Source organism: Hordeum vulgare, chromosome 4H (assembly GCF_904849725.1).
Source record: "Hordeum vulgare subsp. vulgare chromosome 4H, MorexV3_pseudomolecules_assembly, whole genome shotgun sequence".
NCBI classification, from domain to species: domain Eukaryota; kingdom Viridiplantae; phylum Streptophyta; class Magnoliopsida; order Poales; family Poaceae; genus Hordeum; species Hordeum vulgare.
The window spans coordinates 29,354,941-29,427,029 of NC_058521.1; the positions used below are offsets into that span (position 1 = coordinate 29,354,941).

At 45.4% G+C, this 72,089-nt stretch overlaps 3 protein-coding genes across 3 annotated transcripts; 2 read left to right on the forward strand and 1 right to left on the reverse strand.

The window, feature by feature from the left end:
* Positions 1-11,874: 11,874 nt before the first annotated feature.
* LOC123447696 (glycine-rich cell wall structural protein 1.0-like) lies at positions 11,875-15,671 on the reverse strand. Its single transcript, XM_045124328.1, has 8 exons — positions 15,347-15,671; positions 14,436-14,516; positions 14,272-14,360; positions 14,102-14,176; positions 13,736-13,839; positions 13,393-13,662; positions 13,243-13,308; positions 11,875-12,421 (listed from the first exon to the last, which is right to left on the reverse strand). Exons 1-8 carry the CDS (start codon positions 15,467-15,469, stop codon positions 12,177-12,179), a joined length of 1,053 nt encoding a protein of 350 aa, XP_044980263.1. The 5' UTR covers positions 15,470-15,671; the 3' UTR covers positions 11,875-12,176.
* A 1,008-nt stretch (positions 15,672-16,679) lies between these two features.
* Positions 16,680-18,769, forward strand: LOC123451102 (pollen-specific leucine-rich repeat extensin-like protein 1). Its single transcript, XM_045128111.1, has one exon. The coding sequence runs from the start codon at positions 16,757-16,759 to the stop codon at positions 18,689-18,691; it is 1,935 nt and encodes a 644-aa protein (XP_044984046.1). The 5' UTR covers positions 16,680-16,756; the 3' UTR covers positions 18,692-18,769.
* A 48,022-nt stretch (positions 18,770-66,791) lies between these two features.
* Positions 66,792-68,605, forward strand: LOC123451103 (beta-fructofuranosidase, insoluble isoenzyme 3-like). The gene is made up of 3 exons (XM_045128112.1): positions 66,792-66,822; positions 66,921-68,269; positions 68,353-68,605. The coding sequence occupies exons 1-3, from the start codon at positions 66,807-66,809 to the stop codon at positions 68,554-68,556; spliced, it is 1,569 nt and encodes a 522-aa protein (XP_044984047.1). The 5' UTR covers positions 66,792-66,806; the 3' UTR covers positions 68,557-68,605.
* Positions 68,606-72,089: the final 3,484 nt, after the last annotated feature.

Genomic DNA, 72,089 nt, shown 5'->3' on the forward strand with positions numbered 1-72,089 from the left:
ACATCTTCAGATCTAATGTCTTTCTCTTGCATAGATTTCTTGGCTTCTTGCATATCTTCGGGACTGAGGAATAGAATACCTCTTTTCTTCGGAGTTGGCTTAGGAGGTGGTTCGGGAATATTCCAAGCATTATCGTTGATCAAGATGTTATTCAGTAGAGTCTCAGCTTGTTCTACAGTTCGTTCCCTAAAAACACAACCGGCACAACTATCTAGGTGGTCTCTAGAAGCATCGGTAAGTCCGTTATAGAAGATATCAAGTATCTCGTTCTTCGTAAGAGGGTGATCAGGCAAAGCATTCTGTAGCTGGACGAGCCTCCCCCAAGCTTGTGGGAGACTCTCTTCTTTGAGTTGAGCAAAGTTGTATATTTCCTGCAAGGCAGCTTGCTTCTTATGGGCAGGGAAATATTTCTCAAAGAAGTAATATACCATATCCTGGGGACTACTCACACATCCAGGAGCAAGAGAAGTGAACCAGGCTTTAGCGTCATCCTTTAGAGAGAAAGGAAACAACTTAAGGATATAGTAGTGGCGGATCTTCTCCTCACTAGTGAAAAGGGTGACTATATCGTGTAGTTTGGTAAGATGGGCTACGACCGTCTCAGACTCGTAACCGTGGAAAGGATCAGATTCGACTAGAGAGATTATCTCAGGATCGACAGAGAATTCATAATCCTTATCGGTGATAAAGATAGGTGAAGTGGCAAACTTCGGGTCGTATTTCATCCTACCTTTCAAAGATTTTTCCTTCCACTTGAGAAGTAATTTCTCAACATCATAGGCATCCTTACATGCAAGAAAATCCTCAGCTATCTCTCCCTCCATAATGTAACCCTCAGGTATATCAGGCAATTCATATCTAGGAGAGATAGATCTAACAGGAGCAAAAGCAGGTTCTATCTCAATAGTATCGGCAGTTTCAGAAGCATCACGAGCATTGGCAGTAACTCTAGCAATATGAGCATCAAGGAACACCCCTAGTGGCACATCAAGCAAAGTAGTATCTCTAGCAGTATCAAGCATAGCATCATCAGGCAAAATAGCATCTCTAGCATCATCAGGCAAAGCAGTATCAAGCATAGCATCATCAGGCATAGCATCTCTAGCAGTATCAGGCATAGCATCTCTAGCAGTATCAGGCATAGCATCAAGCATAGTAGCATCATAAGCATCATCAAGCACAGGCGACATATCAAGATTTCTAGTAGGAGGTGATGTCGCAAACTTACTCATAACTGAAGGTGAATCAAGTGCAGAGCTAGATGGTAGTTCCTTACCTCCCCTCATAGTTGAGGGCAAGACTTTGGTTTTTGGATCTTTCAGATTCTTCATGGTGATCAGCAGATATAAATCCCAAGTGACTCAGGGAATATAGCAATACCTCCCCAGCAACGGCGCCAGAAAAATGCTGCTTAGCAGTCCCCGTCAACGACACTAGAAGAATGTTGTTGACGAGTCCCTGACTTGATGCCTTCACGACAACAGAGTCATAACTGCTCCCAGTTGCTCAACAATTAGCAATTGTCTTGCAATGGCCCACTAGCGCGTGGGTTCGCGGTAGTTTTCAAGGGTAGAGTATTCGACCCAATTTGTTGATTCGCCAGTCGGGAAGTGAGAGGATACTCTCGAGTATTAGCAGCTGAATGTGTCAGATTCAACCACACCTGAAAGATTAGTATCTGCAAGCAAAGTATCAGCAGCAAAGTAGTATGATAACAACGGTGTCAGAAACGATCTGTTGACAGCAGACTATTCCTAACTATCGTATCAATGGCTCCAGAAGTTGCCCATTGACGGAAATTGTCTTTTCCCGTCAACGACGAGCGAACCGGAATTGTAGCAGGTAGCAGCAGTGTAACGAGTAACAGTAGTGCCAAGGAACAGCAGTAGTGACAGCGGTAGCAAGTAGCAACAGTAGCAACTAGCAGCAGTAGCAAGCGACAGTAGTAACAGTAGTAGCAACGGTAGTAACAGCAGTAGCAGCAAGACAAGTAACAGCAGCAGTGGGACGAACTCGTAGGCAATGGGTCGGTGATTCATTTGATGATATTCATCATGCAACAGTTATAACACGGAGAGATATGTGGCTAGCTCACGTTCGTCAATGTGATGTAGGCATGCATTCCGTGTGTAGTCATACGTGCTTAGGGAAAAGAACTTGCATGACATCTATTGTACATCCCTCCCGTGGCAGCGGGGTCCAAAAGCATACTACAGGATATTAAGGTTCTCCTTTTAATAAAGAACCGGAACAACGCATTAGCACTTGGTGAACACATGAACTCCTCAAACTATGGTCATCACCGGGAGTGGTTCCGGTTATTGTCACTCCGGGGTTGCCGGGTCATAACACATAGTAGGTAACTACAACTTGCAAGATCAGATCTAAAACACACATATATTGGTGACAACATAATAATTTCAGATCTAAAATCATGGCACTCGGGCCCTAGTGACAAGCATTAAGCATGGCAAAGTAGTACCAACATCAATCTCAGAACATAGTGGATACTAGGGATCAATCCCCGTCAAAACTAACTCGATTACATGATAGATCTCATCCTACTCATCACTGCCCAGCGAGCCTACGAATAGATTACTCATGAACGATGAAGAGCTTCATGGAATTGGAGAAGGAAGAAGGTTGATCATGACGATGGCGATGATTTCCCCTCTCCGGAGCCCAAAACGGACTCCAGATCTGTCCTCCAAATGAAGAACAGGATGTGGCGGCGCCTCCGTATCGCAAACGCGATGAAATCTTCTCTTCTGATTTTTTTTCTGGGTGAAAGTGAATTTATAGAGCTGAGATTGGGGGCGGCAGAGCCACGTGGGCCCCACAAGCTTGGTTGTCGCGGCCAGGGGGTAGGTCGCGGCAACAGGGCTTGTGGCCCACTGGCCCATGCCCTCCGGTGGATCTTTGCGCAGGTATTTTTCATATTTTCCAGAAAAATTCTCCGTAAATTTTCAGGACGTTTCGAGAACTTTCATTTCTGCACAAAAACAACACGATGGCAATTCTGCTGAAAACAGAGTTAGTGTGTTTTAGTTCCATTCAAATCATGCAAATTAGAGTCCAAAACAAGGGCAAAAGAGTTTGGAAAAGTAGATACGATGGAGACGTATCACACACTCATAATTAGTTTTTCATATGTGTTTGGTAGCACACTTGTAATTCATTTTTATTTAACATGTTTCATGTTTATTCTTGTTAAGTTTAGAAGATAATTCTTCTTTCCATGAATATTAATTAAACACTCTCATGTGGCCTTTATTATTTAGAAAAACAACATGGCACACTCTAGTTTGTGGATAGGCTTCTGTGACCATTGGTAGGGATATGGATCAGATAAAGGCAACGTGAGCACCAACCAGGTAATTACGATTACAAAAAATATACATGAGCTAGCCTTGCAAACATCCATATATCTAACCATTAATTAATAGTTCATGATTTGAAACCCTTGCGAGGCATACGTACCAGCTGATCCGCCTTCTCCAGCACCCGTTGTGCAGGAGACTGATATGTCTCCAACGTATCTATAATTTTTGATTGTTCCATGCTATTATATTATCTGTTTTGGATGTTTTATATGCATTAATATGTTGTTTTATATTATTTTTGGGACTAACCTATTAATCTAGAGCCTAGTGCCAGTTTCTGTTTTTTCTATGTTTTTGAGTATTGCAGATAAAGAATATTAAACGGAGTCCAAATGAAATAAAATCTCCGGAATGATTTTTCTTGGACCAGAAGAAACCCACAAGACTTGGACTAGGGGGCAGAACACCTGCCGAGAGGCCACAAGCCTACAGGGCGCACCCTAGGGGGGTGCCCCCTGGCTTGTGGGTCCCCTGCAAGTCTCCTAACCCTATTCTTCAGCCTATAAATTTCCAAATATTCCATCATCGCTAAAGGGAGCCACGAAAATACTTTTCCGCCACCGAGAACCTATGTTCCCGTGAGATCCAATCTGGGAGCCTTTTCCGGTAATCTGCCGGGGAGGGAATTGATCATGGAGGGCATCTTCATCAACTCCATTGCCCCTCCGATGATGCATGAGTAGTTCACCACAGCTAGTAGCTAGATGACTTCTTCTCTCTCTTTGATCTTCAATACCATGTTCTTCATGATCTTCATGGAGATCTATTCGATGTAATACTCTTTTGCGGTGTGTTTGTCGAGATCCAATGAATTGTGAGTTTATGTTCAGATTATCTATGAATATTATTTGAATCTTTTCTGAATTCTTATATGCATGATTTCATATCTTAGCAAGTCTCTTCGAGTTATTCATTTGGTTTGGCCAACTAGATTGGTAATTCTTGCAATGGGGGAAGTGCTTAGTTTTGGGTTCAATCTTGCGGTGTCCTCACCCAGTGACATAGTAGGGGTAGCGAGGCACGTATTGTATCGTTGCCATCGAGGATAAAAGGATGGGGTTTTCAACATATTGCTTGAGTTTATCCCTCTACATCATGTCATCTTACTTAATGTGTTACTCTGTTCTTCATGAACTTAATACTCTAGATGCAGGCAGGAGTCGGTCGATTCGTGGAGTAATAGTGGTAGATGCAGAATCGTTTCGGTCTACTTGACACGGATGTGATGCCTATATGCATAATCATTGCCTTGGATATCTTCATAATTATTCGCTTTTCTATCAATTGCTCGACGGTAATTTGTTCACCCACCGTATTATTTTCCTTTATGAGAGAAAACTCTAATGAAACCTATGGCCCCTGGTTCTATTTTCCATATTATACTTTCATATCTATAAGCCAAAAATACCAAAAATATCTTGCTGCAAATTATTTACTTTTGTTTCCCAATCTTTTATATCTATCTCCATCAGATCTCACCCTTGCAAATAACTCTGAAGGGATTGACAACCCCTTTTTAGCATTGGGTGCAAGTGTTTGATTGTTTGTGTAGGTACTACGATTGGGGCCTTGCTTGTTCCTCCTACTGGATTGATACCTTGGTTCTCAACAAATTAAGGGAAATACTTATCTACTTTGCTGCATCACCCTTTCCTCTTCAAAGGAAAACCAACGCAAGCTCAAGAAGTAGCAGAGACACGTGACGTGGACGTGCTCAATCACGAGCCGATCATGTCACGTCAGTCTACCATCAAGGCCCTGCAAGAGTTGAATGACTCCCTCGAGAAGGAGAAGGACAACATTATCAATGACAACGCAATGTCTACCATAAGATTTTCAATTTCGAACGTCAGTTTGAGTCGCTGAACCTCGAGATAAGCAAGATCAAGAAGGAAATACAAGTCCTGAAGAAGGAGAATACTCAAATGAAGAGGAAGAAAGCCCATTACCTCATGGAGGCACAAATGAATAGGAATAAGCTCCATGAGCTTAAGTTAGTCCTTAGAGGAAACTAGTTAGTGTTGAGAGGGGCAGATAGATACATGTGAAGTTGCTACTTCTCTTTTGTGAATTTGGTATACTATGTTTAGTTTGTGAATTGTTGATAGGTTTAGAATATGAAGCTGGTAGGATCTTTTGTGAATTGCTGAAACTTTTAGTTTGTGAAGCTGGTAGTATTTTTTATTAGCTAAATATGACAGCGTCGGCGTGCAACTCTGTCCAACGTCATAGGTATTCAAAATAGTGTTGGTGTCGTCTCCAACGCCACCACTATATTCTAACAGTGGCGCCATATTGGTGGCATCGCGTGTCCACGCCAGCAGGCCCCTTTTTTCCATGTCATATCTAGGCTTTTCTACACTAGTGCAAGTGGAAGTGGGAGGACTAAGGTCTTGGCTAAGAAGTCGGGGCAGAAAAGTCAAAGAACAAGATTTGTCAAAGCCGTTGTGCACCCTTCCACTCCAGAATATTCCGATGATGAGGAAGAAGAGGAAGAGGAGGTCCCAGCTGCTAACCCTCCACCTTCCAAGCAAAGGAAGCTCATGAAGGATGCCATGTCTATAACGCCTGCTTCAAAGGCAAAGCCCTCAACTCCCAAGACCAAGCCAGCTGCGCAAAAGGCGACCATCACAGACATTCTTGCTACACAAAAGAACAAGAGTTCTACCTCCAGAGATGTTGGAGAGGAAGATGAGGAGATTGTTGTTTTTTAGGAAACTCAGACCTCATATACGAGATAATAATGATGACCATCGAGTGGCAGACAATATGAAGGAAAGGAAGGATCAATGTCTCAGGAGATGGAGAGACAATGATCCCTATGCACTAAGGAGAAGGACTGATGTTGATGCTAGATTTCACACCAAGGATTAGCATGACTTCTATGAGATTGTTTTGCTTGACAAAAGTCGAGCTGTCAATGACATGAGATACGTTGATTCTAAGTTCATCAAGCCAAATGAAGACTACTTCCCTCATGTCCACCAGAACTTCAAGATGATTGGCATTGAAGAGTTTGTTGGCAGAGAGATGACTGCCTGGAATGATGAGATTATCATGCAATTCTATTCAACTACTCATTTTTATCCTGATGGAAAGATAATGTGGATGACCTAAGGCACAAGATACCAGTCAACTATTGATGAGTGGGCTACCATCTTAGGATCCCCAAAGGTGCAAGAAGGTGATATGAATGTGTCCTCTGAATCAAATATGAACCACAACTCTATGTCAAGCATGTACACACCAATCCCCAAGGATAATCTGAAGACCCACAAGCTTGGATCTGTCTATTTTTTGTAAGCTGATCTTCCTACCTCCAACACTATATTGAGGCACACCCTGATGCCCAAATCTAGAGATGACAAGATGATTCAAGGCTATTCCATCAACATGTTGCATCATGTGGATAGCCACACCAGGTTTAGAATGATGGATCTAATTGTTGAGAGAATCAAGAGAACCTGTTGGTTATAAGAGATATTGTGGATATGCTCCCTATATCCACATTATTATCAACTCCAAGATTGGAAAGAGCCAATATCTACTTGATCAACAACACTTGCCCCTCCAGCCAGACTTTGAGGATAATATTGTGGTGATGGATCCTTCTCATCCCACTTTATCAACTGCACATGCTGATATAGAGGCTAAGGCCCAGGCACAGGCAGCTAGAGCCATTAGTGCTCCTTTGTTGAAGACAAAAGGTGAACAAATGGCCTACCTTGTTAGCACCATCCAAAAAATGGAGAAGAACATCTCCGAGCTGCTGAAGAACCAGAAGAGCCTAGAAAGGATAATGGAGACAAAATTTCATGACCTTGATGTCAAGGTGACTGAGCTGAATACCACGGTCAATCAGCTGAAGCAAGAGGTATATGGAGTTCCATTGCCGAGCTCAAATGATGAGGATGAGAGCCCCACATTGCGAATACAAACTCAGTTCAGGACTCAGACTCGATTTGTTGTTGTGCCTGCTCAGGATGGGATACCCTTAGTGTCTGCACTTGTTGCTACTTCTATCGTGCCTCCATCAACACCTCGAGTGTAAACTCCACTAGCCTAGAGGACTTCTACTGAAGCATTTGCGAGTGCACTCTTATTGACTGCTTCCACGACTACCGGAGCTGCTTCGTCACCCCATGGAGGAGACCATGCACATAGTGACGTCCAGCTCTATACCTTCAAGCTTTTTGGTAACTTGTTGCCAAAGGGGGAGAGGTTGTATATATCATAGGGCTTCAAGAGAGAGAGGGAGTGTGTGATGCATTTTAGTTGCTCTTCTCGATTTTAAAACATTTGGCCTACTTTTGTTTGTATTAAACTTCATGGTGTTTGATCATACACTTTGTGATTGATGTTGTTATTTCCTATCCTTGTGATATTCATATGATGATCATTCACTCATGCTTTGTGTTACGTGCATTATAATCCACTCATATCGCTTATTCGCACCACCAAGATGTATGTGACATGGAAGAGTGGCCCGTGATCCTAATCGATTGTGCATTTGCATTCAAACACAAAATTCAAAATAATGAACAAATTTAGGGGAAGCTCTTGTTTATCACATACTTATCAAAGTGACGATGCTATACAATGATTATATTCTATGTCGAAGCTTTAATCTATATGTTGTCATCAATTACCAAAAATGGGAAGATTGAAAGCACAACTTCTCCCTAGGTGGTTTTGGTAATTAATAACAACACATATTTCATTGTACTAACGATTCTATCAAGTATATTTCAGGAAAAGTTCAATGAATGGATTGGCAAAGGATTGTGAGGAGACCCCATAGATGCGTGGAACATCAATTGGCAATAAGCTTCAAGACTCTACATTTTGCATTGTGTGAGATATCACATTTTAGTCCATAGAAAAGCTAATACTATTAAAAGGGGATGAGGTATCTATAATGATCTCGTTGCTCAAGTGCTTAGAAATTAGCCACCAAAAACCCTCATGGATTCTCCCACAAAATATTTTGTCCAAACCCCAAAGCTCAAATCCGATGCCACCAACTATTCCAAATCGGCCATATCGAGTTTTTTCTTAGACATAATCGAGAGCAAAACTCTAACCTCTCGGTGACACTAAGTCCCATTTCGGTGCAAACGAAATCTAGTGACCAACTCCCTGGTATCCATTTGCTAGAACTCGGAATGTCCAAGTCTTACAACTCAGTGCCACCGAGTTTGTGTAACTGTCTAGGCCAGCCAAAATCGGACTCACCGAGTTTTATATATCAGTCTCATCGGAACGCCAAAAGTTGTCACATTTTGCACTAGTCGGTATAATCGAGTCTTTACTTCGGTTCCACCGAGTTGGGCAATAATGTTTGACCGGTTGGATTTTTGGAGATGCCTATATATACCCATCCACCTCCCTCTCTTCGAAGAGAGAGCACTCAGAACAAGCCAACACTTGCCCCATCCATTTTCTGAGAGAGAACCACCTACTCATGTGTTGAGATCAAGATATTCCACTCCAACCATATGAATCTTGATTTCTAGCATCCCCAAGATGCGCTTCCACCCAACCAATCTCTTCTACCAAGCCAAATATGTGAAACAATGATTGAGTGTTGAGGAGACTATCTTTTGAAGCACAAGAGAAATGAGTTCATCATCCATACCACATCTATTATCTTTTGAAGAGTGATGTCTCTTAAATTGATTAGATGTCGCTTGGGAGCCTCCAACTTCCTGTGGAGTTGAACCAAGAAGTTTGTAAGGGCAATGAGATCGCCTACTTCGTAAGATCTACCCCGAATGAGGCTCGTCCTTCGTGGACGTAAGCCATGGTGGAATAGACAAGGTTGCTTCTTCGTGGCCCCCTTGTGGGTGGAGCCCTCCGTAGACTCGTGCAGCCGTTACACTCCATGGGTTGAAGTCTCCATCAACATAGACGTACGATAGCACCAGCTATCGGAACCATGCCAAAAATCTTCGTGTTAGCTTTGCGTTTGATCTTCCTATCCCTACACTCTACTTACATGTGAATGTCTTTAATTTTCATTGATATACTCTTAGACTTGCATATGTAGGGTGTGCTTGACTTGGTATAATTGTTAAAACTTGCCAACTATTAAAATTAGGAAAAAGGTAAGTTTTTATTTGATCAAGTAGTCTAATCATCCCCTCTCTAGACATACTTTGGATCCTATAGTAAAACCGCATTCCCTTTCAAATTGGATATTGTGAGAAAAACGTTTTGACCGCGTTTGATTTTTTGTTGGCTCAACTGGGCCTACCGCCCATGCTCAACAAAATCATGTGCGTTCATAATAATTGCCCCACCTCGCTCCCATAAGTTGATTCTCATTAATTTATACTCTAAATAGGATTTTTACAAATCTCTATTTTAATTTTAATAATAAAGCACATGGTGCTTCTGTCCGTACGTGGTCGCATACTTTTTACAACAAAGTCCATCTATTTTTTTATGAGTAAACCTTCAATCCTTTTTAAATTGGATATTCTCAGAAAATGTTTTGACCGCGTTTGATTTTTTGTTCGCTCAAGTGGGCCTGCCGCACGTGCTCAACAAAATCGTGTGCATTCATAATAATAGTCCCACCTCGCTCCCAAAAGTTAATTCTCATTAATTTATATATGCTCGTAGATTATCTGTAATGTCAATTAGCCTCCCAACAGACTGCCATGAAAGATAACAATGAGGAGCAACAATGGGTCCTCGGACTAGACAACGAATTAACCCAGAGAATGATAAAGGCAACGAATTAACCCGTGACGGCTTCGTCATTCTTAAGATGTAATGCGCGCGGGCCAGGCTTAGAGCGTGTCAAACTCATCACTACCTCATAAGGGCAGACCATAGCATGTTACACAAAAGCGGTACTTTCTCGAGTATATGTGAGTGTTTATGAGCATCTGCATTGTGTTGTGTTAAAAAATGATAAGTGTGCCGAGGGCGAGCTCATCACCTTGAGATAGGCCATGTTCGAACAAGTTTTAATTGAGGTAAACCATGTGATCTTTGTGACTGGGGGCGGAAGGATAGATGACATCATCAATGTGATATCTCATTAGGTGCACACAATATTTGTTTGGGAATCGTTTCCCACCCCCTGACGCGTGTGGGCCCTTGCAACATTTTTCCCATCCACGCGTTTCTCTGGTCAATAGATACAACATTTTTCGTTTAAATATGTTGTAACCAGCGTCATTTTTGCTGCAAGCGTTTTTTTACTATTTTTTGTCTCAGTAAAAAAGCTGCATATACGTTTGGTTGCAACTCCAGTTCGTCGGATTTTTCGTTACAATCGATGTTTTTTACTTTTTGCTACAATCGTGTTAATTTTTGCTACAACCGGCATCATGTTTTGCTACAACGATTCACTAAAAAAGTTACATACACGTCACGTAAATATTTGTTACAATCGACGTTTGACTTTTGCTACCACGTAACATCAACTTCGTTTTTTTGCTACGATCACGTAGATATTTTTTTGCTACAAATTTTGTTTTTTGTTGCAACCGTTGGAAAAAATGCTGCATCACATCGAAATTTTGCTACATAGAAGAAAAAATGTTGCATGCGGATCCAACGGTGCAGAAGACGCGGGGTTGGTGGATCCTACGGCTTGCGCGCGGCCGGCCAAAAGTTTGGGCCGACGCGCCGGCGCAGATCAGTCCCCTATTTGTTTTCTCTCGTTGCAACAATGAGGCATATTTGCTAGTAAACATGAAGGTGGATTGTTTCACGCCGAGTTAAATTGAAGAGGTAAAACATTGTAAGAAAAAACTATAAATGTGTAAATATGTTTGGCTTGAATGAAACTAGTGCACCTTATATCTTGAAATGTCTATACAGTTCACACAAAGCTGTAGTCGAAGATGAAAGGCGCCGAGAACGAACAACTCTATTTCATTCTTCCGGTACCTTCTAAAATAACCTGAAATAAGTTGTCCCATACCCAGCTTATTCTAAAAGCCCAATCAAATATATTTTTTTAAAGCCTACTAATTAAGTCTTTATTGCTAGGCTTTTAGAAAAATATTTTTAGTTAGGATTCTAGAAAAATATTTAGCTTATTCTGGAAGTAGGCTTTTAAGCTAAAACATCTAAAGTTTTTAATGATATATTTTTTATAATACATGTTTATCATTAAGTTGGTCAGATTGATGACCTAGGTACACGTGCCGGACTTATAAACTGAGATGGAGGAAGTATTAGATAAAAGAACAATAATTACAGCCACAACAATTCGCAACGAAGCCCAGCCAAGCATCATACTCCTCCACAACGCCTAACCAAGCACCAAACTCACCTCCTCCAGATCTGGGATGGGAGCCACACGACTTTAATTCACCACTAAAACAATAATTTCCCTCACGTTAGAAGCAGAGAGTGGCGAGCGCTCTAGAAACCAAACAGAGTTGTCACAGGAAACGTGCACCGAAGGAGGATTGCGCAGCCAAATAATAGTTCTAATAATCATGGGCAAAAAACTGCACAAATAGAATAAACAAGGTAACAGTTCCATGAGATAATACGACGGGCATGAACATAGAGCTGCATGCTCAGCATTCATCGACCATTGGGAAAAACAGCAAACCTCGCCGACAGCAACATTGAAAGATGATTACAGGATAAACTCTGGAAAAGCATTGTGCTCACAACCAAACATCGCGCTCAGGGGAAACAACTAACACCCACACGAACGACAGCTTCCAACAGAAAATCTTTGGATAACTTACCTTTCCCCTGACATTATAAAGCATGCATTTAAATAGAACCAGAAGCCCATGGAAATTCTGCCTTTGCTCAGTACCCTCGCCCACGAGCCATTCTTCCCCGAGCCCTTCCATATCCCCTTCCGCCCTCGTATCCCCCCCTCCCAACAGGAGCTTGGTCATATCCCCTTCCGCCTTCGTATCCCCTTCCAGCAGGGGCTTGGTCATATCCCCTCCCACCTCCGTAGCCCCTTCCAGCGGGAGCTTGGTCATATCCTCTTCCACCTTCGTATCCCCTACCACCTGGAGCACCACCACCCCTGCCGCGTTCATATCCTGGATGCAGAAATATACATCAAGGGGTAGCATGGCAAAACTTGCTTGGCATTTCTATATGCCACATTAAAGAACAAAATGAACAGAAAAAGTACCCATTTATCTCAAAGAGCTCATATGGTCGTAATAATTTAGGGCAACACTAGACGATTTAAATGGTAAACTAGCAGGTAAACAGAAGAACATCTCGAAAACAAGCTAATACACTACTTGGATACGCTGGAATCTTTTACGCTGTAAACAGGTACTCCATCCGTTCATAAATACTCCCTCTGTTCCTAAATATAGGTCTTTCTAGAGATTCCACTAGTGGACTACATACGGATGTATATAGACAATACTTTAGAGTGTATATTCACTCATTTTGCTCCGTATGTAGACCCCTAGTGAAATATCTTTAAAAACTTGTACTTAGGAACAGAGGGAGTACAAGTCTTTTTAGAGTTTTCACTAGGAAACTACATACGGATGTATATAGACATATATTAGAATATAGATTCACTCATTTTGCTCCGTTTGTAGTCTCCAAGTGGAATCTCTAGAAAGACTTATAATTAGGAACGGAGGGAGTACAAAAGTATATTCATAACAGTTAATTCATCAGATCCACAATCACATGAAAGTGGCATTGCTGCATGTGAAGAATACTGGGATGCATGAATTATTTACATGATCAACATACATTTCTTTTAAGCATGCATGGCAAGACTTCTATGGCTCATGTTATAAAGGCTGAAGAGCATCTAATTATTGAATACCAGATCAGAACATAAGTTAAAGTACTCAATCAGAAAACACAAGTATGTTATAACAGGTCATACCCCCACGGTAACTCCAATTGCCTCTTCCACGCATACCACCCCGTCCTCGGTTATATCCACCATTTTCTGGTTCAAGAAATCAACTAAGCGTCCACATAACATTAAATAAGTAAGATCAGCAATAAAAATGTACAAGCTATCCTTATATACCTTGGTAGTTTCCTTGTCGGCCTTGGTTGTAGCCATATCCACCACCATACCCACCTTGATTATCGTAGTACCCACCATCTTGGTTGTATCCGCCTTGATTATCGTAGTACCCACCATCTTGGTTGTACCCGCCTTGATTGTATCCACCTTGGTTGTACCCACCTTGGTTATACCCGCCTTGGTTGTTTCCATATCCGCCATAACCTCCTCTACCCCAACCCCTACCACGCCCACGGCCCCTTCCTCTGCCACGACCCCGCACATAGGAGTCTAACAAAACAACAATTAGGATAAGTTTGAACAACTGAAAAACAAAAACAAGTGCGGACTATCAATATTATACCTTCATAATCAGATGGTTGTTGGCGAGGTTGACGCATTGGTGGTGGTGCCTGCTGGAGGCGCTGCTGTTGCCTGGGCTGGTCAACATAAGTTGGGCTTTGATACCTACAAAAAAATGTATTAATATTCCAAATGTATATCATGGTTCCTGCACAAATATGTTCTTATCCTAATAAGAAAAAAACAGACATGCATCCAACTTAGGCTGCGCTTGGATTGGGTGTAAGATAAATACGGAGGTATTTTGTTACATGTGTAACTTACTGGTCAATGAGCAATTTCGGGCTGGAAATGAAACGACCAACTGAGGCATGTATCTTTTACGGAAGTATTTCAAACGAAAACGCTGATCCAATCAGGCCCTTACCCTGGGGAATTTTGGTCCAGCTCTACTGGAGACAAAGTAATTGAAATCATTGAAACATGGCGAGTCATCTCCAGTCTGCAGAATGAGTAACCATTAGAATAAATTAGAAATCTCGGTGCCGCAGAAGTTTATGTGATAATAGGATGGTAGAAAGAAAAGAGAAACTTAACGGGACAAGGCCTTCTTCAATAGGTTCCCAGACATCAGTTATGCTGACAGAGCTGATGTTAGTATCTTGGTACAACCCGGGAACTCTTTTCTGTTTGTCAAGAAATATATCAAATGTGGTTCTGCATAATGGGACAAAAATGAGAAAATAAAACAGAAGAATTACCTTGATAATCTCTGTGACAGCAACAGACTTACTGATTGCCTGTCCCATGGCTTTCAGAACAATCTCTTTAATCTTCCGATCCTGATTCAAAATATTAAACATGAGTCATAAAGAAAACAATGGAAAGGAAATCATAGTTAAAACTACCAATGCCAGTCAAGTTATTAGATAACTGGTTTGCGAAACTAGCAACAAAGTAGACATGAACTTTTGAATCTTTCACACTCAGCATCAAATTCAGCACCCACCCCTTCACCGAGATCTACCACAGCAGCCCACAACCAAACACTGTGTAAATGCAATTGACTGCATCCAGGGGTGCTAAGTGACACGAAACTGCATGTTTTACAACTAAACTCCAACTGCAATCAGCACCCATCATGGAGTTCCTCCACAATCTCACTGCCATTTGACATTGTTTTTCCAGGGAAGGCATTACTAGCAATTGAAGACCACAAATCATACAAAACATCCCTACATTGCTGAATTTACATCCCCGATATGTAACCAAAACCCGCACATCAGATTGACGCATTAAACCTGACAATCTCGGCCAAGGGCGGATACATGTAAATCTCGATATCCGTCGCATCAAACCAGATTCACAATGAGTTCAGTTCTACTGACATACTGATTCAAAACAATGACAAACAGGTATCCGTTTGTGCAAATATCACGCATCAACACAGAACTCGCGCGTCAGTCAACGCGCTTCCAGACGCAACCGCGCGAATTCAGCGCGACCTCGGCATCAATCAAACAAGACAAAACCAGCCGCACGAACCACTCCGCCTCCCCGGAAGCCAGAAGGGCGGAAACGCGCCGCGGCCTCGGGGCCGTTTTCCGCCGCCGACACGGGCCGAACCGAACCAGCGCGCACGCGAAACCGACGGAACGGGAGGGGAGCGCACCTGGAGGAGGGACGTGGCGTAGGAGACATAGTTGCGGATAAGCCCCTGGGCGGTGATTCGGATCTCGTTCTCGGCGATGGCCGACTCGGGCCGCGGCCGCTCCACCCTCTGGTACCGGTCCATCTCGGGGCCTGGGCGCCGGCCGCCGCTCGTCGCCCGGCGGGGGGTGGTGGGGAGGGAAGGGGAGGGGGAGGGGGGATTGGTTTCGGGAGGGGGATTTGTGAGGGTGCGGCGCGAGGTGGGGCGGTGGTGGTGAGGGAGGGGCTAAAACCCTAGGCGGAGCGGAGCCAACGATACGTGCGCGCTCGTGGGGCGGAGGGCTCGGGTTGCACGAAACCGAGGGTCTCCTCCTTTATTTTTCTACCACGGGAGAGAGGAAAATGAGAGAAAGTGGAAAAGATCGCTCCGGGAATCGGCGGCTCCTTCGGACTTCTGGTTCTCCCGTCTTGGGCCGTTTCCGGGGCCGGCCGTAGGTTCAAGACCCTCTCTGCAGGCTCGGTTTTTTCCCTTTTCTATTTGTGGACGATGTCCGTATTGAGTTTGTCTCAAAAAAAAATATTTAAAAAAAATATTACACAGAAATATATATATATTTACCTAATAATAAAGAGGCTATCGCTTCCGTCGGAAAACCCATCGAGGTGATTTTACAAAAAAGCCTTTACTATTTATGACATTAAACTTGTAGTATATATTAAATGTTTTTTAAAATACTTATATCTTTTAAACCGTAACTCCAAATTCAACATATTATATATGGAATTTGATTAGAAAAATATGTAGAATTTAAATATGATATTATTTTATCTGTTAAACGTTTAATAAAAATACTATCTAGGTGCAATCTTAATAAATAAGTCATTATTCGTCTTTCTTTCATACCGGTACTTATCCGGGTTGGGGATGAACATGTCAACAAAATCAGGACTACAGATGAAACTGAAGGTCACTTGACTGATTCTTTGTACGTATTAAATCTACATGCAAGCCGTGTTAAAATAGAAGACCTGTGAAATTTTAAACTGCATTTTTATAGGATAAGACCATCTTTATTTGTGTCGTAACTACAAATTCTCAGATTATAGACCATTTTTTATAAATTAAGAGCGTGTGGTATTTCTTTTTCCCGTTGCAACGCATGGGCCCTTTTGCTAGTACGATAATAATGAGTGCATCAAAACAATTTTCTTCTTTGGTGAACAGCACGTTTGCCTATTCCTTAATGAGGCACTGCATGAGCCAACCCTCCTCCCCGAAATCCTCTCGACCATCCATACCTTTCACCGTTCCCTCCTTACAAAACTTGCATGCCCAAATGTTCCTGTGCGGTCTATATTCGCTCCATTAACTCCTCCCACCGGCCATTGGCTTCGGCCGAGGCTGATGAACCATTTCCATTCGTGATTGACGATGGGCACCCTCCAGTTCCCATCGGTAATCATCCTCGCGCTCCTCTTCTCCTCGGCTTTGGCGCTTACCGCTGATGAGGCGGCGACCATCGCCCGCCGCCAGCTGCTCGCCCTTGAGAGGAAGGGTGACCACGTTCACATCGACATAGACATCAACATCAAGATCAGCAACCCTCGCCTCCGCACGGCACACACGGCCTTGACGGCGCTCAAGCATGCGCTCTACTCGGACCCCAAGAACTTCACAGGGAATTGGGTTGGGCCTGACGTCTGCACCTATAATGGTGTCCTCTGTGTCCCGGCGCCGGACGATCCGTCTAAGAGCGTTGTGGCATTGGTGGACATGAACGGTGCGGACGTCGCGGGGCACCTGCCCAAGGAGATTGGGCTCATGACCGATCTCGCTGTGCTCCACCTCAACTCCAATCGCTTTTGCGGCATCATCCCAGAGGAGGTCAAGAACATGACGCAACTCTACGAGTTCGACGCTAGCAACAACCGTTTTGTCGGTCCATTCCCTGACGTGGTGATGCGCATCCCGAAGCTCAGCTACCTCGACATCCGGTTCAACGACTTTGATGGGCCCATTCCACCAGAGCTCTTCCTAAAACCTTACGATGCCATCTTCCTCAATAACAATCGATTCACCTCCGGCATCCCGGACACTATCGGCAAGTCCAAGGCTTCTGTGATCGTGCTCGCTAACAACGAACTGGGCGGGTGCATTCCCCGGACCATTGGTGAGGCCGCCGCCACACTCGACCAGTTCATCTTCATCAACAATAGCCTCACCGGTTGCCTGCCGGTGGAGGCAGGGCTTCTCGGCACCACCACAGTTTTCGATGTCAGCGGCAATGCGCTCACAGGGTCGATCCCGAGGACATTGTCCGGCCTGTCCAAGGTCGAGCAGCTTGATTTGTCACATAACAAGTTTACTGGGGAGGTGTCCAAAGATGTGTGTGAGTTGCCGGCTTTGGCAAACTTGTCTGTTTCTTACAACTTCTTCACAAAGGAAGACACCCAGTGCAGCATTGGCATGGACACGACATTCGAGGACGAAGCAAACTGCATGGGACAAACAAGACCATCACAGAAAAGTGGAGATGAGTGTGCTCCCATTTTGAGCAATCCGGTTGACTGCACTATGGTAGAACGTTGCGGATGGCCGGGCGGAGGCAAAAGTTCACCACCAGTGGCAGTGACACCAGTGCACTCAGCGCCACCACAAGTTTTTTCTCTGCCCCCACCGAAAGCATCCTCACAGCCGCCGCCAGTTCTTTCTCCACCACCGTCGAAAGCATCCCCACCACCGCCTCATGTTTCCTCTCCGCCCCCACCAAAAGCATCCCCACCGCCACCTCCCGTTTTCTCTCCGCCCCCACCAAAAGCATCCCCACCACCACCACCCGTTTTCTCTCCACCCCCGCCAAAAGCATCCCCACCGCCACCTCCAGTTTTCTCTCCGCCCCCGCCAAAAGCATTCCCACCACCACCTCCAGTTTTCTCTCCACCCCCGCCGAAAGCATCCCCACCACCGCCTCCAGTTTTCTCTCCGCCCCCGCCGAAAGCATCCCCACCGCCACCTCCAATTTTCTCTCCGCCCCCGCCGAAAGCTTCCCCACCGCCGCCTCCAGTTTTCTCTCCGCCCCCTCCAAAAGCTTCCCCACCGCCGCCTCCAGTTTTCTCTCCGCCCCCTCCAAAAGCTTCCCCACCACCGCCTCCAGTTTTCTCTCCGCCCCCTCCAAAAGCTTCCCCACCACCACCTCCAGTTTTCTCTCCGCCACCACCGAAAGCGTCTCCGCCTCCACCGCAATCACCACCACCGCCAATACTATATCCCCCGCCTCCGATAGAATCTCTGCCACCACTCATCCTTCCACCAATAATGGGTGTAAAATACCAATCACCACCACCACCGCAATTCGCTGGCTATTGATCTGTTTAGAGCATACATGTGTGTATAGTAGTTAACATTTGTTGTTTCAATATTGACATAGGAAAAATTGAGTGTTATACAAGCACAAAAACTTTACCACACTGTTTGAGGGTGTCGTTTTATTTTTTCCATATTTTTCGTTCCTTTCTTGGATTTTTATGCCTCTTATACAGGAAAACATAAAGTTTTCAACGTGTACTCGTCGTGAGCAGCGAGCCCAAGCGAGATACACATATCCTTCATTACCTAGCTTGTTTGTAGTGTCACGCTTGCCGAAGCTAGTACATATACAATATTGTAAAGTGTCACCAACTACACGCCTAGTGGAAACTGTGTGTGGTGACGAAATCACACTGTTAGAAAAGAAAACGAGGAGTTCGTGTCAGAAACACCATGACATTTCTAATGATGTCGAACGAGGCGGGCCGCACTATCACCTTGGTGCATTGCATGTCCATGAACTAGTGTGTGTTCTGCTACTAGGAAAGGAGCCCATTGGTGATGGCCGGCGGGACCCATGATGTCAGTAGCAACACATCATGGGAAGGGAGCGATGGCCAGATTTAAGGGACATGACGACTGGAGCATAGGCATGCATCGAGATGAGGGTGGCCCTAGGATGACACATGGGGAGTCGACATGAGCTAGGAGAGGAGGTGTATGGTCACACACGACCGTGACCTGGTGGACAAGGCAAGGGGGTCTCTGGTGCTGGGATAGAGGACGCGGGGTCATATTGCCTTCTCTTAAGTCATTGCTAGCGCACAGGGTCATGGAGGATGGCGGGCATGAGAAGGAAATGTCCTCAGGGGACAACTGTAAGGGGATGAGAGATATGAAAATCGTGTAAGCGATTGATGATGGAACAAAGGATTCTTCTTCCTCCATTTGATATTAATATTAGTCACAAACATAGATAGACACATAACCAACACAACAATAAAATAACCCAGACAAATATGTTGTATCTAAATAGCGAGCCTCGACGGTCATAAATTCTCTACATTCTCCTTGAGCCACGTCAACAAAACTAGTGTAGTTATTGGATATACTAGGCCATTTCATGGTAGCCATCTGATTCAGACGTTGAGAACCTATTCACGAAGTAGCACGTGAGCATGCTATAGCACACGCTTATAATTTTAATCGCTTACACATGGGGAGTCGACGTGAGCTAGGAGAGGAGGTGTATGGTCACACACGACCGTGACCTGGTGGACAAGGCAAGGGGGTCTCTGGTGCTGGGATAGAGGACGCGGGGTCATATTGCCTTCTCTTAAGTAATTGCTAGCGCACAAGGTCATGGAGGATGGCGGGCATGAGAAGGAAATGTCCTCAGGGGACAACTGTAAGGGGATGAGAGATATGAAAATCGTGTAAGCGATTGATGATGGAACAAAGGATTCTTCTTCCTCCATTTGATATTAATATTAGTCACAAACATAGATAGACACATAACCAACACAACAATAAAATAACCCAGACAAATATGTTGTATCTAAATAGCGAGCCTCGACGGTCATAAATTCTCTACATTCTCCTTGAGCCACGTCAACAAAACTAGTGTAGTCATTGGATATACTAGGCCATTTCATGGTAGCCATCTGATTCAGACGTTGAGAACCTATTCACGAAGTAGCACGTGAGCATGCTATAGCACACGCTTATAATTTTAATGCACTTTAAATCGATATGTGTAGGATTCCTACATCCTTCTTCAATACAATCCCCTCTAGAGAGGCCTCTTTTTTGTCTTAACACTTCAGGGTAATGGGATGTAACGCCCCGGACACACCCGCCGGCGGTCGTTACTCCTCGCGGGATCTAGACTGTCCCCATATATCAATACTAGTCTTTTATGCGCACTTTGTCCTCACTCATGCGCACCCGGGAACAACTTCTCGGTCGGTCACCCATCCTAGAACTACTCCAAGCCGAGCACGCTTAACCTGGGAGTTCTGTCCGAATGGGCTCCCGGAAAAGAAGGAATTCCTTATTGATATGAGTATTCTATCATCCCTAATAAGCCAGGCTATCACATACACCACCACTCGGAGGAACCGACGTCCTCGTCGTGCCACATGAGTGTTCCCTCTTGGTACAAACGTTTGTGCATCCAGTCCAGTACATGTACCATGTCGTGTGCCACGACGGGTCACAAACGTCATGAACAACATGACCGTACACCTGTCCGCAAACATATGTGTAACCGCGAGGGTCAGCTCTGATACCAACTTGTAACGACTAAGATGCGGTCCTTTCCTATTTAGGGTGCGATGCCCCAAAAATGGAAAGAAGCGCATCTATGCGTTTCGCAAGCAGGATAAACATAGCACATACATAATTTAAGAATGACAAATAGGGAATCGTTTGCCATCTCACATAGATAATATCAGAGTTTACATCCACACCTTTATTCACACAAGATAGTTCTGCTACGGACTACATAACATAAGAAAAGGCTATGCTATCCCGCATGCTTTCCCACGATCACGACCACGGCCTCAGTCTTCTGGATAGTTCACGTACAGGCGGTCGTTCTCCTCGTCGTATTGCCACGCCAGCTGCGTGCCCTCTGGATCACCTGCGTCAGGCGTACCTGTACCTGTTGCGGTGTTGAAGTAATCTGTGAGCCACGGGGACTCAGCAATCTATGACCTTGGTACCGAAACTAGTCAAGTTAATAGGTGATGAAGGTTCAGTGTTTAGGTTGCAGCATCCTAAGCATTTATGGTGGCTAACTTACGAAGATCAAAATAATAGTTGCGGTGGTCTACGCGGGTGGTCGAAGAATAGGCGATCACTAAGTGATCCAGAACACCTACCTACGTCAAACATAACCCCATCATGTTCCCGATCGAAGAGAGGTCTTCGAAGGGGACAGTCACGGTTACGCACACGGTTGACAATTTAATTAGAATTAGTTCAAGTTATCTATAACCGGATGTTAACAAATAATTCAAGTTGCCACATAACCGCGGGCACGGCTTTCCGAAAGATTAAACCCTGCAGGGGTGCTCCAACTAGTCCATCACAAATGGTCACGGGCCGCAAAGTAATCCTCTATCATGAATCCCGTGATCTCGTCGGATTCCTTAGAGGAAAACCTCAATTCCAGGGAGAACCAAAGCTTCAGCGTGATTCCTATACGGAAGATATATCGCTAAGGTAAGACAACACTAGCAGGACCTCCCGTCGTGTCGACGACCCCGATAAGAGCCGCTTATCTCAGTCTCAGGACACGACGGATGGGCTAGATGTCGGGATGGCTAAACCTCTCGGTGACCAGGGGGCCCCGGACATCGCTCAGGTGGGACCAACACTCATGAGGAGCACTGGCCCGGGTTGTTGATTAAAATCCTCGGGTAGCTATTCCCTATGCAAATTATTATTAGGTGATTAGCAAATTAAAACCAATGTTGGCTCCTGTCGGACAAGTCTTAACACTACACGATTTATCAAGGGGGTCCCCATAACAACCCCGAACGTGTTAGGAGCGATCGGTTATGGAATCAAACACCGGTAGACGAAAACTAAGGCGGCAATAACGGAACAAATCACCCGGCAAAAGGCTAGGCCTTCCATCATTTACCAAGTATATAGGTGCATTAAATTAAATAGCATTCTAAGCATAATGATATCAAATACTCATGTTATCACATGAGACAGCTGGCACCTGCAACTAGCAAAGCTATCATTAGAAGCTGAGCATGCCTACTTAGCCAAACAACATTAGCTAGGAGGGAAGGTGTGTTGTTTGGCTAAGTAGGCATGCTCAGCTTCTAATGATAGCTTTGCTAGTTGCAGGTGCCAGCTGACTCATGTGATAACATGAGTATTTGATATCATTATGCTTAGAATGCTATTTAATTTAATGCACCTATATACTTGGTAAATGATGGAAGGCCTAGCCTTTTGCCGGGTGATTTGTTCCGTTATTGCCGCCTTAGTTTCCGGCTACCGGTGTTTGATTCCATAACTGATCGCTCCTAACACGTTCAGGGTTGTTATGGGGACCACCTTTATAAATCATGTAGTGTTAAGACTTGTCTGGCAGGACCCAACATTGGTTTTAATTTGCAAATCACCTAATAATAATTTGCATAGGGAATAGCTACCCCGAGGATTTTAATCAACAACCCGGGCCAGTGCTCCTCATGAGTGTTGGTCCCACCTGAGTGATGTCCACGGCCCCCCTGGTCACCCAGAGGTTTAGCCATCTCGACGTCTAGCTCATCCGTCGTGTCCTGTGACTCAGATACGCGACTCTTATCGGGGTCGTTTGATACGTCTCCATCGTATCTACTTTTCCAAACTCTTTTGCCCTTGTTTTGGACTCTAATTTGCATGATTTGAATGGAACTAACCTGGACTTACGCTATTTTCACCAGAATTGCCTTGGTGTTATTTTTGTGCAGAAATCAAAGTTCTCCAAACGTCCTGAAAATTTACGGGGAGCAGTTTTGGAAAATATGAAAAATATCTGCGCCAAGTTCCACCTGAGGGGGTGGGCCAGTGGGCCACAAGCCCTGGCTCCGCCACCACCCCCTGGTGGCGGTGGGCAGGATTGTGGGGCCCACACGGCTCTGCCGCCCCCAACCTCAGGTCTATAAGTTCACTTTCGTCCGAGAAAAAATAAAAAGAGAAGTTTTCGTCGCGTTTGTGATACGGAGCCGCCGCTGATTGGCACTCTCTAGCGTTAGCTAGATGAATGCTTATGACAACAAACCTTCTCCTACAACGGCACCAGAAGAATGCTGAAAGCACTCCCCAATAATGAAACTAGAAGAATGTTGTTGATGGCCCACCAGAGCGTGGGTTCGCAGCAGTTTTCGAGGGTAGAGTATTCGAATCAAATTTGTTGATTCGCACGACGGGAGGTGAGAGAATACTCTCAAGTATTAGCAGTTGAATTGTCAGATTCAACCACACCTGAAAGATTAGTATCTGCAAGCACAATAGTAATAGCAAAGTAGCGAGTAACGACAGTATAACGAGCAATAGCAGTGGCAAGGAACATCAGTAGTGACAGCAGTAGCAAGTAGCAACAGTAGCAAGCGACAGTAGTAACAACAATAGTAGCAGCAGCAGCTGAGCAAGACAAGTAACAACAGTAGCAACAGTAGTAGCAGCAGCAGAGCAAGACAAGTAACAACAGTAGCAACAGTAGTAGCAGCAGCAGTAGCACAAACTCGTAGGCAATGGGTCGGTGATTTGTTTGGATGTTATTCATCATGCAACAACTATAACACAGAGAGATATGTGGCTAGCTCCCGTTCGTCAATGTGATGTAGGCATGCATTCTGTGTGTCGTCATACGTGCTTAGGGAAAAGAACTTGCATGACATCTATTGTCCATCCCTCCCGTGGCAGCGGGGTCCAAAAGGAAACTACGGGATATTAAGGTTCCCCTTTTAATAAAGAACCGGACCAACGCATTAGCACTTGGTGAACACATGAACTCCTCAAACTATGGTCATCATTGGGAGTGGTTCCGGTTATTGTCACTCTGGGGTTGCCGGATCATAACACATAGTAGGTAACTACAACTTGCAAGATCGGATCTAAAACACACATATATTGGTGACAACATAATAATTTCAGATCTGAAATCATGGCACTCGGGCCCTAGTGACAAGCATTAAGCATGGCAAAGTAGTAGCAACAACAATCTTAGAACATAATGGATACTAGGGATCAATCCCCATCAAAACTAACTCGATTAGATGATATATCTCATCCTACTCACCACCGCCCAGCGAGCCTACGAATAAATTACTCACGAACAACGAAGAGCTTCATGGAATTGGAGAGGGAAGAAGGTTGATGATGACGATGGCGACGATTTCCCCTCTCCGGAGCCCAAGACGAACTCCAGATCTGCCCTCCAGATGAAGAACAGGAGGTGGCGGCGCCTCCGTATCGAAAACGCGATGAAAACTTCTCTTTTTATTTTTTGTGGGACGAAAGGCAACTTATAGAGCTGGAGTTGGGGGCGGCAGGTGCCTGTTGGCCCCCCAAGCCTGCCCACCGCCACCAGGGAGGTGGTGGCGGAGCAGGGGCTTGTGCACTGGCCCACCCCCTGAGGTGGAACTTGGCGCAAATATTTTTGATATTTTCCAAAACTGTTCCCCGTAAATTTTCAGGACATTTGGAGAACTTTGATTTCTACACAAAAATAACACCAAGGCAATTCTGCTGAAAACAGCGTCAGTCCAAGTTAGTTCCATTCAAATCATGCAAATTTGTAGCGACCCGACTCAAAACGAGTCAAGCCTCTGTGTATCTGTGCCATCCCTGGATCAGTATGCTCGCACACATAGTACATCAATGTATATATCAAAGTGCAATCACATGTGAATAGCGTAAAACTGATATATACCTTAAATATCTCAGCGAAAGCAGTCAAGGGAGTGAAGTCCCAATAAACACCAACGGCAAGTTGAGTGTAGACCGTAACCCTGAATCGTACTCTTACTCGTCGAAGAAAAATATCTGCAACATAAGACGTTGCAGCCGTGTAGGTCAGCATATTGAATATGCCGGCAAGTCACATATGAGAGGGGGTAAAATATCATCTATACTATTTGCATATATGGCAGGTGGTGTTGTAAGTTTTAGCGTAAAGCAAATTTTCTCCTACAACAAGAGGGGCTAAAAGCAAAATATTACTACGTTGTTGGTTGTTAATGAGATGGTTCCGCCAACCAGTTCTCATACCCAGGTTATCAATATTACCCACATCAAATATATATAAATGGTGTTGAGAATTCCAGATAACTTCAGTTCCTTTGGCTCAAGTTGTCCATGACCGTGGACACGGCTCATCGATTAGGTTTGAGTACTCTGCAGAGTTTTGCACAGGTTCCCCACAAGATTTGATCGCCTCCGTGTATGTCCTCACACTTCAGGGTGTTTGAAGACCGGATGATCAAAACATGGTCTTTCAACGGGTCCCTCTGAATCCCTATCGGTGCCCATCCAAATCCTACCGTTCTTCTACATCTGCTGGCACCGCCTGTCCAGAGTCGCCGCGTTGTCCAACCAAGCTAGAGCCCATAATGACTTGTGGCTGTGCAGGTAAGCCTTGGGTTTTGAAAATATCCGTCCGTCTCTTTGAGCCTGGGTGAAGCTTTTCGCAAGATGTCATGGCACGTCTCCAGCATCCCGGGTCATCCACTGGTTTCTCCAGGGAGCCGATCAACCGTCCTTCACCCAGAGTTGCATTGCATCACGAGATCTTGAAAAGTCTTGACTTAACCGGTCTTGGTTATTAAATTATTCTCGCATCACTCGTGATAAACTCTCAACCTGAATCCCGTCTACTCAAGCATAGCAATATGAAATTTGTCGTCCCGGGCCAAGTAACGGGGTTGTTGGGTGCCTACCACATGATACTACAATATGTAACCATAATTTCCAAGTACCTACTCAGCATGCAATTGGGCATAGGATGGTAGAACTACGATGCATAAAACATAGGTGATACATGATCAAATGACTTGCCTGGTGATGTTGACGAAGAAGAATTTTCGTTCTCGAGGAATAACTTGATAGACTACTCGTCACTCTCTGATGAAATCTATATAACAACCATAACATTCATGTAAGCACTCATACTAGCAATCATTCTAGCAATCAAAACAAAAGAGAGAGCGAATAAGAATCCGAAAGAAACTTCAACTAAAACTAGGAGTCTTCTACTACATCAAACACTAAATAGTTTTTTTTCTAACTGAAAATAAAAAATTAAATAACAGAGAACTAAGATATAAATTTAACCAAGATAAAATAAAGTATTTTACATAAAACTATTTGAAAGTATTTCCAAACGGGATTTGAAACAGTAGAGAAACCAATTGCAAGTTATTAGAGAACTAGAATTGATTTCATGATAACAAATAAAATTAAAATAAAAACTTGTTGAGAACCTACTGTTTAACTAACATAAACTAAACATAAACTTTCTGAAATATAAAAGAAAATAATTTAAAAACAATTATAGAAAAAGAAATAGCCATAATCCTAAAAGAACTAAAACATAATCTGTTTTGGTAAAAAACCCAAGTAAAATTATTTAAAAAAATTTGAAACTTAAACTACTGAAAGATATGATTACTAGGAAACAACAGCAAAAAGAATTAAATTAAAATCTATTTTCTAACTCGTAGAATAAGCAAAAACAAGGTTTAGACTAAATCTGGTCTAATTCAAATTTGAAAATTTCAAACATAGGGAAATAATATGTTTTCGAAAACTACAAGAAAATTGTGATCTAACGCAAAAAGAATCACCTAATTCGGAGTTATAGACTAATAGTTATGAATTTTATAATTTGCTCTTTTTTTGAAGAAAAAAAACCGTGACGGGATTTCTATGAAGCTCACCGTGGCTGACACAGAGGAAGAACTCCGGCGAGGTGGCTGCTCCGGCGAGGTGGGGAGGTCACCGGCGGGGTGGGGAATCGGCGGAGGAGTAGCACGGCAGGGGGTGGGGCGCTGGAGAGGCTCGGTAGAGGTGATGGGGAAGCGCCACGAGACCTACTGTACTCCGTTCTTGATAGGAAGATGAGGATGGTGGCGCCGTGGCTACGAGCAGGGAGAAGTCGAGGTGATGGGGAAAATGGAACGAGGAGAGTCGGGGCTCTCTTATAGGGGTGGTGGGAGGCGAGAGGAGGCAACATATCTCGCGAATCAGGGGAGGGAAGCTTCCAGGAAGCTTCTGCCATTGCGTGGGAAGGAAGGGAACGAGAGGAGGAAGAAGAAGGGGTATCTGGGCCTGATGCGTTTCCTAACGTGGCCCAAGTACATTCCTAAAATAAGAGATATCTTTCCCTTTTTATTAAAATGGGAATTAATACGATTAAAAGGAAATAGAATATCGTCGGAATATAGGGGTATAATATATTAAAAATTTCAGAAAAATAAATTCAAAAAGATGGACATTTTTCCACAGCCAAAATAAATACTTCAAAAAAATGTTTTTCCAGAAAATTCCCTAAATGCTTTATTTCTTTTTGCAAATAATTACTCAAATAAATCTCGGGTGTCATGGCTCAAATATTTCAAAGAATATCCCTGGGTTTGGAGGGTCATGTTTCTCCTCTCTTTTTCTCTTGTTTGACAAAGTATTGTTCCCGGCATTCCGTGAGTGAAGAAGAAAACAAAATGCAAAGGAAAAATCGAAAGGAAATTCAAGTGCCACCTTGGTTCAAATTCTTTGTAGTTGAAGAAGTCATGCTATCTCCTCTCGCTGGTTTTAAAAAGATGAATTTGAACTCACAGGAAACGGGAAAGTCATTTTATTCCCTCTCATTCAAAAGTTTTTGAAAAGTTTCAATCACTCAAACAAACAAACAATCAATATAATAATTATATTAACATTCCAAAATTTGGGATGTTACAAAATTAGAGTCCAAAACAAGGGCAAAAGAGTTTGGAAAAGTAGATACGATGGAGACGTATCAACTCCCCCAAGCTTAAAACCTTGCTTGTCCTCAAGCAACTCAGTTGACAAACTGAGAGAGAAAGAAAAACTTTGGGAAACTCTGTTTGATCTTGTTGTTGCAACTATGTCTAACTCATAACCAGAATTTCAGCAAGATCACAAGTTAACCACATAAGCAAATGACACAAAGGTCTCACGGTAAACTAATATCAATGGCATAATCAGCTGACGAGCAAATAATAATGAGTTTCAAATACCAACACTTCAATCAAAACAAGCATGAAGCAATATGAATAGGTGGTATCTCGCTAGCTCTTTCTGAGACCGCAAAACATAAATGCAGAGCACCTTCAAAGATCAAGGGCTGACTAAACATTGTAATTCATAGCAACGAAGATCCAGTCATAGTCATACTAAATATCAATCAAAAGCAAAGCATAGAAATGACAGAGGTGCTCTCTAATTGGTGCTTATATAAGAGAAGGATGACTCAATAGGAAAATAAATAGACAAGCCCTTCGCAGAGGGAAGCATTGATTTACAGAGGTGCCACAGCTCAAGCTTTGAAAACAGAGATAATAATTTTGGGTGGCATGCTTTCATTGTCAACACAATGACCAAGAGTTCTCAATATCTTCCATGCTACTCATGCTATAGGCGGCTCCCAAACAGAAAAGTAAAGTTTTAACTGCCCCACCACCAATCAATCACACTCCACGGCTAGCCGAATCCTCGGGTACCGTCCATACTAACATCAATCCGGGGGGAGTCTTGCTTTACAGTTATGTTTTTGATTTAAGCGTGGAGCTGGACATCCCAAATACCGACCCCTTTCTCGTGAATGACTGTGAATAAACACATGTCGAGGATAACACTCCTAGCATGGAAGATACCAATAGCCCTCTGTCACCACATGAGCGGTTCGGGCATGCAAAACAGATTATTTCTTGAAGGTTTAGAGAATGGCACATGCAAATTTACTTGGAACGGCAGGTAGATACCGCAAATAGGTAGGTATGGTGGACTCTCAAGGAAAAACTTTTGGGTTTATGGAAGTGGATGCACAAGCAGTATTCCGCTTAGTAAAAGTGAAGGCTAGCAAAAGACTGGGAAGAGACCAACTAGAGAGCGACAACAGTCATCAAGATGCAATGAGTTTGACTAACATTGAATGCAAGCATGAACAGGATATAAATCACCGTGAACACGAACATCATAGAGGCTATGTTGATTTTGTTTCAACTACATGCATGAACATGCGCCCAGTCAAGCCACTTGAAACATTCAAAGGAGAATACCATCCTATCATACTACATCATAGTCATCTCAAAATCTATGTTGGCATCCAAGACAAACCATTATAAGCTCTCACCTAAATAAGCACGGCATCAGAAACTATGATCTCTAAGTTGTCATTGCAAACATGGTTCTCTCACAACAAAGCTAAATCTGGGTCGACAAGCTAGTAATAATTACAAAAACAAAATAGATAGAGTTCATACCAGCTTTTCAGTCTCAGTCACTTCATCATATATCATCATTGTTGCCTTTCATTTGCACGATCGAACGATGTGAACAATAATAAGCGCATTGGACTAAGCTGAATCTGCAGGCAAACACAAAGGAGAAGACAAAATAATATGGCTCTTTGAAAGCTAAACACGTAAGCATGTAAGAACCACTAAACATTGTAACCAATATCCTCTACCTTGACACAAATAAAAAGAAAACTATTTACACGGGAAAGCTCCCAACAAGCAAAAGAAGAAAGAAAAATCTTTTTGGGTTTTCTCAAAAGGACACAAAACAAGAAAACAAGGAAACGAAAAGAAACTAGCATGGACAATACAGTGGCAAAGTGTAAACACCGGCTAACAAATTGAAAGCATAAGCATGAATGTAAAGTCGGTGAGAACACGTACTCCCCCAAGCTTAGGCTTTTGGCCTAGCTTGGTCTACTCCCATGGATGATCCTGGCGAAACCCAAAGTCATAATGGGTGTTATACGGGAGTGCTGCACCACTGCCTGAATAGCTGCCTCACGGAGTCGAGCAGCCGTCGCCTCCCTCTCATACTCCTCTGCCTCTCCTATGGTTATGTAGTATCTTCGTTCTACCTGAAAGTCAAAGAAAGCAGGAGCAGGAAGGGTAATATGGAAAACACACTACCAGTTAAATATCAAGCAGTATAGGAGGGATCCATGATCTCTCTCAAGGAACTCGTAGCGTGTTAGAGCGACACGATCAAGGTAGGCTGTATGGAGAGGAGGGTCTTCTGGACGGATGGATACTCCAAGAAAATTTGCTAAGCGTGTAGCATAAACTCCACCAAAGAAATCCCCCTCACTGGCATTTTTATTCAGCCTCCTTGCTATAATAGCTCCCATATTGAAGCTCCAGTCACCTGTTACTGCGCTCTTAAGGATACTAAGGTCGGAAGCGCATAGGTGACAATGTGCATCCTTGCCGTTAATGCACCTACCTATGAAGAGGGCAAGGTAGTGCAGGGCAGGGAAATGGATGCTTCCTATGGTGGCTTGTGTGATATCTCTGGTTTCTCCAACAGTTATACTGGAGACAAAGTCTCTGACCGAAGACTTAGGAGGATCATTAACACTACCCCAATCGGGTATCTTGCAAATCCTATTGAAATCCTCCAGATCCACGGTATAGGATTTATCGTACATATCAAATAGTATGGATGATTCACGGCCAGCTAAAAATTTAAATCTACGCACGAAAGAGGCAGTGAGCATAGCATACTGTTCACATTTATCTGAGAGGAATTCTTGTAACCCGGCATTGCGGACAAGTGCATCAAACTCATCCTTGAAACCTGCTTCGATCATGAACTCATCAGAAGGCCATTCACATGGTTGCACCGGTGCGTCCCTTAGTTGAAAAGGTTCGGGCTCCCGAAAGGAGAGACGAGGACCCTTCTTACTTGAGGAACCACCATCAAACTTCCTCCTGAACATAATTTCCTTATGCTGAAATGTTTGAAGTTCAAGAGAAAAGTGAATAAAGACCCACCACACCTTGTAGCAACTACTCCTACTAGTGCCTAGAGACCGTATCATGCGCTAAAACTACTTGGGACCAACTAAAATCAACATTTCTAGCTCAAGAACAGGGTCACCAAGGTAGCAAGAATACGCGAAGGATAAAGCACTAGAGCAAAAACTAATTGGACCAATGGAGGAGTCACTTACCAAGGAGTAATTTCCCCAAAACGGTTCGGAGAATGGTGCTTTGAGCAAGGAGATCAAAAATCACAGCCAAATGAGCAAGAACACGGGTTTGAGCTGCGAAACAATTTTTTTTGGAGGTGGAAGAAGAGGTGAGAGCTGGCATGAGTGGAGGGGGTGCCTGTGGGCCCCACAAGCTTGCACCCCGCCACCAGGGGGTAGGTGGAGGTGGGAGGGCTTGTGGCCCACTGGTCAGGGCCCCAGGCCAGCTCTCAGGCCCAGAAATTTTCAAGAATTCCAGAAAAAATCATACTAAATTTTCAGGACCATCGGAGAATTTTTATTTTCGAGGTATTTTTCTCCGGGACGCTAAAACAGAAAACAGGAAAAGCTAAACTAATTCTATCATTTTTCTTCTAAGCAACAAAAAAAGAAAGCTCAAAACAGAGGTATGTGACTCTCTGATTCATCCGTTTCATGGTCATCGAAAGAAATCCGTCAATGGGATTGATCAAGTCCTTATAACAAAACCTTCTCGAATCGCAAGAGAGAACGGAGAATTTTCGAATAGCCACTAAGTCATCTCAATGGGGATATGTATCTCCCCGACAAGCAAATCATACTTCATCTTGACACGAGGAATAGGGCATTCAAAGCTCCCAATGAGAATCGATGAAGTCTTTTCGATAGCATTGATGCAATGTACTGGATATCGTTTCTTCGGAAAGTGCACTGTGTGCTCATTACCGTTGACATGGAAAGTGACATTCCCTTTGTTGCAATCTATAACAGCTCCTGCAGTGTTTAAAAAGGGTCTTCCGAGGATGATAGCCATGGCATCGTCCTCGGGAATATCCAAGATAACAAAGTCTGTTAAGATAGTGGTGTTAGCAACCACAACATGCACATCCTTGCAAATGCCGATAGGGAAAGCAGTTGATTTGTCGACCATTTGCAGAGAAATTTCAGTGGGTGTCTGTCGTGGGTATAAGTCTGACAGTAGAAGTGTAGGGTACGAAAGGATGGGCAGAGCCTTAGCTACAGCGAGGATGTATGAGTTCAGGCCCCTCTACGGTGGAGGTAAAAGCCCTACGTCTCAGTGCTCTTGGGAGCTTAGTGTCGAGTGGATTATAGGATTACAGCAAAAGCCAACCCCTGCACCAGTGGGGAAGGGCGGCTTATATAGAGTGCGCTGCCCTTCATAATGGCCCGGTGGACAGGGGTGGAATAGTGGCGAATAAATGCCTACGTTACAGGTAACGTAAGCCTTAAATGTTAATAATGGTGTATGAAAACGTATGACCGTTGCCCTCCTGGGAGGTTACGATGTACAGAGTGGAATCCAGTCGGTACGTTAAATATGCTCCGAGTGCTCGTCACCGACTGGATGATGGGGGAGTCCTTAGTTCAGTCAGAACTGTCTAAGGGCCTTGTCCTCTATGAAGGGTAGTCCTTGGGTAGGACCTATAGGGCAGGCCTATGACCCTACCCTGGGACTATAACCCCATCATTAGTCCCCGAATGGATCGGGGTTGGAACGATGAAGTGATGTATGGAGTATGGATCCGACTGGTATGGAGGTGACTTTGGCGTTGTTTGCCTCGATCCATTTTATCCTTTCAACCAGTGATCCAAGTGAATATATCAGTGAAACGAACCGTCAGAGACAGAGTGCTTCCGCGGAATCTTTCGACGTGACTGGTCAAACTGACAGCGCCGGATTTTTCGGGATCCTCAAATTTCGGTTGCCGCGCGCTCAGCGGGGATGACGACATCGCCATCGAGTAGGTTTTGCCGCTGTCGTGGGTATAAGCCTGACAATAGATGTGTAGGGTACGAAAAGGATGGGCAGAGTCCGAGCTACGACGAGGTTGTATGAGTTCAGGCCCCTCTACGGTGGAGGTAATAGCTCTACGTCTGAGTGCTCTGGGAGCTTGTTGTCGAGTGGAATACGGAATACAATGATTTTCTAACCCCTGCACCAGCGGGGGAGGGTGGCTTATATAGAGTGCGCTGCCCTCCACAACGGTTCCGGTACAGGGGTGGAGTAGTGGCGATTGAATGCCTACATTACAGGTAACGTGCGTCCTAAATGCTAATAAATGCACCGGGAAACGTACGACCGTTTCCCTCCAGGGGGGTTACGATGTACCGAGTGGCATCCAGTCGGTTAGTTTGATGTGCTCCGAATGCCAGTCTCCGACTGGATGGTCGAGGACCTGTTACCGACTGGACGATGGGGACTCCTTAATTCAGTCGGAACTAACTAAGGGCCTTGCCCCTTATGAGGGGTAGTCCTTGGGTAGGACTTACATGGCAGGCCTATGACCCTACCCTAGGACTATAACCCCATCAGCCGCCTCGATTACCGCGCATTTGTCTTCTCCACTAACATCGCAGCACCCGATTGGGGAGATAAGATTTCGGGTCCACCTGTTAGTGACCCAGTCGGAAACTTATTTAAGCCTCTCCGACGGGATTTCTTGTTGCGCTGCTCATCTTCCTCGCATTAATCTCGCTCCTCCCGCAGCTCTCTGCACGCCTCAAGCCTCCTCCTTCCCCTCCTCCTCTACGGATCCGTCGCCTTCGCCATGACGAAGGGGCAGACCAGCAAACTTGAGTCGCAGAAGAAGAAGAAGAAGGGGGCGGCCCCTACTCAGCGGCGGCAGCGGGCGCTGCCGGCGGGTTGGATCCAGGGGGATTTCCTCCCTTCCTCGGTGACGGAGGACGACTTGTTGGAGCTGGTGGAGCACGACATGATCATCAACAAGTCATGGAGGCTGCCGGAAGGCGAGACGGAGCCGGCGCCGAAGGAGGGGGAGCGCGTTCTGTTGCTCAGCCACGTGTTCAGGGGCTTCTCCTTGCCTCCCCACCCCTTCTTCTGAGGTATCATGACTTACTTCGGGGCGCAGCTCCATCATTTTCCTCCGAACGCAATAGCCCACCTTGCTGCATTCGTCACCCTTTGCGAGTGCTTTATTGGATGTCCCCCCCCCACTGGGGGCTCTTTAAGTACGGCTTCTCCGTTAGATCCCAAACCGTCAAAAAGCTTAGCCAGTCGGACGATAAGACCCATCTCCTCCAGCTCTGCGGGGGTTTAGGCTTCCAGAAGAAAACAAAGAGTAGCTACCCCCCCTCCAGTTGTCCGAGTCAGTTAGGAACTGGCAATCGACCTGGTTCTATTGCCAGGACATTGCTTGTCCGAATGCTTCGAGTCGGTTGCCACCTTTTAGCCTAGACCGTCCGGGCCCTCCCAGGAAGCTTGCGCTCTCTAAGGGGGAAAGGATCCAGATCCATCCTTTGGTCGACGCACTGATAGCCGTCGTCCGCAAGGGAGTCACCGGCACGGACCTGCTGGAGACTTTTCTGGGTCGGCGCATCCAGCCGATGCAGGCCCGACACCACGCCATGTGGCACTACGCGGGGCCTTCGGATTACACTTGGTCTCATCCAGAGTGCGTGACCGGGGAGACTGTGAGAGCGTGCGTCCGCGGCATCACAGGCGCGTGTGACAACCCCGAAGGAGCCCGGCGGGTGAAGCCCTTCCGCGCCGACAATCCTCCTTCGAATGAGGTGAGCACATCTTGTCGAGTGCTTTTAATCTTCTTAGATTTATTGCTTTTCTTGCCCCGTCGACTGACGTTGCCGACTGTGTTTTGTGCAGGAGTGGACCAACTGGTATTCTGCCGTCTCGAACGGTAATCAAGCCGGGGAAGAGGAGGGCAGCCAGGAGGACAGCGTGGATAGTGCCGAGTACGTCTCCGACAGTGGGGAGGCGGAGGAGGAGACGGAAGAGGAGGAGGAGGAGGAGGGGAGCAGAGCTCGCCACCTTCACCACCAGAGCACCGAACTAAGCGTCGTCACGATCCCGCTGCTTCGCCGGCTCCTCCAGCGGCCCCGAGTGCTCCGCCAGCCCCTCCCATGGCTCCGAGCGCTTGGAGTGTGAAGAGGACCAGGGACGCTGCTGCCGAGCCCACGGACCAGCCGTCCAAGGTGGCCAAACCTAGTGGGCCTAAGCATCGGAAAGCTTTGCCTCGGATGAGGATCGCTGTTCCAGTCGCCTCAGCGTAAGTGTCTTATTCTTCCATCATCTTTCAATATCTGATTGAACTCATGCTTATCCGTCGAGTGGATTTCACTCAACAGAGCTGCTACCTTCGCCACCTCTCTGCCGCGCCAGGACGATGATCCCATGGACACGGATAACGCCGCCACGTCCCAGCAAGGCACGTTGTCACGACTCCGAGAGTTTGTATTATTGTTTCGCGAGTGCTGTCTTTGATCTTGCCCTTTTTCTGTAATTTCATGTTGTTCAGTCGGGCTTCCTTCAGAGGTGATCCATCTGGAGGACGACGACCAAAGGGGGTCGGAGCCAGCTTTGGCGCCTGTCCTTGAGGTTGACCCATCTACTGTTGTTCCCACCATGAACGTGTCGCCGACTAAGACGGTGCCGCCGACTGAGATGGTGCCCCTCACGGCATAACCGACTGGAGCGGAGCTCGGGATGCTCAGGGAGTCTTCTGTCGCGCCGGGTCCGTCAACCGTTCAATATGACGCCCGACGCCTCCCGGAAGACCAGGTGGGGGCCGCCAAGGACGCCATGGTGTAGGTGGAGCTCATGGTGGGTGACGCCAAGGGAGCGTATGACTCCATCGCGTCTTTGTACAAGAAAAGTTTGGAACTCCGGGACGATATCCGAGTAAGTGCGCTAGTAAGTGTTTGCTTTCCTCTTGTTACCCACTGGGGTTTCCGCGATATACTCGGATACATTAGGATGACTTTGCAGTGGGTTCACTCCGAGTGAACCCAGTGGGTGTAGTCCCCGAGACTTCTGCCGAGTGCTTGCACCGGCAGTTGTCTTTATATGTATTTTCTGTAATCTGAACAGATCAGAGCTGATCTGCCCGAATGGTACCAGTGGGGGCACTCCGAGTGCACCCACTAGGTGTAGTCCCCGAGAGTAGTGTTACTCAGGTCGGGTAATAGTAGTCTCATAGTGTTGTTTGTTCGCTATGGAGCTCGATAGGGCCGACCTGTTCGAGCTGCATACCCGTGGGGTCACTCTTAGTGAACCCACTGGGTGTAGTCCCCGAGACCGCTGTCGATTGCTTGCATCGGCAGGGGTCTGAAGAATTTTGGACTTTGATTGTTTTGTCATATGTGTCGATACTTTTTCCTTGTTGAATGTGTCTGATCCTCCCTTTGTGCCTATTTGGCAGAAGACTTGCGAAATGGGATCTGCGTACAATGCTCTGAAGGCTGAGAAGATTCAGCTTGCTGCGGACTTGGAGGCGGCTGTGAATGACCTGGCTGGTGTGAAGGAGGCTCTTGCTGACCGAGAGAAGTCTTTGGAGGAGTCTCGGGAGACCAACGAGGCATTGCTAGCCGAAGTTGAAAAATTGAAGAGTCAGAGATCCGAATGGATGAGCCAGCTGAAGGTGATGAACACTTGGTGCATGGCGCAGGAGAAGTACGTCAGCGACTGGGCAAGGAAGATGGTTGCACTGCTTGGTGGTAAGTTGTTGTCGAGTGCTTCTTGACTTTGGAGTTCACTCTGCGCTTACTTTCTGCTTGTCTTTTCTTTGCAGACTTCTGTCGGGACGTTGAGGCTGAAGCAACCGACATTGAACGGCCGCTTGTTCCGAACGTTCCACTCGACGATGAAGCCAACCGGGACTTGCTCCGAGCGCATATTCGCCTTAGCACGGTGGGACCTTTCATTGGCCGCGTGAGAAAAGTCATCGGCCGAATCGACAAGGAGCTGTGGCCTGAAGACGATTCCCGGCAAGAAATAGATGGGTTGATGACTCGGCTGGAGGACGTCCCAAGCAGAGTGCAGTCATGGAAGAAGTCTGCCGCTCGTTGTGGTGCGGACGTGGCACTATCTCTGGTCCGAGTGCACTGCAAGGAAGCTCGCGAAGAAAAACTGAAGACGTTGCAGGTCGCCAACACCAAGAAGCTTTGATTCGAAGATTTCATGGAGACCTTCCTCGACACAGCCACTCGCATTGCAGACGGAATCGACATTGACACCTTTGTGGAGCCTGCCAGTCCCGGTGATGCTTGAAAAACTTCATGGTGAACGCACATTTACCTCGGTATGCCGAGTGGTATCTGTATTAAACTTTGGCCACTGCTGTTGGCCGTCACATTCGTGGTTCGGTGTGGATAAGCTTGATTCACACTGAGCCGACTGATCGTAGATCCAATTTTGAATTCGAACCGGATCTTTTGCTCTTCTTTCGCTAAGTTTTTTTTTTGACACGATTTTGGCTCATGGTTTTTGTTTGGCGTTTCTTGGTGAAGCCAATGGCAAACATGCGGAGCATGTAGTTGTCAGTTGTCTTCACATCCACGTGAGCCTCAATGAGGGTCTGCCAAGTCTCCGAGTGCGCACTCGGAGCGAGCTTTTACTTAGGCGACTCTGGGTCGCGGCTAAGTCTCCGAGTGCGACTGTTAGTGCGCACTCGGAGCGAGTTGTTACTTAGGCGACCCTGGGTCGCGGCTAAGTCCCCGAGTGTGACTGTAAGCGCGCACTTCGGAGTGAGTTGTTACTCATGTAGTTGTCAGTTGTCTTCACATCCACATGAGCCTCAATGAGGGTCTGCTAAGCCTTCGAGTGTATCTCGAGTACACACTCGGAGGAAGCTTTTTAATTAGGCGACTCTGAGTCGCAGCTAAGTCCCCGAGTGTGACTTTTCGTGCACACTCGGAGTGAGTTGTTACTCATGTAGTTGTCAGTTGTCTTCACATCCACATGAGCCTCAATGAGGGTCTGCTAAGCCTTCGAGTGTATCTCGAGTACACACTCGGAGGAAGCTTTTTACTTAGGCGACTCTGAGTCGCAGCTAAGTCCCCGAGTGTGACTTTTCGTGCACACTCGGAGTGAGTTTGTACTTAGGCGACTCTGGTTCGCAGCTAAGTCTCCGAGTGCGACTTTTAGTGCACACTCGGAGCGAGTTTGTACTTAGGCGACTCTCGGTCGCAGCTAAGTCCCCGAGTGCGACTTTCAGTGCACATTTGGAGCGAGTTTGTACTTAGGCGACTCTGGTTCGCAGCTAAGTCTCCGAGTGCGACTTTCAATGCACATTCAGAGCGAGTTTGTACTTAGGCGACTCTGGTTCGCAGCTAAGTCTCCGAGTGCGACTTTTAGTGCACACTCGGAGCGAGTTTGTACTTAGGCGACTCTGGGTCGCAGCTAAGTCCCCGAGTGCGACTTTCAGTGCACACTCGGAGCGAGTTTTTTAGACCGGAGTCTGCAAACACGGAAGAAATTTGAATCGGCAAGAAATCAATCTGCTTTGTATTACTTCAATGATACTTGTTCTTTACATTGTCCCCGTTGGCGGTTATGTGTCGAAGCGCTTCAGGAGATCTCCATTCCATGCTCGCGGCTCGTCCATTTCCCTGTCGAGGTTGTAGAGTTGATATGCTCCGTTGTTCAGCACCTTAGAGATGATGAAAGGTCCTTCCCAGGCGGGAGCCAACTTGTGTGGTCTCTGCTGATCCACTCGGAGCACCAGGTCGCCTGCTTGGAATGTGCGGCTCGTGACGTGCCGCGCGTGAAATCGTCGCAGATCTTGTTGATAAATCGTTGAACGAATCAGTTCCATCTCGCGCTCTTCTTCTAGAAGATCCACTCCGTCTTGCCTGACTTGCTCTGCTTCGGCTTCGTAGAAGAGTTTGACTCGTGGGGAGTTGTGAAGCAAGTCACTCGGAAGGACTGCCTCTTCTCCATAAACGAGGAAGAACGGGGATCGCCCTGTAGATCTATTCGGAGTTGTGCGGAGGCCCCACAGCACCGAAGGCAGCTCGGTGACCCATGCGTCGGCGGCATGTCCAACTTCTCGCAGGAGTCGAGGCTTCAACCCTTGAAGGATAAGTCCATTCGCCCGCTCTGCTTGCCCGTTTGTTTGGGGGTGCGCCACGGATGCAAAATCCACTCGGATACCTTGGCCTGTGCAAAAACCTTTGAATCTGTCCGAGTCAAAGTTTGTGCCATTGTCGGTGATTATGCTGTGCGGAACCCCGAATCTGGCGATGATGTCTGTGATAAATTTGATGGCCGTAAGGGCGTCGAGCTTCTTGATGGGCTTGGCTTCAATCCACTTGGTAAACTTGTCGACTGCTACCAGCAGATGAGTGAATCCTCCTTGGCCTGTTCTGAATGGTCCGACTGTATCTAATCCCCACATGACGAATGGCCAAACAAGAGGAATTGTCTTCAGCACAGACGTTGGCTTGTGGGACTTGTTCGAATAGAACTGACAGCCTTCGCATCGGTCGACCATATCTTTTGCCATTTCATTCGCCTGCAACCAGAAGAAACCAGCTCTGAATGCTTTGGCGATGATTGCTCTTGAGGAGGCATGAAGACCGCAGGTTCCCGAATGAATTTCTTCCAATATTAACTGTCCCTCCTCAGGGGAGATACACCGTTGAAGGACGCCTGAAATACTTTCCCTGTACAACTGGCCATCAATGACGGTGAAGGACTTCGACCTGTGGACGATCTGCCTAGCTTGGACTTCGTCTTCTGGTAACTCTTGCCTCATGATGTACGCAATGAATGGCACAGTCCACTCGGGGATGACAACAAGAATCTCCATGATCAAATCAACCACAGCGGGGACCTCGACTTCAGTCGGATCTGTTGAGCTCTTTGGTTGTACTGGCTCCTCTGTAAAAGGATCTTCCTTCATCGAGGGGAGGTGTAGGTGCCCGAGGCACACATCACTCGGGACTGGTCTCCGAGTGGATCCAAGTTTTGCTAATTCATATGCTGCTTGGTTTTTCAGTCGGGGAACATGGTGAAGTTCCAGACCTTCAAACTTGTTCTCAAGCTTCCTTACTGCGTTGCAGTATGCAGTCATGGTGGGGTTCCTTACATCCCATTCCTTCATCACTTGATTAACCACCAGATCTGAGTCGCCATAGACCATCAGGCGACGGATGCCGTGTGTGACGACCATGCGCAACCCGTAAAGGAGAGCTTCGTACTCTGCTTCGTTGTTGGAAGAATCAAAATGTATCTGAGCCATTCAACATCTTGGACCCATCGAAGAACATGGTCCAATGGGCCGAGTAGATGTGAGTCGGTTGCTGTTGTTCTACCCATTCTGCTATGAAGTCAGCCAGAGCTTGAGACTTTATAGCTTTCTTGGCTTCGAACTTGATGTCGCAGTATAGCATCTCCATTGCCCACTTTGCCACTCGGCCTGATGCATCCCGATTGTGGAGAATTTCCGACAACGGAGCATCAGATATGACAGACACCGAGTGGTCTTGGAAATAATGAGCCACCTTCTTTGCAGTCATGTAGATCCCATAAATAAGTTTCTGATAATGGGGATACCTCTGCTTGGAAGGAGTCAGGACTTCGGAGACATAATATACTGGCCGCTGAACCATGTACGCTTTGCCTTCTTCTTCGCGTTCGACTGTCAGAACGGTGTTGACGACTTGATTTGTAGCCGCGATGTACAGAAGAAGGGGTTCTTTACTGAGCGGGGCACTAAGAACCGCCTGGGTGGAAAGCAGGGCTTTGAGGTCGTCGAATGCAATTTGGGCTTCGTCTGTCCACTCGAAAGTATCTGATTTTTTCATGAGTCGGTACAAAGGTAACGCCTTCTTGCCGAGTCGAGCGATAAACCTGCTCAAAGCCGCTAGGCAACCTGTGAGGCTTTGAACATCATGTATTCTTACCGGCCGCTCCATTCGGATGATGGTCCCGATCTTTTCGGGGTTGACGTCGATCCCTCGTTCGGAAACGAAGAAACCGAGTAACTTCCCGCTGGGAGCACCGAATGAACACTTGGCTGGGTAGAGCTTGATATCGTACCTACGTAGGTTGGCGAATGTTTCTGCCAAGTCAGTCAGCAGGTCGGAACCTTTGCGTGACTTGACTACGATATCGTCCATATATGCCTCCACATTTCGACCGATCTGGTCTAGGAGGCATTTTTAGATCATGCACATAAAAGTTGCTCCTGCATTCTTCAAACCGAATGGCATAGTGATGTAACAGAAACACCCGAATGGGGTGATGAAGGCTGTTTTTAATTCATCCGGACCATACAGACGGATATGATGATAGCCCGAATAGGCATCAAGGAAGGATAAACGCTCGCAACCCGCAGTCGAATCAACAATTTGATCAATGCGGGGGAGCGGGAAGTGATCTTTCGGACAGACCTTATTGAGATGCTTGAAATCGATGCACATACGGAGAGACTTGTCCTTCTTGGGCACCATGACAACATTAGCGAGCCACTCGGAGTGGTGTACCTCGCGAATGAAGTTGGCTGCCAAAAGTTTAGCCACCTCCTCTCCGATTGCCTTCCTCTTGTGCGCGGCGGACCGACGCAGGCGTTCTCGGATGGGCCGAGCAGTAGGATCCACATGCAGTCGGTGCTCAGCCAACTCCCTGGGTACACCTGGCATGTCAGCGGGCTTCCATGCAAAAATGTCCCGGTTCTCACGGAGGAATTGGATGAGCTCGGCTTCCTATTTTGGATCAAGGGTGGTGGAGATGTTTGTCGGGGCAGCAGCGTCGTCCGTCGGGTGGATGCTGACCTTCTTCGTGTCTCCCGCCGACTGGAATGCGGACTCGGAAGCTGGCTTCTTTGAACGCATCAGGTCAGTGGGGTCGGCGGTCTTCTTGTACTCATCCAGCTCGAGAATAGCCATCTGCTGATCGACAATCCTTGACCCCTGCTGCAGACACTCCTCCACGCGCTGCCGATTGCCTGTGACCGTAATCACACCTTTGGGACCTGGCATCTTCAGCTTCAAATAGACGTAACATGGACGGGCCATGAAACGCGCATATGCTGGGCGGCCCAGAATAGCATGGTATGCACTCTAGAAGTCCACCACCTCGAATGTCAGCTTCTCCTTGCGGAAGTTCTTGTCAGAGCCGAAGACGACATCCAACGCGATCTGGCCGAGTGACTTGGCCTTTCGTCCTGGGACGACTCTGTGGAACTGCATACTGTTCTCGCTAAGTTTGGACATCGGAATGCCCATCCCCTTGAGAGTGTCGGCGTACATGATGTTCAAGCCGCTGCCGCCGTCCATGAGGACTTTGCGCAGCCTGACTCCTTCCACCACCGGGTCGACAACCAAAGCTTGCATCCCTGGGGTGGGTACATGTGCTGGATGATCTGACTGATCAAAGGTGATCGCAGTCTGTGACCATTTGAGGAACGTGGGGGTGGTTGGGGTTGCCATGTTCACCTCCCTGTTAACCAGCTTCAGTCGACTCTTGCTTTCCACATCAGCAAAAATCATCAGCGTTGCATGGACTTGGGGGAACGGATCCTCCCTGTCCTCATCATCCTGCTCGGTGTCCTTTTCACTCGGCTGTCCTTCACCGAATCCTTGGATCAGGAGACGACACTGCCGAGTGGTATGCTTCGGGAATATGGCATTGCCTTCTTCATCCATCTTCGTGTGGATTGGACACGGCTGATCCAGGATGGAATTTCCTGACTGCCTCTTCTTGGGGGTGTACTAAGCTTTCCCCTTGCCTTTGAACTTGGCATTTGTAACGGCTGTTGCCTCTGCCTGCGGAGTGGATTGAGCCTTCTGCTTCAGCTTCCGACTGTTGTTCCCATCTCCATCGGCGACTGACTTATGCTTGCCGCTACGTATGCGGTCCTCCTCTTCGCCATTTGCATAGTGTGCGGCTATCTCCATCATCTTGCTCATGGAGATGTCGCATGTCCGACCGAATTTCAGGTACAGATCCCTATACCGCACGCCTGCCTTGAAGGCGCAGACTGCTTGATGCTCCACGACGGTCTTCGCCGTGTGGTAGAGGGTTGTCCAGCGCTGGATGAAATCGCGCAAGGGCTCGTTCTGCTTTTGGACGCAGTGCTGGAGCTCCACGAGACCAGCAGGGCGTTTGCATGTGCCCTCGAAGGTCCTGATGAAGACTCGGGACACATCTGCCCAGCTGTAGATGCTTGACGGAGCCAACTGGTTCAGCCAAGCTCGCGCCGAGCCGTCTAGCATCAGGGGGAGATGTTTCATGGCGACCTGGTCATCTCCGCCACCGATCTGGACCACCACTCTGTAGTTGTCCAACCATGTTTCTGGCTTGGACTGTCCTGTGAACTTGCTGATTCCCGTCGCCAATCGGAAGTTGGGAGGGATGTCAGCTGAACGGATGGCCCGACTGAAGCACTCGGGGCCAGAGACAACGGTCCTGCTTCCACTCGGACGGTCTCTATCGTGACCATCACGGTGGGCTCGACTCTTGTCGACCTTCTTCTGGGCGATGTACCCTCTTGCGTCGGGCCTTGGATCATGCGCGTCGCCGACTGAACGGCGATCATCGTGATGCCGAGGTCCGTAAGGCCCACCCCGCAGAGGGGTGCCCGAACGGTGACGATCTTCGGGATTCCTGGAACGGCTGCCTCCTCTGCGTCGCTGATGAGAGTCGGGGCTGAAAACCGACCGATGCGTGTTCGCGTGAACAGAACTGTTGTGGATCCTGTTGTGCGACTGGGAGACCACCGAATTTTGCTGCTGCGCCGTATGCAACAGGGCACGGATCTGCTCGATCCCTCTACCAGCCTCTGAATCAGTCGACTGGAGAGAATCGGCTATCCTGGCAGCCGCAGCCAGGTTGAGGATGGGTGTGCGGAACACCTCGACGTTGCTTTGGCGAGTGCGTCGACTGGTAGAACGATGGTGTTGACGAGGAGCGCCGGATGATTCTCCGACCTCATGCTCGTTCCGACCAGTTCGGAGGGGACTTTCATGGGAATCGTGCATGAGAACTTCGGCTGCAGGCCCGCGACCCAGGTACTTGGAAAGTAGCTCAGTCGGAACTGAGTCTAAGCACTGGGATGGCGGCGCGACCACAACCGATTCGAGGACCGCCACTTGAGAGGACGCGCTCTGTCGCGCCTGGGCATGTCGCACCCAACGCTGGAGCCGCGGACGACGGGATCGCTTGTTGCGGCGCATGACGGGGGCGAAGATCGACACCGGGGCCGATGGCTGGAGAAGAAGGACGCCATGGGAACCGGCACGGAAGTGCGTAGCCCCGCGACTAGGGAGCGCCTCGACGTCGAGGGGCGCATCCCGAAGCCATGCCGAATCGTCGACGATGAAGGAGAGTGCGCCGAAGAGGATCTCATGACCCATGCATAGATCTCCGCCGGATGACATGATGAAGAGTTGAAATCGCAAACTCGCCGGAAGTCGCTTAGACGCCTGCCCCACGGTGGGCGCCAACTGTCGTGGGTATAAGTATGACAGTAGAAGTGTAGGGTACGAAAGGATGGGCAGAGCCTTAGCTACGGCGAGGATGTATGAGTTCAGGGCCCTCTGCGGTGGAGGTAAAAGCCCTACGTCTCAGTGCTCTTGGGAGCTTAGTGTCGAGTGGATTATAGGATTACAGCAAAAGCCAACCCCTGCACCAGTGGGGAAGGGCGGCTTATATAGAGTGCGCTGCCCTTCATAATGGCTCGGTGGACAGGGGTGGAATAGTGGCGAATAAATGCCTACGTTACAGGTAACGTAAGCCTTAAATGTTAATAATGGTCTATGAAAACGTATGACCGTTGCCCTCCTGGGAGGTTAAGATGTACAGAGTGGAATCCAGTCGGTACGTTAAATATGCTCCGAGTGCTCGTCACCGACTGGATGATGGGGGAGTCCTTAGTTCAGTCGGAACTGTCTAAGGGCCTTGTCCTCTATGAAGGGTAGTCCTTGGGTAGGACCTATAGGGCAGGCCTATGACCCTACGCTGGGACTATAACCCCATCAGTGTCAACTTATCCAACTCAAGTCTACGATAAAGAGAAAGCGACATAACACTCACACCGGCTCCAAGGTCACATAAGGCAGTTCTTACGTAGTTTCCTTTAATGGAACAAGGTATAGTGGGCACTCCGGGATCACCAAGTTTCTTAGGAGTTCCACCCTTGAAAGTATAGTTGGCAAGCATGGTGGAGATCTCAAGATCCGGTATCTTCTGTTTATTAGTCACGATATCTTTAATGTACTTGGCATACGGAGACATCTTGAGCATATCAGTTAACCGCATCTGCAGAAAGACGGGTCTTATCATCTCAACGAAGCGCTCAAAATCCTCATCATCCTTTTTCTTGGATGGCTTAGGAGGAAAGGGCATAGGTCTCTGAAGCCATGGCTCTCTTTATTTACCATGCTTCCTAGCAGTGAAGTCATTCTTGTCGTATCTCTTAGGTTGTGGATTATCAGGATCAACCGTAGGTTCAATCTCCACCTCCTCGTCATGGCTAGGTTGAGCATTATTATGAACATCACTGTCCATATTGTCACCAGGTTCATGTTCATCACCAGATTGTGTTTCTGCATCAGACGCAAAAATATCATTAGGTTCTTCAGGTGTGACAGTATTTGGTGAACTAGCGCGTAGGCTTCTATCATCCTTCTTCTTCTCCTTAGGATGACTAGGTGTATCAGCATTGATTCCTTGAGAATCTTGATCAGTTCTCTTAGGATGACCTTCATGATACAAAGGTTCCTGAGTCATTTTGCCTCCTCTAGTAATGACTCTGACAAAGTTGTCATTTAATTCATTGAGCAGGTCATTCTGAGCTTTAAGTACTTGTTCTACCTGAGTAGTAATCATAGAGGCATGTTTACTCAGAAGCTTCAGATCATTGACATTTCTGTCTACACAAGCACTTAAATGGCTAAGCATACGAGTACTTTGTTCCAAATGTCTGCTAACATAATCATTGAAACTCTGTTGTTTGGCAACAAAGTTGTCAAATTCATCAAAGCATAGGCTAGGAGGTTTATCAAAAGGAATATATCTCTCATCAAACCTACGCAGAGAATTCACTTCTACTACCTGTATCGGGTTATCGAGAACATGGATCTCTTCGATAGGTGGTAGATTTTTGACATCTTCAGATCTAATGCCTTTCTCTTGCATAGATTTCTTGGCTTCTTGCATATCTTTGGGACTGAGGAATAGAATACCTCTTTTCTTAGGAGTTGGCTTAGGAGGTGGTTCAGAAATAGTCCGAGCATTATCGTTGATCAAGAGGTTATTCCGTAGAGTCTCAGCTTGTTCTACAGTTCGTTCCCTAAAAACACAACCGGCACAACTATCTAGCGAGCCTACAAATAGATTACTCACGAACGACGAAGAGCTTCATCGAATTGGAGAGGGAAGAAGGTTGATGATGACGATGGCGACGATTTCCCCCCTCCGGAGCCCAAGACGGACTCCAGATCTGCCCTCCAGATGAAGAACAGGTGGTGGCGGTTGTGTTTTTAGGGAACGAACTGTAGAACAAGCTGAGACTCTACTGAATAACATCTTGATCAACGATAATGCTTGGACTATTCCCAAACCACCTCCTAAGCCAACTCCAAAGAAAAGAGGTATTCTATTCCTCAGTCCCGAAGATATGCAAGAAGCCAAGAAATCCATGCAAGAGAAAGGCATTAGATCTGAAGATGTCAAAAATCTACCACCTGTCGAAGAGATCCATGGTCTCGATAACCCGATACAGGTAGTAGAAGTGAATTCTCTGTGTAGGTTTGATGAGAGTGATATTCCTTTTGATAAACCTGCTAGCCTATGCTTTGATGAATTTGACAACTTTGTTGTCAAACAACAGAGTTTCAATGATTATGTTAGCAGACATTTGGAACAAAGTACTCGTATGCTTAGCCATTTAAGTGCTTGTGTAGACAGAAATGTCAATGATCTGAAGCTTGTGAGTAAACATGCCTCTATGATTACTACTCAGGTAGAACAAGTACTTAAATCTCAGAATGACTTGCTCAATGAATTAAATGACAATTGTGTCAGAGTCATTACTAGAGGAGGCAAAATGACTCAGGAACCTTTGTATCCTGAAGGTCATCCTAAGAGAATTGATCAAGATTCTCAAGGAATCAATGTTGATACACCCAGTCATCCTAAGGAGAAGAAGAAGGATGATAGAAACCTACATGCCAGTTCACCAAATACTATCACACCTGAAGAATCTAATGATATTTCTGCGTCTGATGCAGAAACACAATCTGGTGATGGACATGAACCTGGTGACAATATGGACAGCGATGTTCATAATGATGCTCAACCTAGCGATGATGAGGATGTGGAGATTGAACCTACGGTTAATCCTGATAACCCACAACCTAAGAGATAGGATAAGAACGACTTCGCTGCTAGGAAGCATGGTAAAGAAAGGGAGCGATGGGTTCAGAGACCTATGCCCTTTCCTCCTAAGCCATCCAAGAAAAAGGATGATGAGGATTTTGAGCATTTCGTTGAGATGATAAGACCCATCTTTCTGTAGATGCGGTTAACTGATATGCTCAAGGTGTCTCCGTATGCCAAGTACATGAAAGATATTGTGACTAATAAACGGAAGATACCAGATCTTGAGATCTCCACTATGCTTGCCAACTACACTTTCAAAGAAGGAACTCCTAAGAAACTTGGTGATCTCGGAGTGCCCACTATACCTTGCTCTATTAAAGGAAACTACGTAAGAACTGCCTTATGTGTCCTTGGAGCCGGTGTTAGTGTTATGTACCGTAGACTTGAATTGGATAAGTTGACACCCACTGAAATTTCTCTGCAAATGGCCGACAAAGCAACTGCTTTCCCTATCGGCATTTGCGAGGATGTGCCTATTGTGGTTGCTAACACCACTATCTTAACAGACTTTGTTATCTTGGATATTCCCGAGGACGATGCCATGGCTGTCATCCTCGGAAGACCCTTTTTAAACACTGCAGTGGCTGTTATAGATTGCAACAAAGGCAATGTCACTTTCCATGTCAACGGTAAGGAGCACACCATGCACTTTCCGAAGAAACGATATCAAGTACATTGCATCAATGCTATCGAAAAGACTTCATCGATTCTCATTGGGAGCTTTGAATGCCCTATTCCTCATGTCAATATGAAGTATGATTTGCTTGTTGGGGAGATTCACATCCCCATTGAGGTGACTTAGTGGCTATTCGAAAATTCTGCGTTCTCTCTTGCGATTCGAGAAGGTTTTGTCATAAGGATTTGATCAACCCCATTGACGGATTTCTTTTGATGACCATGAAACGGGCGAATCAAAAAGTCACATACCTCTGTTTTAAGCTTTCATTTTCTTTTGCTTAGAAGAAAAATGATAGAATTAGTTTAGTTTTTCCTGTTTTCTGTTTTAGCGTCCTCAAGAAAAATATCACGAAAATAAAAGTTCTCCGATGGTCCTGAAAATTTAGTATGATTTTTTCTGGAATTTTTGAAAATTACTGGGTCTGAGAGCTGGCCTGGGGGCCAGACCAGTGGGCCACAAGCCCTGCCACCGCCACCTACCCCATGGTGGCGGGGTGCAAGCTTGTGGGGCCCACAGGCACCCCCTCCACTCATTCCAGCTCCCAGCCTCTTCTTCCACCTCCAGAAAAAATTGTTTCGCAGCTCAAACCCGTGTTCTTGCTCATTTGGCTGTGATTTTCGATCTCCTTGCTCAAAGCACCATTCTCCGAACTGTTTTGGGGAAATTACTCCTTGCTAAGTGACTCCTCCATTGGTCCAATTAGTTTTTGCTCTAGTGCTTTATCCTTCGCGTATTCTTGCTACCTTGGTGACCCTGTTCTTGAGCTAGGAATGTTGATTTAGCTGGTCCCAAGTAGTTTTAGCACGTGATAAGGTCTCTAGGCACTAGTACGAGTAGTTGCTATAAGTTGGGTTAATCCCTGTTCACTTTTCTTTTCGAAGTCTCTAAAAATTTCAGAATTTTTCAAAGCTAGAAAAAGGAAAAGATGAGGAGGTTCTTGAGAGCCTCCTCAAGCCGTAACCCCAAGGAGGGTGAGAAGAACCACCCCAAGTACGTAGTTCCTCGAGTCACAGAAGTTCGAGCGTGTGAGTGGCCAAGTGATGAATTTTTGCGCGCCGCCGGACTTTATGAAGACTTTTACTACTTGGTGGAGAACGCATGTCTTACTGCGTTCGTTGAAGATAAGTGCTCACAATACCTCCTCCTCACCAAAATTTTCGTTCAAAGCTTGAACTTTTATCCGAGGAAGAATCCTCCCATGGTTGAGTTCATGATATACGATGTCCCCCAGTGCATGACGCAGCAGGATTTTTGCAATGTATGCAAATTACCTTATGTTGGGGATATCCGTGACCCTCGTCCACGGGACTTGGAGGATTTCATTGGTTCTATTGCTGTTCGAGAGGAGAGAGAAGTGTCTCACGCTAGAATTGCTAGCATACATTTTCCTGTGCTTCGGTACTTCTCACTATTTGTGGGAAAATGTTTGATTGGTCGTGGGGAGGCTGGATCACTTAGTTCTCTAGACCTTACGGTTTTGCGCGAAGGCCTTTATAACGATAAGACTTACAGCCTAGGTGCTATAGTGGCCCAGCGGTTGAACATCAACCGTTCCAAGGGTGTCGTCTATGGAGGTATCTACGCTACCCGTCTTTCCAGACACTTTGAGATACCCGTTAGACTGGGAGAGGAAGGAGAGATGCTTCTCCCTGAGAAATATCTGGATTATGACAGCATGGTTCGCCATGATTTTCTGGATAGAGATGCTAGTAGACGGGTGATTTATAACCTGGTATTTAGTCAGGGTACTCGAGAGACTATTACTTTGCCTGCTCCTTCTTTGTTTGATCTTCATGCAGGTAGGTACACTATTATGCTCGCGGACATCTACGCATATTGGGGCTTGGCCCAACCACAGGCGCCCGTGCCTGAGCCGCCAGTCGAGTACCAGACACCAGTTTATCAGTGGAAGCCAGAGGAGCTCACATAGCAGTGGCATCCACAGTCTGCTCCGGAGTATCCTGGAGGTGGTTATTTCCCACCTTGGGAGTAAACCAAGCTAGGCCAAAATCCTAAGCTTGGGGGAGTACGTGTTCTCACCGACTTTACATTCATGCTTATGCTTTCACTCTGTTAGCCGGTGTTTACACTTTGCCACTTTATTATCCATGCTAGTTTATTTTTGTTTTCTTGTTTTGTGTCCTTTTGAGAAAACCCAAAAATATTTTCCGTTCTTCTTTTGCTTGTTGGGAGCTTTCCCATGTAAATATCTTTCTTTTTCTTTGTGCCAAGGTAGAAGATATTGGTTACAATGTTTATTGGTTCTTGCATGCTTACCTGTTTAGCTTTCAAAGAGCCATATTACTTTGTCTTCTACTTTGTGTTTGCCTGCAGATTCAGCTTAGTCCAATGCGCTTATTATCGTTCTCATCGTTCGATCGTGCAAATGAAAGGCAACAATGATGATATATGATGAAGTGACTGAGACTGAAAGGCTGGTATGAACTCTATCTATTTTGTTTTTGTAAATATGACTAGCTTGTCGACCCAGATTTAGCTTTGTAGTGAGAGAACCATGTTTGCAATGACAACTTAGAGATCATAGTTTCTGATGCCATGCTTATTTAGCTGAGAGCTTGTAATGGTTTGTCTTGAATGCCAACATAGATTTTGAGATGACTATGATGTAGTATGATAGGATGGTATTCTCCTTTGAATGTTTCAAGTGGATTGACTTGGCACATGTTCACGCATGTTGTTGAAACAAAATCAACATAGCCTCTATGATGTTCGTGTTCATGGTGATTTACATTCTGTTCATGCTTGCATTCAATGTTAGTCAAACTCATTGCATCTTGACGACTGTTGTCGCTCTCTAGTTGGTCAGTTCCAAGTCTTTTGCTAGCCTTCACTTGTACTAAGCAGAATACTGCTTGTGCATCCACTTCCATAAACCCAATTTTTTTTTCCATTAGAGTCCACCATACCTACCTATTTGCGGTATCTACCTGCCGTTCCAAGTAAATTTGCATGTGCCATTCTCTAAATCTTCAAGAAATAATTTGTTTTGCATGCCTGAACCGCTCATGTGGTGATAGGGGGCTATTGATATCTTCCATGCTAGGAGTGTTATCCTCGACATGTGTTTATTCACTGTCATTCACAAGAAAGGGGTCGGTAATTGGAATGCCCAGTTCCACGCTTAAATCGAAAACATAACTGTAAAACAAGACTCCCCCCGGATTAATGTTAGTATGGACGGTACCCGAGGATTCGGCTAGCCGTGGAGTGTGATTGATTGGTGGTGGGGGAGTTAAAACTTTACTTTTCTGTTTGGGAACCGCCTATAGCATGAGTAGCATGGAAGATATTGAGAACTCTTGGTCATTGCGTTGACAATGAAAGCATGCCACCCAAAATTATTATCTTTGTTTTCAAAGCTTGAGCTCTCGCACCTCTGCAAATCAATGCTTCCCTTTGCGAAGGGCATGTCTATTTATTTTCCTGTTGAGTCATCCTCCTCTTATATAAGCACCAATTAGAGAGCACCTCTGTAATTTTTATGCTTTGCTTTTGATTGATATTGAGTATGACTATGACTGGATCTTCGTTGCTATGAATTACAATGTTTAGTCAACCCTTGATCTTTGAAAGTGCTCTGCATTTATGTTTTGCGGTCTCAGAAAGAGCTAGCGAGATACCACCTATTCATATTGCTTCATGCTTGTTTTGATTGAAGTGTTGGTATTTGAAACTCATTATTATTTGCTCGTTAGCTGATTATGCCATTGATATTAGTTTACCGTCAGACCTTTGTGTCATTTGCTTATGTGGTTAACTTGTGATCTTGCTGAAATTCTGGTTATGAGTTAGACATAGTTGCAACAACAAGATCAAACAGAGTTTGTCAAAGTTATTCTTTCTCTCTCAGTTTGTCAAGTGAGTTGCTTGAGGACAAGCAAGGTTTTAAGCTTGGGGGAGTTGATACGTCTCCATCGTATCTACTTTTCCAAACTCTTTTGCCCTTGTTTTGGACTCTAATTTGCATGATTTGAATGGAACTAACCTGGACTGACGCTGTTTTCAGCAGAATTGCCTTGGTGTTATTTTTGTGCATAAATCAAAGTTCTCCAAACGTCCTGAAAATTTACGGGGAGCAGTTTTGGAAAATATGAAAAATATCTGCACCAAGTTCCACCTGAGGGGGTGGGCCAGTGGGCCAAAAGCCCTGGCTCCGCCACCACCCCCTGGTGGTGGTGGGCAGGCTTCTGGGCCCCACACGGCTCTGCCGCCCCCAACCTCAGGTCTATAAGTTCACTTTCGTCCCAGAAAAAAATAAAGAGAGAAGTTTTCGTCGCGTTTGCGATACGGAGCCGCCGCCACCACCCGTTCTTCATCTCGAGGGCAGATCTGGAGTCCGTCTTGGGCTCCGGAGAGGGGAAATCGTCGCCATCGTCATCATCAACCTTCTTCCCTCTCCAATTCCATGAAGCTCTTCGTCGTTCGTGAGTAATCTATTCATAGGCTCGCTGAGCGGTGATGAGTAGGATGAGATCTATCATGTAATCGACTTAGTTTTGACGGCGATTGATCCCTAGTATCCATTGTGTTCTGAGATTGATGTTGCTACTACTTTGCCATGCTTAATGCTTGTCACTAGGGCCCGAGTGCCATGATTTTAGATCTGAAATTATTATGTTGTCACCAATATATGTGTGTTTTTGATCCGATCTTGCAAGTTGTAGTTACCTTCTATGTGTTATGATCCGGCAACCCCGGAGTGACAATAACCGGAACCACTCCCGGTGATGACCATAGTTTGAGGAGTTCATGTGTTCACCAAGTGCTAATGCGTTGGTCCGGTTCTTTATTAAAAGGAGAACCTTAATATCTCGTAGTTTCCTTTTGGACCCCGCTGCCACGGGAGGGATGGACAATAGATGTCATGCAAGTTCTTTTCCCTAAGCACGTATGACGACACACGGAATGCATGCCTACATCACATTGACGAACGGGAGCTAGCCACATATCTCTCCGTGTTATAACTGTTGCATGATGAATATCACCCAAACAAATCACCGACCCATTGCCTACGAGTTTGTCCTACGGTTGCTTGCTACTGTTGCTACTTGCTGCTGCTGTTATTATTGTTGCTACTTGCTGCTCGTGTTACTATTCTTGCTACTGCTGTTACTTGTCTTGCTGTGCTGCTATTGTTGCTACTTGCTACTGCTGTTCCTTGCTGCTGCTATTGCTCGTTACACTGCTGCTACCTGTTACAATCTTGGTACGCTGGACGTTGACGGGAACCGACAATTTCCGTCAACGCGGCAACTTGGCGCCATTGATACAATCGTTCGGAATAGTCTGCTGTCAACAGATCGTTTTTGACACCGTTGTTATCATACTACTTTGCTGTTACTACTTTGCTTGTAGATACTAATCTTTCAGGTGTGGTTGAATCTGACATATTCAGCTGCTAATACTTGAGAGTATCCTCTCACCTCCTGTGTGGTAAACCAACAAATTTGGGTCGAATACTCTACCCTCGAAAACTGCTACGGTCCCACGCGCTGGTGGGCCGTCAACAACATTCTTCTAGTTTTGATTGCCGGAGAGTGCTAGCAGCATTCTTCTGGTGCCGTTGCAAGGGGAAGAACAGTTGACATCAAGCATTTTTTTGGCGTCGTTGCCGGGGATTGCAATCATCGTCGACACGACGGGAGGTCCGGCTAGTCTTGTTGTTAGAGCATATATCTCCATATGTGGTTTTGGTAATTGATGACAATTCCTATGGACTAATGGTTGCCTTAAGTTATATTTATAGGATTTGTCCATAGGCACTTCTTGAAGTCCATCTGTTGGGTTCAAGGAGTTTATATGATGACCAAGGTGGTATTCAAGGTATTATCCAAAGAATGGTCATAGAGACACATGGTTGATCAAGATCTCAGATAAAGAGTAAATCAAGATGATCAACACATAAAGCGTACAAGATGTACTGAGAGGGATCAAGTGATCCCATGGTATGGTAAGCATTGTCCATTACGTGTTTGTGTACTAACCCATGGTCTTCGTGAGAGTTCTATGTGGGGGTTAGGTGTGTTTCCATGGGCTTGCGTCAAAGGGAAGATCTCATACAACCCATGGAGTATGACGTCAAGTTGTGATCATCATCAATGGTTGATCAAGATCTCAGACAAAGAGTAAATCAAGATGATCAACACACAAAGCGTACAAGATGTACCGAGAGGGATCAAGTGATCCCATGGTATGGTAAGCATTGTCCATTACGTATTTGTGTACTAACCCATGGTCTTCGTGAGAGTTCTATGTGGGGGTTAGGTGTGTTTCCATGGGCTTGCATCAAAGGGAAGATCTCATACAACCCATGGAGTATGACGTCAAGTTGTGATCGTCATCAAGATTGCGATGTGCAAGTTCAAGTGGATCAGCACGAAGATAGCATGCTTGAAGCTTGCCGTCCATTGTGGTGGCAATGGACTTGTGAAGATATGCTGAAGAGTGGCTCACCCATAGTGAGTATGGGGGAGCAATCAACTAGTCTTCATCAAGCCAACGCAATCAAGAAAGGTGGTCCATCTTGAGGAAGCCAAGGTCATCATCATCTAGCTCAAGAGGACGAGGTGCAAGGTATAGGTTTGCCCTTGATAGGTTTTCTGGTTAGGATAGATTGTTGTACTATCAAGGGGGGCTCTCAAGTGAGTAGCTTGATCGTATCGTTCGTTGAGAGCTCAAACCATTTGCATCCTTGCATCATACTTCTTGGTTCTTGTTTGGTGTTTCTCTTTGTGAGTTTTAGAGCTTATGGTCATCTTCGTGACAAGCTCGAGTTCATCGAAAACGGAGTCCATATGCATCTACTATGATGTTTCGATGTTGGAGTTTTTGCCGGTTCTTCATTCATAGAGATCTCACATCTCTATATCATTGGCATTTTCATATCTTCATGGTCGCTGTTTGGATAGCTCTTGTCATCCTGAATCCAACAAGCTTGGGTTTGCTCGATTCGGAGCTCGTATGCGAAAGTTATGGCTGTTTACGTGGCGAGCGGTAGTACCGCTGGACCTAGCGGTAGTACCGCTAGAGTTGGCGGTAGTACCGCTGGCCCTAGCGGTAGTACCGCTGGCTGGCGGTAGTACCACCACTGGTCAGCGATAGTACCGCTCCAGGAGCTTAGTACCGCGTGCCTAGCGGTTGTTCGTGGACGGACCTTTTTGCGAAGACTTTCTTGGCGGTGGTAGTGCCTTTGCACTACCAGGGGTCCAGCGGTAGTACCGCTGGGATGAGCGGTAGTACCGCTGGAGTGCCAGCGGTAGTACCGCCCCTGGTCAGCGGTAGTACCGCTGGAGTGCCAGCGGTAGTACTGCTGGGCTCGGGCTGTAAGTGGGGGTAACGGTCTGATTCCTTCCCCCACTATATAAAGGGGGTCTTCTTCCCCCTTGGCTTTATCCATTTGTTGAGCTCTTGTTCTACCTCCATTGTTGACATTCTTAGAGCTTGCTTACTCTCAATCCCTCCAATGATTCTTGCTTGTTCTCGAGGGAAAAGAGAGAGGAGATCTAGATCCACATCTCCACCAATCACTTTCTCCTCTATGTGAGGGGAACCCCTTGGATCTTGATCTTGGAGTTCTTTGTGAGCTTCTTGTTCTTCCTCTCATATTTCTCCATAGCTTTCGTTGTTGTGGAGGGATTTGAGTGTGAGGGACTTGACCACTTCGTGTGTTCTTGCCATTGCATTAGTTGCATCGGTTTGAGTTCTCCACGGTGATACGTGGAAGTGAAGTTTGAGAAGCTTATTACCTTTGGTACTTAGTACCCTAGATATTGTTCTTCGTGGATGCTTTGGCGTCCTAGAAGCTTGGTGGTGTCTCGGAGCTCAATCATTGTGGTGTGAAGCTCCGGGCAAGCGTCGGGGTCTCCAATTAGGTTGTGGAGATTGCCCCGAGCAATTTGTACGGGTACCGGTAACCGCCCCCAAGGGTTGCCACGTGTACGGGTTCGGTGACCGCCCCCAAGGTTTGCCATTTGTACGGGTTCGGTGACCGCCCTCAAGGGTCCCTTAGTGGAATCACGACATCTTGCATTGTGCGAGGGCGTGAGGAGATTACGGTGGCCTTAGTGGCATCTTGGGGAGCATTGTGCCTCCACACCGCTCTAACGGAGATTAGCATCCGCAAGGGTGTGAACTTCGGGATACATCATCGTCTCCCCGTGCCTCGGTTATCTCTTACCCGAACCCTTTACTTATGCACTTTACTTTATGATAGACATATTGTTTATTGTAATATATCTTGCTATCACTTAGTTGTTTATCTTGCTTAGCATAAGTTGTTGGTGCACATAGGTGAGCCTAGTTGTTTGTAGGTTTTGTGATTAACATATTAAACGTTAGTTTTATTCCGCATTTGTTCAAGCCTAAACCTTAATTATTTTAAAGCGCCTATTCACCCCCCCCCCTCTAGGCGACATCCACGTCCTTTCACTTGTCTTACCTTAGCGATATATCTTCCGTATAGGAATCCCGGTGAAGCTTTGGTTCTCCCCAGAGTTGAGGTTTTCCTCTAAGGAATCCGACAAGATCACGAGATTCGTGATAGAGGATTACTTTGCGGCCCGTGACCGTTTGTGATGGACTAGTTGGAGCACCCCTGCAGGGTTTAATCTTTCGGAAAGCCGTGCCCGTGGTTATGTGGCAACTTGGATTATTTGTTAACATCCGGTTATTGATAACTTGAACTAATTCTAATAAAATTGCCAACCGTGTGCGTAACCGTGACTGTCCCCTTCGAAGACCTCTCTTCGATCAGGAACACGGTGGGGTTATGTTTGACGTAGGTAGGTGTTCTGGATCACTTAGTGATCGCCTATTCTTCAACCACCCGCGTAGACCACCACAACTATTATTTTGATCTTCGTAAGTTAGCCACATAAATGCTTAGGATGCTGCAACCTAAACACTGATCCTTCCTCGCCTATTAACTTGACTAGTTTCGGTACCAAGGTCATAGATTGCTGAGTTCCCGTGGCTCACAGATTACTTCAACACCCCAACAGGTACAGGTACGCCCGACGTAGGTGATCCAGGGGGCACGCAGCTGGCGTGGCAGTACTACGAGGAGAACGACCGCATGTATGTGAACTATCTATAAGACTGAGGGTGTGGTCGTGATCGTGGGCAAGCACGCGGGATAGTATAGCCTTTTCTTATGTTATGTTGTCCGTAGAGGAACTACCTTGTCTGAATAAATGTGTGGATGTAAACTGTGATATTATCTATGTGAGATGGCAAACGATTCCCTATTTGTCATTCTTAAATTATGTATGTGCTATGTTTATCTTGCTTGTGAAACGCATAGATGCGCTTCTTTCCATTTTTGGGGCATCGCCCCCTAAATAGGAAAGGACCGCATCTTAGTCGTTACATGAGATTCATAACAAGACCTTATGGATTCTTAGAAATCACTAAAAGAAACATATTTGTCAAGGATATTCCTCAAAGTTCGTGAATTGACCATGTGTAGACTACATAAATTGAAGTCTAGCACGATTTTTATTCCTACAAATTCAGAAATTCGTCTAGCATGTGAAGAAACTAAAGCCAAAGACACAATCAACTTATGTATACTTAAACTTAAATAAGCTCACAAGTCTACATGTGCTACTCTAACACATTCATGGTCAAACTTATGGAAGATAAATCAACATAAGTTTGATGATGATATCCCAAGCGCACATTAGGGTTTGAGTATGAAAAAGGCCACATGTATCTATATCCACATTTACTCTGTCGATAATATAAAATTCTTTGGGAGCATGATTATGTATTGTTGGAAATTATAAAGGAAGCATGGAACTATTTTGGTGTGATGAATAATCTAAGACAACGTCAGGAAGCACTAGATAACACCATGTCTACCCTCGAGAGATGGAGTAAATCAAAGTTTGGAAATATCACTATAGAACTAAAGGAAGCAATTTTTATTTTTTGCTTTGAGTCTACATCTTCTCTTATAAGCACCAACTAGGGAACACTATGATCGTACTTGAGCATTGGGCATAGCTAATATTTGAGTGTGTTTCATGAATGGATCAATGATTGAGCATGATGGGCTAGGGATAACTTTCTTTAGTGTTGACATTTTGAAAGACATGGTTGCTTGTTGACATGCTTGAGTATCGAAGTCATTATGTTAAAACTAGACTATTGCTTTGAATCACTTACAAGTCCAAATGTCCATGCTATACAAAGAAAAAAAGAATTTGATGAACATGTTACGCAGCGTTCCATATCAATTTTTTTGTTTTTATCATTTACCTACTCGTGGATGAGCAGGAATTAAACTTGGTGATGCTGATACGTCTTCAACGCATTTATAATTTTTGCTTGTTCCATGTTGTTATATTATCATTCTTAGATGTTTTACAATCATTTTACTACAACTTTATATTATTTTTTGGGACTAACCTATTAATGATTGCAAAAATTGCACAAGTTCTTGTTTCACACTTTGATTTATAGGAATTAATTAGAAATTTTCGAAAAAACGCAAAAGGAGCCTTGTTGGAGGAGGACTCGGACTCTCGTGAAATCTGCTCACAAACAGTTTCTAGAGATCGTTCGTTTGACCATCGAATACGGCGATTAATGGACAAAGCTAAAACTAGGAAAATGTGGAGAATTTTGTGGCAATGATTCTAGACTACAAATTCGTTCAAAACGGAGTTTGTATGCGATCTAGAGACCTGTTTTACTGAAGGAAAATATCTGATTACGGAATCACGAGAATTGTTGACTTGATTGAGTCCAACTCTTAACATATCTGATATATTCAGCCAAGCCACGACTTTGAAGACTCATGAGGGCTGTGAGGATCCCCTAGGAAGGTTCTAGATGTGCCCTAGAGCCATTGGATCAAGGGTCCATTCATCGGAGGGCCATAAAGCACCACAAAGGCACATATAAGGAGAGAAAACCCCTAATTTTGATAGAGCCACTAAGAGGCACAAATTTGCCTCTCCCTTGGCAGCCGCCAAGAAGAGGAGAGAATCCTCCATTGCAGCATCAAGACCAAGTAAGAAGGAGGGGCAAGGGTCCACCGCCCTTCGTCGCTGTCGTGGCCGCCATCGCCTCCATCTCTTCGGGGTTGCACCTCTCCATCAACAAATCTCTCTTTTCTCACCATGACAATGTGTGAGTAATCCTCCTCAGGGTTGAGGGTATGTACTAGTAGCTTTGTGTTCAATCTCTCTCTCTCGTGTTCTTGAGATAGCACAATCTTATGTATCGTGAGATTTATTAATAAAGATGAATCATATGAATTTTTTCCCTCTCTATCTTCTTGTGATGAATTGAGTTTTCCCTTTGAAGTTTTCTTATCGGATTGAGTCTTTAAGGATTTGAGAACACTTGATGTATGTCTTGCGATGGGATATCTGTGGTGACAATGGGATCTTCTATTGATCCACTTGATGTATGTTTTGGTGATCAACTTGCGAGTTCCGTGACCTTGAAAATCTATGCATAGGGGTTGGCACATGTTTTCGTCTTGACTTTCCAGTAGAAACTTTGGGGCACTTTTTGAAGTTCTTTGTGTTGGATTGAACATGATGAATTTGAAATATGTGATGCATATCGTATAATGATGCCCATGGGTACTTGTGGTGACATTAGGGGTTTGGTTGATGTGTATCTTAAGATGTTATTTTAGTACGAACTCTAGGGATGTTCATGACACTTATAGGGGTAGCTCATAAGATTGATCAGAAAAGATAACTTTGAGGTGGTTTCGTACCCTACAATAATTTATTCGTTTGTTCTCCACTATTTGTTACTTTGGAGTGAACTCTTTGTCGCACGTGAGGGATTTATATATGATTCAACTATGTTAGTATTGTTGAGAAAACTTGCACTAGTGAAAGTATGGACCCTGTGCCTTGTTTCCAAGCATTTATACAACGTTTTGCTTGTTGTTTATTATTTGTTACCTTATTGTTTTTATATTTTCATATTACAAAAACCTATATCTACCATCCATATTACACTTGTATCACCATATCTTCGCCGAACTAGTGCACGTACACAATTTATCATTATATTGTGTGTGTTGGGGACACACGAGACTTTTTGTTATTTGATTGTAGGGTTGCTTGATAGAGACCATCTTTATCCTACGTCTCCATGTATTGATAAACCTTAGGTCATCCATTTGAGGGAAATTTGCTATTCTCCTACAAAACTCTGCGTTTGGAGGCCCAACACGAGTCTACAAGAAGAAGGTTGTGTAGTAGACATCAGTGGCATAGTGGTTTGGGGCAAGGAGCAACCATGATTCAGTTGGGATCTAGCTGTCATGGAACGCGATGCCACCGCTTCAATGGGATGAATAAGTACGCCTATGCTTCAAACCCTCCGTTGGCTTCAATGTCAGGTACCCTCTGTCCATGTAGCCTATGATTTTTTCTAGCCTCCAAACACTTACCTATAAAGTCATCCGCCTCACAATACAGAGCCATACAGTAAATGATTGTCTAACATCAATTAATAGCCATTGGATACGTTAAAATTAATGCGAGGCCACTCTCGATCATCCGAGGACCAGACAATCACATGAGGCACAACATCGAGATTTGTTAGCAAGGTTCACCGAACTCGGCTACATCCCTAGGGCCTGACTACAGACGCTCCTCCCCGTGACCCTATCACAGTGCTGCATCTCGTCCGCCCAGGTGCCGACACACGCGGCTGGCTCCCCTTGCGTGCTTTTTATATTATGTTGACATAGATTACATCATGTGTCTACCCTCACATTACATAAGATGTAGATGATACAAGAGTCCTACTAGGACACTACATCATATCCTATCTACACACTGTATAACTCCAAGTCTAACTCTAACCTACCTTGTGTAATAATATTTAACACAACTTTAACAAACTTTACCTTGACGAATATTCTTCATCAACTTGCGTTCATTCATGCTTCAAAACTCCATGTACATTGAACTTGAGATAGGCCATAAGCACCGCTGCTACTCCGAGACTCCATGTGACTCCACCTACAACTGTAATTCCTTCTCGTCTTCTGCACACGCAATGATCTGATACCAATTGTTAGTATTAATCCGAGGTCACTTCCGATCATCCAGGAACAAATAATCATATGAGACATGACATCAAGATTTGTCAATGAGATTTACTGAACTCGTCCACATCCTCGGGGCCTGACTACGGGTGCTCCTCCGTGTGACACCGTCATAGTACCGCACCCCGACGACCCGGGTATCGGCACACGCCACCGACTCCCAGTGCATGTCTGTGATATTATGTTGTCATATATTACATCGTGTGTCTACCACCAAATTATATAAGAGGTATAGAATACAAGAGTCCTACTAGGACACTACATCATATCACATCTACACACTGTATGACTCCAAGTCCAACTTTAACCTACCTTGCACATAATATTTGACACAACTCTAGCAGGATAGGAGATCATATTGAGGCGAACCTCCATAGTAGGGAGGGGAATTTAAGTAATATATTCAATCTTTCTATTTGTTTTTTTCCTTTGATAGTATATTATCGCATAGTCTCTACAGAATCACAAGCGAGATGCAAGTCTTTGTAACATGTTGATGATTACAACTGATACGAATCATACAACGGTGTACTGGCCTCACTGAGCCTAGGGATGGCACCCGCAGGGTATGGGTACGGGTGGAGCCTTCCTATACCCTTACCCGTCTCGTCTGAGGTTACCCATCACCCGCACCCATATCCGTCAACGGATACAATTTTTTTTCCATACCTGTTACCTGACAGGGTAGATGGGTACCCGCGGATAAATTACCCATATTTGCAGAACATCAATTTTAACAACTTATAGTTGTAAACTGCATTGTATCATATAGTTTACAAAGATAGATTATAACTACAACACATACTTATAAAACAACATCATTTAGTCATAAACAACAACACATAGGCATATACTTCCAGTGCACAAATTCTTGACATAGTGTAGATTGTAGAGATAATTTTTAGTTTACATAGATTTTAAATGGGTTCATGGGTATATGGGTATGCGTTATATGATCTCATACCCATACCCGCTGTACCAGATGGGTTTCAGATTTTCCTATTTATATATTCATGGGTAATTTCTTGTCCCATACCCTTACCCTAATAGGGTTTTTACCCGCAAGGTACGTGGGTTATGGGTATCCATTGCTATCCCTAACTGAGCCTGTGGCTCATAGTGCCGAATTTTGCACTCCATGTTATTCGTTGTATAACGGTTATCTCTCTTCAACACGTATGCACATAATAGGTTTGATATGTAAGGGATCTTCCCTTCAATGCCGATGAATAACTCATCTAGGGTCCTTGGTAGCTTTTAATGTTGGTTCAACTCTTAATGGAGCACATAAGATGATTAAAATGTGTCTCTTGTGTGATGTTGTGCTTCCCCTCGAATAGGTTGGTCTACCCATAATGTATATTTTGAAGGACAAATACATGACCATTAAATTGTGAAATTTAATTAAATTGGTTCACTAACAGATTGGCAAGATTTAGTAACATGGATATGGAATTTCTAAATTTCATGTTGCAGGAAGATAGCAATTAATTCTTTGAGTTTTGCAAAATATTATTGTTTCATCCACCAGACCACCACACAAGTAACTACTGAGCAACATTTGAATATATTCTAGCTAACCTGCTCAGATTTGAAAGTAACCACGTATGATGTGAAATTTGCGTATGCAGAATATTTTGTTTTCATTTTGTGCGTCCACATGTTGAATATGAACGTCTTCATCTTTCTCCAACTAATGATATTGCACAACTCAAGGGTCAACTATGTCAAAAAAAATTAAGGTTTTCCCTCCGTGATTGGAATCAAGACTACTCATTTGTAATAATATGTTTGCTTTTAGGGTACCATTTTATGCTATAGGAAAACTAAGCCAACACATTTAACTTAGATCAAAAAATATTTCAAAAGTATCTATCATCTCGAGTCATGTTTCATTTATGATCTCTTGATTATTATTTTATATGTTTTCGTAATTGAATTTTAGGCACACTAGAAGTTCATATTCCGATATAGGGCAGTCAATGTTTTCATTTATGAATAAATGCATTTATTGCCCGCCGTTCACTCATTCACCCCACATAGCCCATGTCTTGAATTGACGCCTTGAATAATCCATCATCTACCAATCCATTATCACAGTTCCTAGACATGGCCAACCCTCGTTCATGGCAACCGACATTTCTCCGTAGCGAACCACATACTTTGAGCTAGGAAGTAGCTCATGTAGGGTGGCCCTCACATCCTGCTCGATGAGATTAGTTTTCTTACGATGACTCAACTCAAAGATATGTGTGTCGTGTAGTGTCCAAGCTCATCGCTTTGGGATTGTCTACATTCGGAGGTCTTGTGATCCGATGAACACCATGGCCAACATGTGCAAGCACGTCAAGAACAATAAGCAAAGACACGGATGGTGCGGTTGAAATAGAGGCATGGACATGTGGAGGGGTTGGTCTTGAGTCATACTTTTTGGGTCAGGGTGTAATATTTCTCCTCCCCTTACAACGCACTAGCATGTTTCTTAGTCGGGGCATGCTACACGTTTGTCGACTTATCTGTTCAAAAGATCAACCGGGTCATGAGCCGCTAGATTTCCCGCATCGAGCGAGCAGAGCCTGCCTCACAACTGCAACACATGTATTATTGCGGAATTATTTTTGTGACACAAGTCGGGTTCCAGAATTATTTTTACTATTAGGTCTTGTTACAGAATTATTTCTGTAACATAGGTCTTGTTGCAAACTTTTTTGCAACAAATATTCTGTTGCAGAAAAAGTTGTAATAGTTTTTGCAACTGATGTCTTGTTACAGAAAATTTCTGTAACATAGCTTTTATTGCAAAGCATAGATCCATTATAGACCATTATATTAAAGGCATGTGCTACGAACCAGCCGGATGATTTCCTAGAGAAATCATCCGGCTGCCCAACCATTGGATCAGCGCCTCTTGGACCGTTCGATGCAACACCACCATGGTAGCGGACCAGCTTCAACGCAAGGGTGTGCGAGCTCCACTGCAGGTCTGCAGCATGACACAACGTGACCATAGCCCTTCGACGCAGCGTCGACGATATCTGACGAAGATTCAAAGCAGCACCAACGATATCCGACGAAGATCCATTGCAACTCCGGTGATCCCTGCAGTGCTCCACTGCAGCGCCTATGAAGCTTCAACGATCGCCACGACGCTTCATTGAAACTCCGACGAGGTTCGTTGCAACTCCGGTGGTGCTTCGTTGCAGCTCCGGCGAGTCCCATGTGCTTCATCGGCTGCTGCAGCCCGTCGGCTAGCCTACAACACCCCACGGTCGGTGCCGCCGCCATTCACTGCAGCTCCCGCGGGCCTCCCGCTGCTTCATTGCGACGCCGACGAGCCCCTCTCTACTTCACCTATTGCAGGCAGCTCCGGTCGGGCATGGCAGCAGCTTTCGCCCATCCCCCTTACCCCCCTCCCCGCCCACCCCCCGCGTAGCGTAGCGACACCGCTTCTTCGTAGCAGCAGGATAGAGATTGAGGCGCTCGGAGAGAAAGAAATCTGGCCTGCAGAGGGTGTGGAGAGAGGAGATCAGGAACGTCTAGAGGAAGAAGACGACTCGGTTTGTGAAGAACATAATGATGGGCGGAACACGTGAAAAGATAAGGTTGCAACGGACGGGGGGTGCAGCGGTCCCACGAGCACACGTGTCATCCTCTCGAGGCGACTTAGGCCACTTCCAATGCATTGGTGCTAAGGTGAGGTGCTAAGCATATTAAATAGTTTAGCAACTAAAGTCCCCAATGCATAGTTGCTTAACTTATTGTAGCTAAGCCTTCTTATTTAATGCTTTTGTAACTAAAGTTGTGCATGCATTGGTGCATTTCCTTCATTTAATTGTTTTACCTAGGTTCACGCGCTTAGCATTGTTTCTTCCTGGGTCATCACACTCATCTCTCTCCTATTAATTAGCATGCCACATCATTTTTTTTGCCTATGTGGCAGCCTTAGCACGTGTACAAGGTGGAGCATTGAGAGTAGCCTTAGAGAAATGTAAAGCCTTAGAGAAATGTAAAATTATCCAGTTAAATTAGAACGTTTTCCTATATTAAAACATCGTATATCTTACCTTACTAATAAAGCAAATATTGGTTCTGCCATACGTCATTCAAATTGCCCTAAAGTTGACTAAAATGACCCACCAATGCCACGTATAAGTCATAAAAAACGTTTCAAACAGGAAAATCTCCGGACTGGGCCGACCCATGTAGGCACCTCCTATATTACTCTTTGGGCGTTGGAAAACGATGCAGCACACTTATTTGGGCCGGCCCATGCGTGGGTGTCTGTTTTTTTGGTTTAGTTCTTTTATTTTTCTTTTCAGTTCCATTTTGTTTTTGTCCTTTAAATAATTTAGAACTTCAAATAACTTTTCTAAATTTTAAGAAACTGAGAATTTCGAAATAAAATATTCAAAAGAACATAATTTTTTTAAGAATTAAAAAACTACTAAGGAGTTTTGAAAAATGTTTGCATCTACAAAAAAATGTTTAAATTTTGAGAAAATGTCCATAAAATATATAATTCAATGATTTTTAAAAAAAGTCTGTGTAAAAATCTTAAAAACAGTTTGTGCTTGTGTTTTTAGTCTCGTTTTTTATTTTAATTTTTCCGTTCCATTTTTTCATTTAAATAATTTAGAACTTTGAAAAACTTTTGCAATTTATAAAACTGAGAATTTTGAAATAAAAGATTGAAGAAAACATAAAATGTTTGTGAATTCAAAAAATGCTCGGGTTTTTTTAAAAAATATTCGCATATTCAGAAAAATGTTCATAATTTTGAGAAAAATGTTGGTGAAAACAATAAAAGTCCATGATTTTTTTTTAAAAAAATTGTATTATTTTTTAAGTGCAATTGAAAAAAATGTTTGCTAATTCAAAAAACGTTCATGCATTTCAAGAAATGTCCTAAAATTTTAAAAACATAATATGATCAGTGCCATTGAAGATTTAATTGTTTTTTCTCCTGTTGCAACGGACGAGCCTTTTGGTAGTGGTTATAAAACATAGTCCATGTTGTAGAGACGAAGAACAATACGTGGATTCTTTGTTAGACGCGTGTCGTGTAGAAGAGGTGGCGGACGCGTACGCTCCAATCCATCGGGTGATGGTAAGATTTTCCCTTCTTAGTCTGTCTCAAAAACTCTTCTCGTGACTACCGGGTCGGAAGCGGGACGAACTCTGACTCTGATTCTGCAAACCCTTGCCGGTTGGGTCCCCCCTTATAACGCACGTTCGTGTGTCCCTCCCACGTACTCGTCGACATCGCAACTACAACTAGTAGATGAACCGACGAGCAGCACGTTGATCACCGAGTTTCGGGCCGGCATGGCGATCCAGCCGAGAACGTGGGTGGTTTTCCTGCTGCTCGCGCTGCTGTCGTCGTCGTGGCCCGTCGCCGAGGCGTCGCACCGCGTCTTCCCCGACCTGCAGTCCCTGGAGACCGAGGCCGAGGCCGAGGCCGGGCGCGCCGACGACACGCTCCGCACCGGCTACCACTTCCAGCCTCCCATGCACTGGATCAACGGTACGTACGTGCAGATCAAACACCTCGCCTATCGACATTAGTGTTTCGCTAGCTTTGCTTGATCTTTCGCCGCGTACGTACGTGTGTACTGCTTGCAGATCCTAATGGCGTGATGTACTACAAGGGCCTGTACCACCTCTTCTACCAGTACAACCCCAAGGCGGCCGTCTGGGGCAACATCGTCTGGGCGCACGCCGTGTCCACGGACCTGGTCAACTGGGTCATGCTCCAGCCGGCCATCTACCCCTCGGCGCCCTTCGACGTTAACGGCTGCTGGTCCGGCTCCGCCACCGTCCTGCCCGACGGCACGCCCGCCATCATGTACACCGGCATCGACGGCGACGGCCGGCAGGTGCAGAACGTTGCCTACCCCAAGGACCTCTCGGATCCCTACCTCCGGGAGTGGGTCAAGCCGGACTACAACCCCGTCATCGCGCCCGGCGCCGGGGTGAACGCCACCGCGTTCCGTGACCCGACGACGGCGTGGCGGGGACCCGACGGGCTCTGGCGCCTGGTCGTCGGAACCAAGGACAACCACCGGGGCCTCGCCGTGCTCTACCGCAGCCGGGACTTCCGGCGCTGGGTGCCGGTGCGCCGAGCGCTGCACCACGGCGACACCGGCATGTGGGAGTGCCCGGACTTCTACCCCGTCACCCCCCACGGCGTCCCCGGCGATGTCAAGCACGTTCTCAAGGTGAGCCTCGACCTGACCCGCTTCGAGTACTACACCTTCGGCGCGTACGACCACGCCACCGAGACGTACGTGCCGGACGCGGCGCTCCCTGACGGCAACGACGGGCTCCGCTACGACTACGGCAACTTCTACGCGTCCAAGACGTTCCTCGACCCGGCGAAGCACCGCCGCGTGCTGTGGGGTTGGGCCAACGAGTCGGACTCCACAGCCGACGACGTCAGGAAGGGCTGGGCCGGCGTGCAGGCCATCCCCAGGAAGATCTGGCTGTCGGCGGACGGCAAGCAGCTCATGCAATGGCCGGTCACCGAGGTCGAGTCCCTCCGCGGCAACCACGTTAACATCACCGACAGGCTCGTCAAGGGCGGGGACTACTTCGAGGTCCTCGGGCTCACGACGCCGGCGCAGGCCGACGTCGAGGTGTCGTTCGCGGCGATGGACCTGGACAAGGCCGAGCAGTTCGACCCAGCATGGCGCGGCGCCGACGCGCAGACGGTGTGCGCGGCGCGGGGCGCAGACGTCGAGGGCGGCGTGGGGCCGTTCGGGCTGTGGGTGCTTGCGTCCGACGAGCTCAAGGAGAGGACGGCCGTCTTCTTCAGGGTGTTCAAGGACGGCGACGACGGCAAGCACGTCGTGCTCATGTGCAACGATCCCTCCAGGTCCTCCTACGCCGACCACCTCTACAAACCCACCTTCGCCGGCTTCATCGACGTCAACGTCACTGAGACCGGCGGCAAGATACCTCTTAGAACCTTGGTACGTACTACTCTGTCTTAACAGCGTCGACCCCTGCATGCACGAACTAACAAATGATATGCGCAATGGTGCATTCTGCGCAGATCGACCACTCCATGGTGGAGAGCTTTGGAGGCCACGGTAGAATGAGCATACTGTCGAGGGTCTACCCCACAGAGGCCGTCGGCGACAAGGCGCGCTTGTACGTGTTCAACCACGGCGAGTCGGACGTTAAAGTTACGCACCTGAACGCGTACGACATGCGGTCGGCCAAGATCAACACGGACATCGATCAACCGATCCGATGATCAACACGGAAGATGTAACATTTGTATAGCTAGATTATTAGGTATAGTACTGTAGTATCTAATAAAAGACTTGAGGTGTCGTGATATGAGAGGCTAGACGGAATATTTGCTTTGTGTTTTTTATTACTTTAAAGTTTAAACTAGTAACTGTAAAAGTGAAAAACAGAAAGTGTGTGTGCGAATGATCTCTTTCATTGATTGATCTGAATATTTATACAAGGATTTGGGACACAAAGCAAAAGGCGTCTGTACAAAAAGGTGCCTGTATGGACGGACGCGTCCGTACGGCGTTTAGACTAATAACTGACTAATTACGTCCTAATGACGGTTCACTAATCATCGGCAGTTTAGTCGGTTCGTAACACTCCCCCTTGTACAACGCCGTCTTGAGTAATCCATTATTAAAAGCTCCTTGTATATTCATCAGTCAATTCTTGAGATTCTCCCCCAAAAACCCCGCGGGAAAAAATATGAGGAGAAGAGTATAGATATGTTGTTAAAACTTCTTTAAACCCAGTGGGAAAAGTGATAAGGAGAAAATGATACAACATGTAGTGATTATTGTCTCTTGATAACTCATATGAGAAAAACCTTCAAAGAAGGAGAAAATTATTAGTGAGTTTTAAAGAACAATAAATATGCTTTAGATACTTTCCTTTAAAAACCTTCATAGGAAAAATAGAAAGTATAGCATATGATCTTAATGAAGATATTGCCTCATTAAAAACATTATGAGAGAAAATTTTGAAGAAACTCATAATGAAAAGAGTGCAATGAGATGTGCCATGAAAAACTCCTTTAAAACCTAGTAGGAAAAATATAAGGAGAAATATGATATGGCATGCATCAATGCTTGTATTTAATTGTCTCGTTAAAAACCTTTTATGAGAAACCTGTTGGAAAAACTCATAAAGGAAAAGAGTACAATATTCATTACCTGATGATAATTAAAAGAGTTATATTTTCAGGAGATTTCTCCCCCTGAACTTTTCAAATCACGAAGTCGTCTCATACCAATTCCATGAATGTATTTCTGGAATGTTGAATTCGGTAAAGACTTTGTGAACAGATCTGCTAGATTGTCACATGATTTAGTTTGCAAAATATCAATTTCTCCATTTTTCTGTAATTCATGAGGATAGAACAATTTAGGAGAAATGTGTTTTGTGATATTGCCTTTTATATAACCCATTTGCATTTGAGCAATACAAGCTGCATTATCTTCATAAATAATAGTTGGTGATCCTAATGAACCAACACCACATGCTGTTTGAATGTGGTTAATCATCCTGCGAAGCCATACACATTCTTTTGATGCTTCAAATAATGCAATGATTTCAGAATGATTAGGGGAGGTTGCTACAAGAGTCTGTTTTGTTGACTTCCACGAAAAAGCAGTTCCACCATATAAGAATACGAAACCTGTCTGTGACCTGGCATTGTGAGGATCAGATAGATAGCCAGCGTCAGTATATCCTACCATAGTCATGTCTTGGTTTTTCTGATAGAATAAGCCAAGATCTTTTGTGCCATGTAAATATCTAAGGATATTCTTTACTCCCGTCCAATGACGCTTTGTTGGAGCAGCGCTATGTCTAGCTAGTAAATTTACCGCAAATGCAATATCAGGCCTGGTGCAATTTGCAAGGTACATTAGCGCACCAATGGCACTGAGATATGGGAACTCAGGTCCCAATATCTCTTCGTCATTATCCCGAGGTCTAAAAGGATCTTTATTCATATCAAGGGATGTGACAACCATGGGTGTTTTGGTTGGATATGATTTATCCATATTAAATTTTTCCAAAACCTTTTGAATATAGGTAGGTTGGTATACTAAAATTCCTGAGGGAAGGTGCTCAAGCTGTAAGCCTAAGAAGAATTTGGTTTTTCCCAAATCTTTCATCTCAAATTCCGCCATTAGATGATTGCGTGCTTCTTCGATATCAGGTGTACTTCCAATGATATTGAGGTCATCAACGTACACTGAGATGATGCAAAATCCATTTGAGGACTTCTTTATAAATACACAAGGGCAATCATCATTATTTGAGTAGCCTTTCTGAATAAGGAACTCACTTAGTCGGTTATACCACATTCTACCCGACTGTTTTAAGCCATATAGTGACTTCTGTAATTTTACACAATATGCGTTGCGATTTGCTTTTGGATTCGGCATTTTAAGTCCTTCAGGGACTTTCATATATATGTCCGATTTGAGTGACCCATATAAGTATGCTGTCACTACATCCATCAACTGCATAGATAAACTCATTTGTACTGCCATAGATATTAAGTATCGAAACGTTATTCCACTCATAACAGGAGAGTATGTATCATCTAATCGATGCCGGGTCTCTGCGTGAACCCTTGTGCTACAAGCCTCGCTTTGTATCTCACCACCTCATTGTTTTCGTTCCTTTTTCGAACAAAAACCCATTTTGCTCCCACAGGGAAGACATTTTGAGGAGTAGGTATTACTGAGGAAAATACCTCTCTTTGGTTGAGCGAGTGCAATTCTGCCTCAATTGCTTCCTTCCATTTAGGCCAATCAGGACGCTTGAGGCACTCCCTGACGGTCTTTGGTTCTGGATCCAGTTGAAGGGTTTCAGCAATTTCAGAGGCAAAATATATGTCGACAATTGTAGTCTCTCTATTATATGATTCTCCTGATTCTATATAGTTTATGGAAATTTCTTTTATACCCCCAGACTCTATGTGATTTCCCACAACAATAGAGTCATGGTGTTCCGATGTCCCAGCTATTATGTTTTTATGCGCATTTATGTTGGGTTCAAGATGTTGAGCATCTGGTTGGTGTACTTCAACTTGAGGTTGAACTGCATTTACTGGTAGAGGATTTGGTTTCCTCTGTTTCCGTGGAGGCTTTTGAGAAGCTATATTCCGGCTAACCAGATTTCTCCCCCTCTTGCTCTCATTTGGTGTTTTAGTGGTTTTAGTTGGTACCTCCACTCGTTCTGGTGCATTAACAGCGGGAATATGCGATTTAGTGACACCTTTATGGTCAGTAAATGCATCTGGCAGATTATTTGCAATGTGTTGCAAATCTATGATCCTCTGAACTTCAGTTTCAGATTCATTAGTACGTGGATCTAAGGACTGAATGCCTGTTACATTCCAATCTATTTCCTGGCATTCTTTGTGGTTTGATTCTCCCCCTAATGCCGGGAAATGGTCCTCATCAAAAATTGAATCAGCGTAGCGGGCAGTAAACAGGCCCCCCTGTAAGAGGTTCAAGATATTTAATAATTGACGGAGAATTATAACCCACATAGACCCCTAGTTTTCCGTGGGGGCCCATTGTGGTACGCTGCGGTGGTGATATCGGTACGTATACTGCGCAACCGAATTTTCGCAGATGGGAAATACTTGGCTGAGTGCCACGTACTAGTTGTAGTGGGGAGGTTGTATGATATGCAGTTGGTCTGATTTGTATTAGATCTGCGGCGTGTAATACCGCATGTGCCCAACAAAATGCTGGTAAATTACAATTCTGTAATAGTGGTCGAGCA

Coding starts and splice junctions, on each gene's coding strand:
- LOC123447696 (XM_045124328.1), bottom strand. CDS start 15,469: ATGGACCGGTACCAGAGGGTGGAGCGGCCGCGGCCCGAGTCGGCCATC. Junction 14,361..14,435: donor CTGTCACAGAGATTATCAAG/GTAATTCTTCTG, acceptor CTTGACAAACAG/AAAAGAGTTCCCGGGTTGTA. Junction 14,177..14,271: donor ATTGAAGAAGGCCTTGTCCC/GTTAAGTTTCTC, acceptor CTCATTCTGCAG/ACTGGAGATGACTCGCCATG.
- LOC123451102 (XM_045128111.1), top strand. CDS start 16,757: ATGGGCACCCTCCAGTTCCCATCGGTAATCATCCTCGCGCTCCTCTTC.
- LOC123451103 (XM_045128112.1), top strand. Junction 68,270..68,352: donor AGATACCTCTTAGAACCTTG/GTACGTACTACT, acceptor CATTCTGCGCAG/ATCGACCACTCCATGGTGGA.